The sequence below is a fragment of the Monodelphis domestica genome, chromosome 2 (genome assembly GCF_027887165.1).
Source record: "Monodelphis domestica isolate mMonDom1 chromosome 2, mMonDom1.pri, whole genome shotgun sequence".
NCBI classification, from domain to species: Eukaryota; Metazoa; Chordata; class Mammalia; order Didelphimorphia; family Didelphidae; genus Monodelphis; species Monodelphis domestica.
In genome coordinates this window covers 111,637,576-111,709,664 of record NC_077228.1, presented here as the reverse complement: position 1 = coordinate 111,709,664, position 72,089 = coordinate 111,637,576, and the positions used below count along the sequence as shown (strand labels likewise).

General features: G+C 40.4%; 1 protein-coding gene and 1 long non-coding RNA gene across 4 annotated transcripts; one reads left to right on the top strand and one right to left on the bottom strand.

Moving 5' to 3' along the window:
* Positions 1 to 39,205: 39,205 nt before the first annotated feature.
* DYRK3 (dual specificity tyrosine phosphorylation regulated kinase 3) lies at positions 39,206 to 54,064 on the bottom strand. 2 transcript variants are annotated; one of them, XM_007481285.3, is made up of 4 exons: positions 53,789 to 54,062; positions 52,802 to 53,068; positions 51,062 to 51,173; positions 39,206 to 41,007 (listed from the first exon to the last, which is right to left on the bottom strand). In XM_007481285.3, the coding sequence occupies exons 3-4, from the start codon at positions 51,158 to 51,160 to the stop codon at positions 39,433 to 39,435; spliced, it is 1,674 nt and encodes a 557-aa protein (XP_007481347.1). In that variant the 5' UTR covers positions 51,161 to 51,173; positions 52,802 to 53,068; positions 53,789 to 54,062; the 3' UTR covers positions 39,206 to 39,432. The 2 variants fall into 2 exon arrangements, with proteins under 2 accessions (XP_007481347.1, XP_001366016.1); XM_001365979.4 differs by lacking the exon at positions 52,802 to 53,068 and having other exon boundaries at positions 53,789 to 54,064.
* Positions 54,065 to 54,085: 21 nt separating this feature from the next.
* LOC103104131 (uncharacterized) lies at positions 54,086 to 66,028 on the top strand. 2 transcript variants are annotated; one of them, XR_461608.2, is made up of 4 exons: positions 54,086 to 54,398; positions 54,620 to 54,708; positions 56,598 to 56,689; positions 65,653 to 66,028. It is a non-coding gene; the product is annotated as an uncharacterized LOC103104131 (long non-coding RNA). The 2 variants fall into 2 exon arrangements; XR_001627866.2 differs by lacking the exon at positions 56,598 to 56,689 and having other exon boundaries at positions 54,124 to 54,398.
* Positions 66,029 to 72,089: the final 6,061 nt, after the last annotated feature.

Below are 72,089 nucleotides of genomic sequence, written 5' to 3'. Positions count from 1 at the left end.
AGGACCTCCAGGAAGTGATGCAGAGCAAAAGGAGCAGAACCAGGAGAACATTGTACACAGAGAGGGATATATTGTGGAACGATCAAATGTAATGGACTTCTCTACTAGCAGCAATGCAAAGACTCAGTACAATCCAGAGGAACTTTTAAGAAAGAACGCTATCCAGATCCAGAGAAAGAACTATGGAAACAGAAACACAGAAGGAAAACATAGGATCAATCACATAGGATCGATCCCATAGTTCAATAGGGATATGATTAGGGTTTTGATGTTAAAGGATCACTCTACTGCAAATATGAATAACAAGGAAATAGGTTTTGAACAACGATACATGTATAACCCAGTGGAACTGCTTGTCAGCTTCAGGAGTGGGAAGGAAAGAACAGTGGTGGAGGGGTGTGGGTTGGGGAAGATCATGAATCATGGAAACATGGAAAAATATTCTAAATTTTTTTAATCCCCCTAACTCACCTACAGGTTGAATGTCTCTTGGTTACCTTTGGCCCAGTTTAGCCTACCTGCAGACATGATTTTACAGGGGTTTGTAGCTATTGTCTATAGCTATAGCATGCTATAGCTTCTTGGAGCCGCAGGTGAGAGTTGGGTGAAAGGTGGACACCAAAGGTTCAGAAAGCCCTCACAGCAGAAAAGCTAGTCCTCCTGAGTACCCCATATACCCTTACTGAGGCATAGAAGGCTAACAACAACAGTAATTATATGGTGCTTTACAGTTTGCAAAGTGCTTTATAGCCATTAACTCATTTGAATCTTACAGTATCCCTACTCTTCTCCTTTGAAGAACAGTTAACTCAGTTCTATAAAAGAACCATGACATCCAATGAGGGAAAACAGACAGGTCCATCTCATAATCAGTGAAAAGCTGTTAGGATGATTTGATTCCCTATGAATCTCTGGCATTAGAGAGATCTATGGGTAACCAAAGGAAAGGAAATGATCTCAGTCTTTCTTATTTTGAATTGTGGGTGGGTAATTTGGCTTTGCCTAACCCAGTTAAAACCAGAAAGGTAACCTTTACTTTGAAACCCTTACCTTGAAACATTCCTTCACTCACCTAATCACTCACTCATCAAACCCTAAAATATGGTATGACTGAAAAGAAATATGAAGTGAGTTCCTAGAGGCCTGGGTTGAAATCCTAATTCTGCCACTTACTCTACAGGCCCTGGAGCAAGTAATTTACTTTGTCTCTGTCGATCTCAATTTCTTCATCTGCAAAATAAAAATATTGGGCCCATCAAACTTTGAAATCCTATCAAGCAGCTAGGAAATAGTAGAGAGGTGACCTCAAAATCAGGAAGACCTAGGTTCAAGTCTTGATTCTGACAATACCAGTTTTGTGACCTTAGGCAAGTCATTTTCTGCATGCACACATACCTTCCACCCCACACAACCCCATTCCAGGCAACTCTCTAAGGCTACAATTTGCACACACACAAAAAAAGAAATTCTATATTGGCAGAGGGATTTTGTTCATCAGGCATTCCTCATACCAAAGAAACCCCATTCTGAGTCCAATAAGAAGTCTTCCTAGTGCCTCTTACATCTGAGATAGATAAAATAGATAAGATAGGCAGCTTATATAAATGAAAAGCCCTGGGGAGGGGGGGAAGAGGGGGAAGTTAAAGAACTTTTTTTTAAACCCTTACCTTCTTTCTCAGTGTCATTTCTAAGAGAGAAAGGCTAGGTAAAAGAGGTTAAACGACTTGCCTAGGATCACACAACTAGGAAGTATCTAGGGTCAAATTTGAATGCAGGACCTTTCATCTTCAGGACTGGCTCTCAATCCTCCAAGCCACCTCGATGCAATTATTAATCTGTTGGAGAATGGTTCTTAGTTGCATAAATTCAAATTTCTCTCATATACTTTTGAAACATGACTTTATCAGAGAACCTTATTACAAAAATTTTTTCATAGTAAACAGTTTCTCTTTTCATTTTAACCACATTGTATATGTTTGTACAAAACTTTCAAATTGTATACCATCAAAATTGTCCATTTTATCTTGTATGAACCTCTCTTTCAATTGTTTAGTCATATACTCTTCCCTCGTATTATCTTCTAGACTGGGAAGATGGTGATATTCTCAAGAGAAAAAGGGAAGTTGGGAATTGGGAAGGGTTGAGAGGGTAAATGACAAGTTTAATTTGGGCATGTCGAGTTGAAGAAGTCTACAGGATATCTCTAACTCTGAATTCATATCTTCTCCATACTCAGTAAATGGGAAAGGGTATGGCAATCTCTCAACTGCCCAAATTTCCATCACCCTGGTCTCTGGCATAAAGAAGGAAGTTGAAATATGTCACTCACCTTCTGATAAAAAGGTGATCAACATTAAAAAAAAAACAGAAAGATATACATTTTTAGACACAGCTGATATATGGATTTGTTTTGCTAGACAATGTAGATATGTGTTAATGGATTTGTTTTTAAGGTTTGTTATTTATTTTTATTTTTCAAAAAGCAAGTTTTAAAATAAATAATCTGTCCCTCACACTATCTCCAATGGGAAATTTTTTAAAAAAATAATGTTTAAAAGAACAAGTGCCTGCTAAAATAATAACATCCCTCTACCTTTTATATAGATATAATTTGAAATTAACTGATAGATCAGAGAAATGTTGTAGACATAATATTTTTTGTTTTGTTTTTTTAAATCCTTACCTTCTATCTTGGAGTCAATACTGTGTGTTGGCTCCAAGGCAGAAGAGTGGTAAGGGCTAAGCAATGGGGGTTAAGTGACTTGCCCAGAGTCACACAGCTGGGAAATGGCTGAGACCAGATTTGAACCTAGGACCTCCCGTCTCTAGGCCTGACTCTCAATCCACTGAGCCACCCAGCTGCACCCTAGATATAATGTTTTTAAACCCTGAGCTTCTAAAAAAACATACAAACCTTCTGTCTTAATATCAATTGTAAGACAGAAGAGTGGCAAGGGCTAGGCAATTGGGGTTAAGTGACTTGCCCAGGGTCACACATCTGCCATCAGATGTGAGTCCAGGTCCTCCCTACTCCAAGTCTAGTACTCAATCGACTGTGCTACCCAATTGTTTCTACAGATGCAATTTTATCACTTCTCAGCCTTTTGGCTAACATCAAGTGTAGAAAAGATGCAATTTTGCTCTCTTGTTCCTATGGAAAGCATGAAGATATGAGGGTTAGATGATAATGCAATTTGATAGATGAAGAATTCATTGAATGACCAGACTCAAAAAGTCACCAATGTGTCCTTGTCAGCTTGACAATAGAGTTTCAGGGTAATCTCCAGGGAATCTGTGCTCAGTTCTACGACACTTAACATGTTTATCAAAGTAATCTGTGTTCATGCTATGTTTGCCTAACTTCACATTATTATTACCCCACGCATCAGGCTGATGGAAATTTGGGATGCTGAGAGAGCATCATGCCCTTTCTCATTTACTGAATAAGAAGACGTGAATTCAGAGTCAAAGAGAAGTCACAGAACAGGACATGGAGACAGTGCTGCCTCAAAGAGCACGCCCCTGGAAAAGCAAGCTATGAACAGGAAATGGAGGAAGGTAGCAACCTCTCTGCCTCCCCACTTGGCTCTTGGGGGATGCCTCCTTCTAGGCATATTTAGGGTGCAAGCAGTAGGGAGGCATGCAGGTGCCCAATGCATACTGGCAGCAGGGAACAGGGACCACAGTGTTCTGATTGATATGGTGGGCACTCCCAGTACAATTACCCACCCAGGCCTCTACTTCTGGTGCCTAAGAACATTGTGAAGGACAGACAGCTGAGATAGAGACTGTGAACAGAGATGTAAGCAGCCTACTGGGATTGTGGGAACTGGTGTCATAAAGTTCAATCCTAAAAAAGTGACTTATCCGAGAACTCACAGTTTTAAAAAACCTATAGAGTTGAAGAACCAAAGGAAGGGCACTCAGCACTCTTTCTCGGCTTCCCATTTGGCATAAGTAAATTCCTGACTCTGCAAGTAGTTAGGCATGCAATTTTTTCCCCTAATCCTTCCACAACTCTGGAAAACTGGAAGGGCCCATCAGGAAGAGGTTTTCACTTGGGAAATGATTTGAGACAATTTCTCTTTAATTTTCATTTGTATAACAATAAGTACTGTGACCGTAGGAAGACTCTTTTTTTCTAATAAATGTGGGTAGTTGAGGACTACAAGGGAAAATCCCAGATGTGGTGGGGTAGGAGCAGAACAAGCCAGAGATTTTCCTGTTTGTAGTCATTCTGGAGCTGTGTGTCTCACCGGCATTTGAATCTAGCCAGTGAGGGATTCCCCCCTCTCCAAACCTAAAGCCCAGCAAAACAGTAGAGGGGCATGTGTCAGAAAGAACTTGGCAAGACCACTGGGTAATGACTTGAGCATAGAGCCACCTGGTAGGTAAATTATATAAATAATGTAAAAATATAATATATTAATAACATAATGTAAAAATATGATAAAATATAATCATTACACATATATGAATCATAATTAATACTTTAAAGTTTTATTGATGCCCTTAACTTTTAAATCACATTTACTTCCAAAATGAATTCCCACACCCTACTCACCTGCTACTCAGGGAACCTTCTTTTGTTGTTTTGTTTTGTTTTTAACCCTTATCTTCTATTTTAGTAACAACTCTAAGACAGGTTAGGCAAATGGAGTTAAATGGCTTGCCCAGCATCACACATGTAGGAAGAATCTGAGGCTAGATCTGAACCCAAGTCCTCTGGATTCCAGACCTAGCATCCTATCTAAAAGCCCCTGGGAGTCTTCCCTTATAACAACTTTTTTTAAGTTCTCATTGGATAATGAACAAAATGACACTCCCTTTCCCATAGGCTAATTGAGGTGGCATGGGAACCCAGTACAGCTTGCTTGCACTATTGCAGTGACCCAGGAGTCCACCAAGTACCCTCACTCCACATCAGTGAGTTAGATTAAGGTATATACTGCATACCTTTCGAAGCTGCAAGTGGCATAGACTAGAAAAGGGTAGTTAACAAACACACTGAATGGCAGTCAGGATCCAAAAAGATCTTGCTAATCTAGAGCGTTGTACCAAATGTAATAAGATGAAATTCCATAGGAATAAATTTAATATCTAACAGCCCCTTTTTCCCAGTCAGTCAATACTGTATAGGAGTATTGAATCAAAGATGATCACAGGTCCCAGTTCTCACTCTCCTTTCTTTAGCCCTCATCTTCCATCTTAGAATCAATACAGAATTGAGGGGATGTCCATCAGTTGGGGAATGGCTGACCAAATTGTGGTACATGATGGTGATGGAACACTATTTTGCTATAAGGAATGATGAACAGGATGATTTCAGAAAAAGATGGAAAGACCTTCATGGACTGATACAGAGAGAAATAAGCAGAACCAGGAGAACCTTATGCACGATAACAGCAGTATTGGACGATGATTGGGAAAATTTGGCTACTCTCAGCAATGTAATGATCCAGGACAATCCTGAAAGACTCACGATGGGGAATGCTATCCACTTCCAGAGAAAGAATTGCAGAATAAGATGATTGAGGATCAAGGCAGACTCTTCTTTCACATCAGTGTATTTATGGTTTTATTTTAGAGTTTTGGTTAATGTATGAGTTTGTTCTTACAACAATGAACAATATGGAAGTGTGTTTTGCATGATGATAAAAATAAAATTTAAAAAATACTAAGTATTGCTTCTAAAGCAAAAGAATGGTGAGGTATAGGCAAAGGGGGTTAAGTGACTTGCCAAGGTTCCCACAATAGTATCTGAGACCAAATTTGAACCCAGCACCTTCAGTCTCTAGGCCTGACTCTTGATCCACTGAATCACTTATGTGCCCTGCAATGCTCTTTTATGATGCAGTACAATGATAGAATTGACAGGACTTATTGACAAATTAGATGTTGGGAACAAGAAAGATTTAAAGTCTGGGTAACTAATAAGACAACAAGGCCCACTCCCTTATATGACCATTTCATATAGTATCTGTCATATACATCTATTTGGCAGCACAGGTTCATTTTGTAAAATGTTTGTAGTTTCCATATCCTCTGCTTAGGGGAGATTCCCCAAAGGTGATTGTTTTAACCCAGTTTAAAATGCTGATTCACCAGCAGCCTAATTTCATTTAAGATTCAACCTAATTTCTTTTGAATCCAGGACATTCAGGGTGGTGATGGAGGTTCACTATTTTATATCTGGAGTGGGGAAGAGGAAAACAAGATAATCTTTCCACTAGATCTGGTCCTGCCCTTCACTAGGGAGCTGAGCCACATTTCTTCTTTGCAGGTGAGATAAGAAGAGGCTGATCATTCTGTTCTTTTCCTAGAAGAATCCCTTAAGAAAGAGTATGAGAACATCCTAATGCAAACACCAATAACATGGAAATGGGGTCTGATCAAAGACACATATAATATCCAGTGGAATTTCGATTTGGCTACAGGAAAAGCAGGGGGAGGGGAGGGAGGAATAGAATATGATTTTTGTAACCAAGGAATAATGTTTGAAATTGACCAAATAAATTTTTAAAAAAGAAAAGAAAGAGTCTGAGAGGCAGCTAGGTGGCTCAGTGGACAGAGTCAGGTCTCAAATCTGGCTTCAAATGTGGCCTCAGACACTTCCTGTGTGACTTTGGGCAAGTCACTCACCCTCCATTTCCTAGTCCTTACCACTCTTTTGCCTTGGAACCAATATGCAGTATTGATTCAAAAATGGAAAATAAGGAGGAAGAAAGGAAGAAAGGAAGAAAGAAAGAAAGAAAGAAAGAAAGAAAGAAAGAAAGAAAGAAAGAAAGAAAGAAAGAAAGAAAGAAAGAAAGAAAGAAAGAAAGAAAGAAAGAAAGAAAGAAAGAAAGAAAGAAAGAAAGAAAGAAAGAAAGAAAGAAAGAAAGAAAGAAAGAAAGAAAGGAAGGAAGGAAGGAAGGAAGGAAGGAAGGAAGGAAGGAAGGAAGGAAGGAAGGAAGGAAGGAAGGAAGGAAGGAAGGAAGGAAGAAAGAAAGAAAGAAAGAAAGAAAGAAAGAAAGAAAGAAAGAAAGAAAGAAAGAAAGAAAGAAAGAAAGAAAGAAAGAAAGAAAGAAAGAAAGAAAGAAAGAAAGAAAGAAAGAAAGAAAGAAAAAGTTTCTGAAGACTCTGGAATGTCCCATTTCTCAAAGGAGAAAAGAGAAACTTGGGCATCTAGGGCTCTGGTTTAAAGGGAAGATAACAAATAATGAGAAGGGAGAGGGAGAGATAACTTTCCCAAAATATATTGGGTCAATCTTCTTAATGCCAAACCACTCAATAAAATTTCCAAAGGCTCATGATACATTGCCTTTCCCTTTCCTCACTCCATTCTGAAAGTACAAAGTCCTACAACCTCTCCAAAAGCCACCAATCCAATATTAGTTTGTCTAGTAGGGTTCCCTATTAGTGGGACTGTCCAAGATGTCAGTTCAGCTGGACAGCACCCAAGCCCTTAGCAGAAAGTTTAAGTGACTCAGAGACCTAGAGGAAACTTGTAGCCATATCCAATTCTGACTATATGAGTGTTTTGCCTGCTATGGAGATGTGCCCTTTCCTCCCACAACTTTTGCCTCTTTTACCCTTTCCTTTTTAATACTTACCTTCTGTCGTAGTATCCATACTAAGCATCAGTGCCAAGGCAGAAGAACAGTAAGGGCTAGGCAGTGGGGATTAAGTGACTTGCCTAGGGTCACACAGATAGGAAGTATCTCAGGCAAGAGTTGAATCCATGACCTCCCATCTCCAGGCCTGGCTTTCTATCCATTGAGTCACCTAGTTGCCTATGCCTCTTTTACTCTTACTCTTTTTTCTTTCCTCCAAAGCTAGACCTCTCTCTTTTCAAATGTTTTAATTTATTTTTTTCAACTAACAAGTATCTATGTTTTCTTCTTTCTACCTTACCCAAATGAGAAAGGAGAAAGGAAAGAGAGAAAGGTGGAGGGAAGGATAAAGGGAAAAAAAGATAAAGAAAAAGAAGGTAGGGAGAGAGGAAAGGAAGGAAGGAAGAAATGAAAGAAGGGAAGGAAGGAAAGGAAGGGAGGAAAAGAGGAAAGGAAGGAAGGAAGGAAGGAAGGAAGGAAGGAAGGAAGGAAGGAAGGAAGGAAGGAAGGAAGGAAGGAAGGAAGGAAGGAAGGAAGAAGGGAGGAAGGAAGAAAGGAAGAAAGGGTGAAAGCTAATTTTTATTCACTTTGTCTATTTTAAGTTAATTAAGAACTTAAAGTATCCCTACTTAACACTTAGCAAGTCACTAACAAAGAAAGTTCATGCCCTAAAAAGGCCACAGGCACTGCCATGCCCCCCCCAAATGCTAGACAAATTGAGAGGAGAGATGATGAATGGAGAAAACTGTATATAAGTGGGAGCCTAAGAGAGATTGGGATCTTCATTCTTGTCTCATTAATTCCTTAGTGCATTCTTGGGCTCTTCATTCTTGGTGGCCTTTAACCTAGCGTGAGCTTAGCCTAGCATGAGTCTCTGCTTGGTGGTCTTGGCCCCACGTGTACTGAAGGTTCTCAGTGATTTTTCAGCATCTTTGACTCTTCAGATTTCACCTTTTTGATCCGAACTTTGGATTCTGGTGAAATTCACTTTCAGATTCACATTTGTAGTCTGGAGGCACTAGAATTAAGACTTATGGCATTTTTAGCTAGGTGATATTTTCTACCTCCTTCCTATATTTCCCACTTTAATATCTCTACCTTGCTGTAAATAAAGCTGGTAACAGTCTACTGACTCATAGTTTAATTTTTATAAATGGCAACCACAACAATTATTGTTTAACCATTATTATTTTTGTCAAAATCAAATTTTTAACTATTACATTTGGCCACCCATTTTAATTATTACAGAAGGAAGGAAGGAAGGGTGAGAGAATGAGAGAAAATATGTGTGTGTGTGTGTGTGTGAGAGAGAGAGAGAGAGAGAGAGAGAGAGAGAGAGAGAGAGACTGGAATAAATTTGCATAATGTAAGCAAAATTCCCTGATTGGGTATGTTAAAAAATGTATTGTCTCTTTCTATGTCTTGATTCTATCATCTCTCTGTTAGGAGGCAGGTACGGTGCTTAGTCATTAGTCTTATTATGCTTTGTCATTATCTTGACCAGAAATCTCAGGTCTTTCAAACTGGGTTTTCTTTATAATATTGCTATTATACAAAATGTTCTCTTTATTCTGCTCATCTTCCCAGTCTTCTCTGAAATCATCTACTTCATCATTTCTCAAGGCATAATAACATTCTATTATATTCATACTCTAACATATACATATATATATAATATGTATGTATATATATTATTTGGGAGGGGCATACCATTAGTTTTCCAGTTTTTTCCTCTACAAAAAAAAAGTTGATATGAAAAATTTTTTTGTATGCATAGGTCCTTTTCTTCTTTCTTTGGTCTCTGTGGGATATAGGCCTAGTAGTTTTATCACTGGGCCAAAAAGCATGCAAAGTTTAATGACTTAGGAGTAATAATTCCAAATTGAGCTAGAGATTTTCTTGATTTCCAGTGATCACAGCTTATAATCATCTAAGGCTCACTGACACATCTGGGCTTTAATATAGGCGCCTGCACACTGTCAGAGCAAAGAAAAGAAGCTAAAAATCAGTTGAATCCCTAATATGAGACTGAAAATTGTACCAAAAGTAATCATCACCCAGTCAGCTCTGGGTCCAACAGACCATAGCCCAAAGCATTTCACAGGCTACCAACATGCAGCTTCTTTTGAGGGGTAAAAATCATGCAACTGGGGTAACTAGGTGGCTCAGTGGAGAGAGAGCCAGTCCTGGGAACAAGAGATCCTGGGTTCAAATCTGATCTCAGACATCTCCTACCTATGTGACCCTGAGCAAGATACTTTAACCCCAGATGCCTAGCCTTTATCACTCTTCTACCTTGGAACCAATACCCAGTTTTGATTCTAAGACAGAGGGTAAGGGATTTTTAAAAACAAAAAACAAAAGACTATGCAACTGATAAACTCATGGAAAGTCCCCAAAGCAGTCTGGTTTCCAGAAGAACAAGAAGGAAAAATACACACACCAAAAAAATGACTCATTGACTCATCATTTAAATATTTAACATCTTTCTCTGATGCCTCAACATGGCATGTAGGTATTCCTCAGTTCTTGAAGGCTGGGCCAGTAAAGTACAATCTCTGGCAAGCATTTCCAAACTGAAAAGGTCTCAAGTCCAAGTCTTGGCTATCATCTGAGGACCAATCTAGTGTTTAGTTAGGATCATAGATTTAGAATTAGGAGGTCCTTAAAAGTCAAATAGGGGGACAGCTGGGTGATGGGAAGCCATGGGTTCAAATCTGGCCTCAGACACTTCCTAGCTATATGACCCTGGGCAAGTCACTTCACCCTCATTGCCTAGCCCTTACCACTCTTTTGCTTAGAACCAATATACAATATTGATTCTAAGACAGAAGGTAAGGACTTAAAAAGTTAATTAATTAATTTCAAAGTCAACTCATTTTTATAAATGAGGGATCTAAGGCCACAAGAGGCTGTCCATTGCTAGAGGTTAATGAACACTAAAGCCAGAACTGAACTCCGACTCTTTAAGTCTAGCCCTAGCATTCCTTCCATTGTCTGGTATACCACATCCCTAAAGGTAAGCTGTCCAAAAGACCAAGTCACTTGATTTGATTTGACTTGGGGCTATAGTAACTTACCCAAAGCTCATAAAGTCTACTAAAATAGGGAGAGCTTAAGCTCAGCTTTCATAGGAGAGGGAAGATGAGGGAGAAAGGACTCTCCCAAATAAAATCATTGCTCTTTTGAAGTTAAATACTAAGGCCATCCCAAACTGGGAGTTCAGTAATGTGGGAGTCTCAAAAGACCTTTACATAGTTGTTGAGGAAGAGAATCATTCCTAGATGAAAAGTGAAATATGGTAATAGATGGCTAAATGCCAGATCTGTGGTGGGGACCACTAGTTTTATGGATTTAGTGGAGGACAATAGCAGTGGGGTTAGGTCCTGAGACATGGAGGAGAAGGAAGTTGAGTAGATTCTTGAAGGATGGACAAGTCTGAGCAAAGGAAAGGCATCCTAGATTAGGGAGGAGGGAAGAGTGATGTTAATCATGACATAGAAGACAAAAACAAGCAAGATGTGTTTGGTACAGAGTGAGTGGAACAGCCTGGCTGGAACAGAGATGGGAACGAGAGAAGACGTTCAAAACTCAACTGGGCAGCAAGCATTTAGTAAGTGCCCACGGTACAGGCATCTCATGAGGTGCCAAGAATACAACAAAAAACACAAAACACTCTCTACCCTCAAGTGGTTACATTTTATGAAGAAGGACATCATGAACACAAATGAATAGATGCAAAATAACTATATAACAATTTCTAAGGGAGAGAAAGGGAGAGTACCAACAAAATGGAGAATCGGGGAAATGTCTTGTCAGCAGTGGTCCAAATTCCCAGAGGTAGCGGCAAATGGAATGGCCATCCCAGATATTGGTTCCTCAGCAGGGGACAGCTCAAGCAAAGGTAGGAAAGTGGGAGGTGGATTATCCTGGGGAACACCAAGTAAATTAATATGTCTGTAGCATCAAATATATAGGGGAAAGTAACATGAAAAAAGAATAACATGAAATAAATTTGGAAAGATAGGACAGAAAGCTTTAAATGATAAACAGGGGGATTTGGATTTTATCCTACAGGTGAAAGGGAACCACTGGAGCTTCATCAGAATGGGAATGGCATGATCAGACCTGTTCTTTAGAAATATCCATTTGGCAACTTTGTGGAGGTTGGATGGGAGAAGAGAGAGAGACTGTGGTTAGGGAGCCCAATTAGGAGGCTACTTCAGGAGGAGAAGTTGGGGTTTAAATATGAAGTTAAGGTGGGCAGCTAGGTAACACAGTGGATAGAGAAGCAGATCTAGTCAAGAGGACCTGGATTCAAATGTGGCCTCAGACACTCTCTGGAGGTATAACCCTGGGCAAGACACTTAACTCCAATTGCTTAGTCCTTGCTGCTCTTCTGTCTTAGAGCTGTTATTAGGAGAGAAAGCAAGGATTGAAAAAAAAAAAGGTATGGAGAAGCTTAAATATCAGGATGAGGAATTTGAATGATCCATTAGTTAATCAATAAGGTAGCCTTGAAGGTTCTTGAGAAAAACTGTGCCATGATGAAAGCAGTGCTTTAGGAATATTGATCTGAGAGTAGCACTACATAAGATGAATTAGAGAGCAGAAAACCAGGAGGCAGGGAGATTGGCCCATACTAGGTAATGAGAGTCTGTATTACAAGGAGATGATAGGCATGGAAAAGAAAGGCTACATCAAGGGGTATTACAAAAGAATAAATGAGCTTAAGTGGCTGGGTTACATACTGTGGCCTCTGACCCAGTGTTAGAAATAATCCACATGAGTGTGCTGGAAAGAACTGGAACTGTTCTAGGAGCTGATTATTAAATTTAGAACATGAGCATAGTCTTCAGATGTCAACAAATGAAGCCTTGATTCATTGTCAAGTAAAAGTAGATTCAAGGGGCAGCTAGTGAACAGGGAGTTCAGGGGATAGAGAAGCCGACCTGAAGACAAGAGGTCCTGGATTCAAATATGGCCTCAGACACTTCCTAGCTTTGTGACCTTGGGTAAGTCACTTAACCCTCATTGCCTAGTCCTTACTGATCTTCTGACTTAGAACTGATACGTAGTATCAATTCTAAAACAGAAAGTAAGAGTTTAGAGGGGTTTTTATAAGTGTATCCATAGGTTTGTTTTTTGTTTTTTTTTTTCTGGAGAGTTAGATGTTAAATATTTACCATCCCGGCCCTAAAAAGGCCAAGATTTAGTTACGGTTTATTCATTGAACAAACATTATGAAGCACCTACTATGCCCAAGGTGCTAGAGATACAAAGTTAAAGTGGAAAATGGTCTCTGCAGATTCCCATCAACTGGGGAATGGCTAAATAAATTATTGTACATGAATGTGAAAGAATGTAACTGTGCTGTAAGAAATTATGTGTGATGAATAAATACAGAGAAACATGGAAAGGTCTATATGAACTGATACAAAGTGAAGTAAGCAGAAGCAGGGCAACAATATACATAGGGACTACACTAATATAAACAGAAGGAACTACACATCACCCAAACCAAGGTAAATGTAGCAAACTACAAAGATCAAAGGAAATGTAAGTAGAGAAATATCAGACAATATACGGAGACAGGAAGTCCAAAAATATTACACGTTGCACATTTTCAGACTTTTTTCAGTGCCACTGAATTCAGTAGTACTGATTCTTTTTTCTTCACTCAAAAATACTATTTGTTATATGGGATGGCTCTTTGGGAGGGGGAAAAGGAGATATATATGGAAAACTCTGGTGATGTAAGAAACAGAAAATATTGATCACAACTTATAGGGAAAAAAAGGAAAATTTCGAAAAGTTGTCCCTGACCCCAAGAAGCTTACTTTCTACTGGAAAAGTTTATATTCTCTGAGAGGAGCTTCACAGAAACAGAGAGGTTTCTCTCAATCTTAAGGGAGAGGGTATGAGAAAGGGGGAAGCATATAAAAGAAGGTTAGAGGGCCATGTCTCCAGCCAGTAGGTTAGTAGATACCATCAGAACAAACTATTCAAACCATAACTAAATGAATCAAGAGAGAATCCGTTTGGAGGCACAGCAGAGTAATACTCCACTTCACATTGTATTGGCTCCTAAATTCCAACATAAACACACCAGGGTTGGGACTCACAGCCCCTATAGGGCAGGGGAGAGCTACACTTAAGAGTTAATTCTTTGTCTTTGCTACCCAATGACTCTGGGCCTTCAAGCAAGTGACTCTACTAGATAATCTTTAAGGTCTCTTGCAACTGCAAATCTAGGGTTCCACAATACTTTCCAGAAAAAGGTTCAGATGAGAACTGCAGTAAGGAGAGGCTAGACATCGACTTAAGGAAACACTTGTGATCTTCTTTTCTAGAAAGAGCGACATGGGGGAGCCATAGAATCCCCTTCCTTCCTCAGAGACCCTAATCTGTGACTTATTTGTCTAAGGCTGCCCTGTGGTTGTAGGCAAATCTAGAGGTTGTAGCTTCATCAACTATAAAATGAAGTGGTTGAGACTTACAAATTCAATAGCCAATCCTGGGCCCTGTCCAATGCTGATTGCTCAGTAACTTTAACCTGGTCTGTTTTTCCATACCAGGCCAGTTTCCCCCTCTTGTGGCAGTCTGGTGGCCCCTCTCTCCCAGGGGCTCACCATATTGGTGTCAGACTTATTTCAGACATGAGACAAGTAAAATTTCCAAACTCAAGTAGTTCACCAGTCTTAGTTTCCCCAATAGAGATTACAAACTTTGTTCAACTCATTCAGCTGGAACCCTATTTCTCAGGGCAGTATATTCTACATTGGGGCAGCTTAACTTGGGGTACGTCTTTTTATTTTATCCAATTGAAATCTGTTCACCTTCATCCATTTCTCCTAGTCACGTTGTGTTTCTTTTCTCTCCTTGGCCTTCCATGAACTTTAGCTGGGAGGAGGGACACAGGTGGTGGTGGTGATGGTGGCAGATATCCTCCCCTCTCCTCACCCCCCCCCCCATGTAATGAGAGAGTGAGAAGAGGGAATGCATTGGCAGCCTGAGGGTCATTGCTGGTTTCCAGCTGTCTCTTATACAGGGCACCCGGTGTTAAAAATAGCCCAAGCTCTCCTCTCCTTGGTAAGACTTTCCAGCAGGAGCTCCATCAATCATCAGCTTACTCATCCCTCCCCCTGGCAGTCAATTCTGGGCCAATGGCAATGGTGACTTCCTGACCACAGCCCCAGGAGCATGGCAGCCATGAGGCTGAGCCTCATGGGGTGTCTCAGCTCTGGCTAAGAGTAACAGGGATGTCAGCCCAGAGTAGAGAAGGCAGTCATCCTGATGGGTCAGCCCTCAACCAAGAGATTGCGTTTCCATGCCAGTAGGCTTGGATGTTGCCTGAGGCAGGAAGCTCTTTATCCACATGACCAACCTCGCCATGAAGAGCAGAACGACAGATGGAAAGGTTTAGATTCATAAGGCTGAACCAAAGACTACTTAAGGCAGCTTCTGCTTCTGAGAGTCTATGATTTTATGCTTCCTCTCTTTTTTATTGTTTTTTTTCAAGATGTTTACATGTCAATATAATTTTAAAAAACCCTAATCTTCCAGTTTAGACTCAATATGGTGTATTGGTTCCAAGGCAGAAGAAGAGCCGTAAGGGCTAGGCAATGGGGGTTATGTGACTTGCCCAGGGTCACACAGCTAGACAGTTTCTGAGGCCAAAGTTGAACCCAGAACCTTCCATCTCTAGGTCTCACTCTCAATCCACTGAGTTACCCAGATGCCCCAGCTTCCTCTCCTTTTGCAGAAATCAGTGGCTCCATGGAAGGTGTCCAGATGTATGTTTTATCCTAAAATGTACCACCAGAGGGAGCAGTTGCTCCAACTCAATGTTTTTTTCACGGAGTCAAGTTGGCTTCTTGGACTGGAGGACCCTTGGCTTTGGTCACTTCATTCCTCTTACTTATCCTCATTCCAGGTTGCACAGTGAGATACATAAACTGTTGCTCCTCGTTCCTGATCAACCTTGGCTCTTTCCCTATACTCATCACCAGAAAGAGGAGCAGAGGACTCAATCTGGAGTCCGGAGAGTTGGCTTCAAATGCCAGCTCTGCCACCTATTACCTGTGTGACCTTAGAGAAGTTGAACAATGTCTCTGGGCTTCAGTTTCTTCTTCTGAAAAAAGACTGGTTAGACTAAAGCCAGAGTTTTTAGCCTTATCTTTTTTTGTTTGTTTGGGGACTTCTTTAGCACTCTAGGGAAGAATGTGGCCCTTCTTTCCATATAATGTTTTTAAATAATGAAAAGAAATGTGATATTTCAGTTGGAGATTAATGGAAATAAAGATGTTAATTTTTTTTTCCACTTAAGTTCACATGCCCTTTGAAATTTAGGCAACTCTGGACCCCAGATTAGGAATCTCTGGACTAAATCATCTCCAAGGCCCTTCTAGATCTAAATCCTATGATCCCCAATATTCATGAAGCTAATTGACCTTATAAGCCCGGAAAGAGGGCTGTAAGAGAAGTCATTCCTTCTAAATAGAAAGAACCAATCAAGGATGGTCTGGATTTCTAATCAGATTTGTTTATGAAGTTGCTGTTGCTGTTCAGTCATATCTAACTCTTTGTCACTTTTGTGACCCTGTTTGGGGTTTTCTGAGCAGAGCTACTGGAGTGGTTTGCCATTTCCTTCTCCAGGTCATTTTACAGATGAGGAAATGGAAGCAAACAGGGTGAAGTGACTTGCTCTTATCACACAGTTAATAAAGATCTGAGGCCAGATTTGAACTCAGGAAGACAGATCTTCCTGACTCCAGACCTGGCACTCTATTCACTGTACCACCTAGTTGCCCATGTGCCTTTGAGGACATCGGTTTATACTAGAAGATGTATTTCATCCTCTTCTGGAGATGCCTGTAAGATGGAGTAAGCCTCGGATTCTGGCTCCTATTCTTAAGGTCTACTTCCTTGACTGACTTCCTTCAAGTTTCAGCAAAAATCCCATCTTCAGCAAGAAGTCTTTCCTGGTCCCCCATAACATCAGTGCCTTCCCTCTGAAACCATCTCCAACTTTCCCTCTATGAAGCTTGCTTTACACAATTGTCTACATGTCCTCTTCCCCATTAGAATATGAGTTCTCCTTGAGAGCAAGAACCATTTTTACCATTTTTTTTATTCCTAGAACTTTGGACAGTGCCTAGCACATATTAGGTGCTTTAAAAATGCTTGTTGACTTGACTTGGGCAATTTCAGAATTACTGCCCCTGTCAGTGCCATGCTGGGATTTTGTACTGGTGGTACCCTAGAAATAGTAATGGGGCACACAGACACATTAAGAGGAGCCCCCTTCTTTTTTCACCAATATCACTGGTTATATTCAGCATCTGGGGCCTCCTCATAACAATTTTAATTAGTTGTTATGTTATGCTGCCTAGTGCTGACTGACAGTTGAGCCAGTCATTGGCAGAAGGCACAGGAACTTCCAAACTCATTTTCATTTGTTCATCATCCATAATATGTCTCCTAACCATAGGTATTCACCAAGGCTCTGTCCTAGCTCCCTACTGACTCTTCTCACTTGTTGACTTCATCAGCAACTATGGATTTAATTACCATTTCCATTCAAATGACTATCACATCCATATGTCTAGTTCTTATCTCATTTCTGGTCTTCAATGTGCCTCTACAGCTGCCTGTTTAAATATTTCAAACTGTATGGCCCACTGACATCTCAAATTCAATGTGTCCAAAATAGAGCTAAATCATTATGGTTCCTCAAAAACCTACCCCTCTGGTGTAGCTGGGTTGCTCAATGGGTAGAGCACCAGGCCTGGTTCAAATTTGGCCTCAGACACATCCTAGCTATGTGACACTGGGTAAGTCACTTACCCCCAATTACCTAGCCCTTACCTCTCTTCTGCCTTAGAACGGATACTTAACATAAATTATAAGACAGAAGATAAGGGTTCAGAAAAATGAAAACAACCTAAAAACTTATCCTTCTTTTGAACCTTCTTATTTCTAGAGTCAAGTCAATAAACATTTATTAAGGGCTTAGTATGTGTCAGGCATTGAACTTGAAGCTGTCAAAGTTCTCCCATCCTTCCAGTTCATCTCCCAGAGTTGGAACCTTGGTATTATCCTTGACATCCCACATACATAATCAGTTACCAAATCTTGTCATTTCCATCTCTACATCTTTCATGTCTATCACCTTCTCTCTGTTCATATGGCTGCCACTCTAGCTCAGCCAACTGATCAGCTGACAAGCACATATTACCAGATCCTGAGGATAGAAATACAAAAAATGAAATACTCTCTACTCACAAGGAGTGGTTCAGGTCCCCTTTACTGTCCACCTAGACCAGTGATGGAAAACCTATGGCACAGGTGCCAAAGATGGCACAAAAGGTGCTCTCTGTGGGCACTTGGCTGCCCTCCCCACCCAAGTTTATTAATAGAAAGGCAGAGGGACTAGGACAAGGCTGTTCTCTTCTCCCTTTCTACACTTGCTGGGGACATTCCTCACTTCACCTGCTCCTCCACCCAGTAGCCCAATAGGATTGCTTTCTCCCTCCCCTGTGTGTGGGAGGGGGCACAGCATGTGGTTTGGGGGGCTGGCACAGCATTCTGTCTGGGGAGGGCCTGTACTCAATCTCTAAAAGGTTCACCATCACTGATCTAGACTATTTCAATAGCCCACCTTTTTTTTTTAAACCCTTACCTTCCATCTTAGAATCAATACTAAATATCAAGGCAGAAGAGTGGCAAGGGCTAGGCAATTGGGGTTAAATGACTTGCCCAGGATCACATAGCTAGGAAGTGTCTGAAGTCTGATTTGAACCCAGTACCTCTTGTCTCCAACCCTATTGGTCTATTCATTGGGTCACCTAGCTGCCCCCCAGAACTGCTCTTGTAGGATCTCTCTTTCTTAGCATCTCTACAAGTTTTAAAGAACTCTGAGGCTCAAAGATTAAATAGCTTGCCCATCATCACAGAAGTGGGCCTTGAACCCAGGTCTTCCTGACTCTGAGCCAGCACTCTAATGCTTGCTGCCATGTTCCCTTTATCTCTTAACCTCATTCATGTTAATAAGGGTGCTTTATCTAGAGCTGAAGCTCAGACACTGTAAGTCTCTCTCAGTACCTCCAGGGACCAAGGGATCCTCAAGCGAGCCAGCCATTTATAGCTACTGCCAAACCCCAGCAGCTGGGGAGTCTCTGGCTGCATCCCAATGTTCAGATCAAACTGAAAATGCTCCTGACTTAAGCTGACAGCTGGGGAAGTTGTGCCCCCATGTGCCACTTACAGCCCAATCTGGCAAAGAGCTTTTCATTCCTGATACAGTGCTAGGATTGGGAGTGACTACTTATTTCAAGGCAATTCCTTCTGCCTCTGTTGACTATAGCCATCACTAGAGAGAAGCAGGATAAACTTGATGATGTGAGCACTGGGCTTAGAGTCAAGAAGATCCGGGTTTGAATTTTCTCTTAGATGTGACTAGCTATGTGACACTGGGCAAGTCAGTTAATGCCTTAGTTTCCTCATTTGTTTTGTTTTGTTTTTTAAATCCTTACCTTCCACCTCAGAATCAATACTATGTATTGGTTCCAAGGCAGAAGAGTGGTGAGGGCTAAGCAAAGAGGGTGCCCAGGGTCACACAGCTAGGAAGTATCTGAGGTCAGATTTGAACCCAAGACCTCCCATCTCTGGACCTGGCTCTCAATCCACTGAGTCACCTAGCTGCCCCCTTAGTTTCCTATTAGTAAAATACAGAGGTTGGTTTGGATAAGTTCTAAGGTCCCTTCCATCTCTGAATCTATGATGCTATAATTTATCATGGTCCCTTCCAGAGGAATTATTTGATTGGGCAGCAAAGTCACCATAGCATCATAGATCAAGGACACTTTGGGGAGTCTGGCCAGTTATCAGCTTCATAATTTCTTGACTCCTCGATGGGCTTGAGTGCCATACAAAATACAGCAGACACCACACCTGCTCACCATTGGTTGGTTCTACTTCAAAATAAATCTCATGGACAACCCCTGGGAAAAGCCTGAAGTTGAGAAAAACAAATGAAACACAGAACTTTAAACTTTATACCTACTTTGGTGAATTTATGTGAATTTCTAAGCACTGTTTCTTCATCTTCACCTCTCAAGATCCTTCTGTTCCTTTGAAGCTCTCATAAGGAATTACCTCTTCTTTGATCCAATTAAAAGTAGTCTCTCCTTCCTCTATTTTTTCTTAGGTATTTTCATCCTTTTCATCCATTCTCCAAAGGATTTCTCCTTTACTGTCATCATCATTGTATTATACTTACCTATATATATACATCTCCAACATAACATCCTTGAGGGCCAACACAGTGCCATCTACATAGTAGAACTTAAGTGGCCACAAGGTAACTCAGTGGATAGAGATCCAGGCCTAGAAATGAATGGTTTTGACTTAAAACTATTCTCAGACACTTCCTAGTTACATTACCCTCAGCAAATCACATTTATCCTCTAGCTTGAACCTCACAAAACAATCCTATAGTGATTTAGGCACTTAAGGCATTTTTATCCCCATGTTACAGCTAAAAAAACTGAGGCCCAAAGAAATCAAATTACTTTCCCATAGTAACACAACTAGTAGGTATCAAAAGTGGTGTTTAAAGCCACATTGCCCTGAATCCACGTCTGATAACTCAAACTTTTGTCTACAAAGCAGGTTTATCCCACAGAACTCGTTGGGCACCTATTCCCTAAGGTTAGAGTAAGCTAGAAATTAAGCCTCTGCTTAGATAGCACTCCTACTGCCTACCTGACACTGTCTCTGTGGTCCTGAGTTAGTGTTATCACAGGAGGTTGGTGTTTTGTTTTGTTTTGTTTTATTCCCACATCCCAAGAGAAGGATATCATTCTTAGACTATTACTTAAGGATAAAAAAACTCAATAATTCAATAGTCTGCTGCTTAAGGTTTTCTGCAATTTGGCCCTGATCTGTCTTTCCAACCTTATTTCATGTTGTTCCATTTCATTACAATCTCTGGCCAAATGGCTCTACTTACTTTCCCAGAATTCAACATTTCATTTCCCACTTTAGTGAATTAACATAGGCTATGTTCCAATCACTCCTTCATCTCCTCCTCTTAAGACCTTCTGTTCCTTTGAAGTTCCCATAAGGAATCACCTCTTCCTTGATCCAGTTGAAAGTGATCCTCAAATTTTCTTTTGAGTGTTTTAATCTGGATTTTTCTTTTATTATCATCACTATCATCATCATTGTATTATATTTACCCGTGTACTCCCATCTCCAGCATAACATCCTTTTTCAAAAATTGTATTTTTATTGTCCTGCAAAACACACTTCCATATTGGTCATTGTTGTGAGAGCACACTCATACATTACCAAAACTCCAAAATAAAATTAAAGGTGTACTGATGTAAAAGATGACTCCAACAGCTCTTTCTCAGGAGGTGGAAAGAATTCCCCATCAAATGTCTTTCAGGATTATTCCAAATTATTGCATTGCTGGGAGTAGCTGAGCTTTCACAGATAATCACCACACAATATTGCAGTTACTGTGTACAATGTCCTTGTGGTTCTGCTTATTTCCCTCTGCATCAGTTTCTGCAGATTTTCCCAGATTTTTCTTCGCTCATCCTGTTTGTCATTTCTTATAGCACAATAGTATTCTATCACCAACATGCACCACAATTTGTTCAGCCATTCCCCAAAGGATGGACATCCCCTCAATGTCTAATTCTTTTCCATCATTAAAAAGAGCAACTATAAATATTTTTGTACAACTAGATCCTTTCCCCTTTTTTATTTATCTCTTTGGAATACAGACTCAGCAGTCGTATTACTGGATCGAAGTTGTAACCACAGTTTTATAGCCTTGTGGGCATAATTCCAAATCAGTTTAGCAACCTTGAGGGTCAACACAGCACCTTATACATAGTAGAATGTAAGGGGCAGCTAAGTAGCTCAGTGAAAAGAGAGCCAGGACTAGAGACAGGAGGTCTTGGCTTCCAATCTGGCCCCAGACCCTTCCTACCTGTGTGACCCTGGGCAAGTCACTTAACTCCAATTGCCTAGCCCTTGCAACTCTTCTGCCTTGGAACCAGTACCTAGTATTGGTCATAAGACAGAAGGCAAGGCAAGTGTTTAAAAAAAGCAAAAAACTTAATTTAAGAATTTGTTGAATTGAAAGGCACTATATTCACTAACCCCTGACTGCTTGGAGAAGGAAATGGCAAATCACTCCTTGCCAAGAAAGCCCCATAGATAACTATGATAGACCTTGGGGTCATGAATAGTGGGACATGACCCACCAACAAACATTTAAATTTATAATATGGTAAATATCGATAGATATAATCCACATGAACAACTGAACAACATATTCACAAAGATCTGGGTTCTAGAAGGTTGTTCAAAACCATTCAAGCAAACCTTAGTTAAATTCTTCAGAAGGCAACAGAAGAAGCCAGAGGTAAAAGGGAATTCAAATTTGTATCCTTATAGTTTTTCTGTCTTTTTTTTTTAACCTTTACTTTCTGTCCTTAAGACAGAATTAGACAATTAGGGGTAAGAGGCTTGTCCAGGGTCACCCAGCTAAGCAGTGTCTGAGGTCACATTTGAATAAAGCTCCTCTTAACTCTAGGCCTTCTACTCTATCCACTGTGCTACCTAGCTGCCCCCAAGGGTTGTTTTCTTTTTTCTTTTTTTTTGGGGGGGGGTTGTTTTCTTAAAAGATTATTTTTGTAATTTCACAATAATAAAGGGAAAAAAAAGATTAACAACAAATGTCACTGTAACCAGATAAGCTTGCTTAGTAGCTATTTGCATTTTAATTCATTCATTCCAATACCTGCATTGAAAGTATCTGAACAATTTTTGGTTACTCCCTCTAAACCCTCCTCAGGATTTTTTGCTTGTCTGTTCATTCTAATTTTTTTTTGCCTAGGTTGAAGTTAGGAAACAGCACGGTTTAGTAGACGGAGAAAGGCCTGGAAGCCAGAAAGGTCAAAATTCAAGCCCTGCTTCTAATTCATGACTAACTATCTGCTAGGCAAGTCGCTTAACCATTCAGTGTTCTAGGTCAGAGCTGTCAAACACATGGGTGGCCCATGGACTGTGTGCAGAGGGCCCACCAATATTCCTGAGTGGGCCCCAAACAGATGAAAATGTAATTGGGAAATATTTAACAAAATAAGTTAGTTTTTAAAGTTAAATCTATTTTTAAAAGTATAAAGGAGTCCTGAGATGAAAAAGTTTGAGAACCAGATGCTCTGGGTAATTCTCTGAGACCATGGGCTGCAGAGAAGGCCCAGAGCTGCACTGGTGGGGAGTCTGGGAGAGAGAAAGGAGAGGTTCTCTATGTCAGAAGTGTCAAACTCCGGGCTGGAAGGCATTATGATCAGCAACACTGCCAAGGGAGCCCCAAACCAGATTAAAATGTAATTGGGAAATATTTTATTTAGCAAACTAAATAAAAATTCCATACAATATAGATATGATTTTAAACTAACATTTTAAAGTAACAACTTTTTTCTTAAAACCCTTACCTTCTACCATTACTGGGTATTGGTTCCAAAGCAGAAGAGCAGTAAGGGCTAGGCAGTTGGAGTTAAGTGACTTGCCCAGGGTCATACAGCTAGGAAGTGTCTGAGATCATATTTGAATCCAGGACCTCCCAGCCTCCAGGCCTGACTCTATCCACTGAACCCCCCAGCTGCCCCTAAAATAGCATTCTAACATTTTAAAACTAAATAAATATGCAGAGGTATAAACTCTTATATGTGAATTAGGGGTCCCCATTTCTATTTGATTTTGACATCACTGATTTATACCAATGAAATCACAGGCTCAGTCCCTATCCATATCCCTAAAGTTAATTTAGTTTGTTCTCTGTTCTTCTGATTGTTTTGGTTTGGGGTTTTGAACTTTGCATTATTTTGCATAGATGTTTCCTGGTTTCTTTACAGATCTCATATCCATCTGTCTTAATAACATTATGCTTTTCTTGCTACATCAGTAATGTATTCCATTACATTAGTGTACCATAATTTATTTAACCATTCCCATACTACTGAACATTTAGATTCTTTCCAGTTTTTTGCAATTACAGAGAGTGCTACTATGAAAATCTTTCTACAATTGCCTCTTTAAAATGTTTTGATAGTGTTTTCAGGATTGTTGTTAAGCCCTTTCAGTCCTATCCAACTCTCCATGACCCCATTTGGGGTTTTCTTGGCAAAGATACTGAAGTGGTTTGCCATTTCTTTCTCTAGTGCATTTTACAGATGAGAAACCGAGGCAAACAGGATGAAGTGACTCACCCAGAGTCACAAAGCTAGTAAGTGTCTGTCATCAGATTTGAACTCATGAAGATGAGTCTTTCTGACTCTAGGTCCAGTGTTCCATCCATTGCAGCACCTGATTTCAAGATATGTTTATTGGGTCCAAGGATATGATTATTTTTGTAACTTTTATTTTGCAGTCATTTTTCATTTGTTTCTCTCCTTCACCTCACCTTTACCTTCTCTTACCCCTGATTTCTGTCAACTCTCTCTGTCTCTCTCTGTCTATCTCTCTCTCTCTTTTCTCTCTTTCTCTGTCTCTCTGTCCCTGTCTCTGTCTCTGTCTCTGTCTTGCCCCCCCCCCAGGACCTCCCATCTCCATTCTGGCTCTCAATCCACTGAGCCATCTAGATGCCCCTACATTTTCTCTTAGTTTGAATTTACTCTAGCCTCTGTTTCTCCATTTCCATTACCACCATCTGCTTAGTCCAAACTCTGCTGGACTGCTGGGATCTAGCTTCTCCCTGTTTAGCTACCTCTGGCCATTAAACAGACTCAAGATGTTTCACCCCAGCCACCTGCAGAGTCTAATTCTGCTCTGAAAGAGGGCAAAGTTACTTTGATACAGTAATGTGTTGGTAAAAGTTTAACAACTAACTCTTTGGGTAGTGGTGGGGGGCGTAGTCATGACACACTTCTTAAAAAAAAAAATTAACCTTTAGTTTCTGCCTTAGTAACAACTCCAAGACAGAAGGGCAAGGCCTAGGCAGATCAGGTTAAGTGACTTGTCCAAGGTCACACAGAGAGGGGTTGTCTGAGGTTATGATACTTTTAAATTTAATTTGCATTATTAACATTTTCTCCATCACTTTTTAAACCCTAAGGGGCAGTTGGGTGGCTCAGTGAATTGAGAGCCAGGCCTAGAGATGGGAAGTCCTGGGTTAAAATCTGGCCTCAGGCACTTCCTAGCTGTGTGACCCTGGGCAAGTCACTGCACAATATTGATTTGAAGATGGAAGGTAAGGTTTAAAAAAAAAGTCTAGACCAGCAATGAAGTATTGGCACACATACTGAGCTGGCACTGGGGAAGCTGCTCTGTTCCCCCTCTTAGAAGTGCCCAAGTACATTTTTTGCATGTCCCATCCCTCTGTCCAGCCACTCAATGCAAGCACCTTCTCCCTCCACTCTGGGATAATGGACAGTGGGAGCTCACAAGCAGCTTGGCATTGCAGTTTAGGCAGGAGAACTTGAAAAAGTTCGCTAACACTGGTCTAGTCAACCAAACAATAAGTTAAGCTCTGATTTGCTGTGCTCACTGAATTCTGAGGGGTCAATGTTCACACTGAAAATTTAACTATAGGAATAGTGGGAACAAGAACCTTGCTCTCCAGCCACCAGGTCATGCAATAGAAGCTCTTGAAACTTGGACATTCCCCTTCTCCTCTTCCTCTCAGGTAAGAAGTCAAGAATAAACATTTCTAGGCTCTAGCTTCTCCCAGGAGCCCACAGAAATGCATCTCTGAGCAGGAAGAAGATATGGAGGATCTTGTGTTAGAAGGAGCTGCAAATTTTGATGCTAACTACTTGGGTGATTTACTCTCCCTCAATTTCCTCATCTATAAAGAAGGAAGTTAGACTAGGAGACCTTGAAGGTTCCATCCAATTCTAAGTGTATGATTCTTTGAGTTCAGTTTCTTGGGTTCTGAGCAAATCTGCAGAGGGAAGGAGGGGAGGGGGAGGTGCTGGCATGGGAAAGTACACTCTAAGTCAGGACACTAGAAAGGTTAAATAATATCAGGCAAGCGATCCTCAGTTACTTCATCTGAGAAATGGGGAGAATGAATGACTGAAAAAAAAAGCATTTAGGGACCACTAGGTGACTCAATGGATAGAAAGAATGGCCTGGAGATGGGAGGTCCTGGGTTCAAATTTGACCTCAGACATTTTCTAACTATGTGGCCCTGGGCAAGTCACTTAACACCTATTGCCTTACTCTTATAACTTTTTCCTTAGAACCAATACATAGGTTCTAATATGGAAGATAAGGATTTTAGAAGGAAACAACAAAAGGACTTATTGTCTTTATAAAGGTAACTGGGGAGTGAGGTGGATACAGTCCTAGCATTGACCTCAAGATAGATCTGAGTTCCAGTTTTGCCTCTGACACTTATTTAGCTGTGTGATCTTGAGGAAGCCATTTAACCTCTCACAGGCTCAGTTTCCCTAATTGAGGACCTGAAGGCATTAACCAGAATTTTAAAAGAGCTACTTGTTAAAACATTTCCATAGCATCACTTACCTAGAACATAATGCCTTTGCTTAATTAGCACATTTAGCTCTCCCTTAATCCTCACAACAACCTGGGAAGAAGGTGTTGTTATTATCTCCATTTTACAGCTGGGGAAACTGAGGCTGAAATGACTTTAAGTGAATTTCCCTGGGAAGGATTGGAACTGTTATTTTTCTAAATCCAAGTCCTTAATGCTAATGATAATAACTGGTATTTATATAGTGATTTAAAGCTTTTAAAATGCTTTATAAATATCTCAGTTCAACTTCATAACCTGGCAAATATTCTTCAAACGGGAAGTTTGGCACCTCGGTTTTCCTTGGACCATAAGGAAAACTCTTATCATTTCTCACCCTATCCAAGACCTGGGATTTTGCATCCTGGGCAGAGGCTGGGGGCCAGAGTTAGGCAGGAAGTCTCTCTTTCCTGTGGCTCTCCCCCTGCCCAAGCTGCCATAGCAACATAAAGCCAGCAGAGGGTGCTGTGGACAAAGCCTGAGTTCCGGCCCCATAATAATTCCGGAGAGGAAGCGGCCACATGGCCCCCTGGGCACCACGTGCTCCTCTGAGCTGGAGACCCGGAGAACTAGAGATCTGGAGGGCCGCTCTTGGGAGTGTAAAGGAGTGAGAGGAGGAAAACCAAGGCCCTGAGAGCTGGAAGGGGCTCCCTGCCTTCACCAAGCAGGGAATGGGAACCTGCCTAGTGCTACCTAGCCCGGAGGGCACGGGGAAAAGGGAGTAAAGTTCTCCAAGGGGTGGAAGTGAGGCTTGGGAAATCGGGCTGGGAGTAGGAAGAGATCTTCAAGACAATCGGGCCAGCCCAGGCTTGTCTGAACAGAAATCACCCCCTCGGTCTTGCCCAACTAAAGAGAAGCTGTGGGGTGGAGGGGTTTGGAGAAAAAGTTTGCCAGGCTAAACGCCTCGCCCCACCCTCCTACCCCCACCCCCGCTCCTTTCTCCAGCCTGTGCACTGGCCTTCTCCCATCCTTATCACCCTTCCCACTGCCAGCTCCTGCTAACTGCTAACGTCTGATGCATGTGCTGCTCTTTGCCTAGGGCAAAGTCCTCCTGGCAGGAGCGTGGGTTTGGCCTCAATTGCCCCCTCACCCCACAACCAGTGCATCTCCCAAAGCTCTCCGGTCCCAGAATGAAAAGCTGGTGATCCCCACCCCCACTCCTTCTAACACTCCCCGGCGGAGCCAGGTCTCTGGGCCAGCAGAGACACTTGAGCTGGGAGATTACCCGGGATCACTCAATTACCAGCAGTGGCTCATGTGATTGGCATGGGTCCAGGGAGACATATGCAGTTCAGGCCTTCGAGCTGGGCACACGAGCCTATTTATTTCCTGCTAGGTCCAAAGCTGGAGAGAGTAGTCTGGCTATGGTTGTCCTATTGTGTTCAAGACCTGTCTGGCGCCTGACCTAATCTCTCTCCAGACTAGACAGGTAAAAAGAAAGTCCCACTCAGCTCTTTTTGGGAGAGGAAGGAGGAGTGGAAAGAAAGAGAAAGGGATCAATGAAATAAAGTATAAAAGATGGGACAAAATTCTGATTTTCTGCATTTCATGATAAACAGCAATATTTGCTGAAAGGGAAAATTGGGATACCTGAATATTTCGACAATGCCATGGGTAGAACTGATCAAAATGCTTTGTTTTGAGGCCTCAGTTTCCCAAAATGGAAGTTGGGTCTAGGAATGGGCACAAAAGGAGAAGGAGGGAGCTGGGGCATTGTAAGTAGGGCTAATAAATGGGCAGCAACTGTTGTTAGGAAAAGGGGGCAAGAATGGCAATATCTGGTATCACCAATGTGGTATGGCAGATAGAACATTGTACTCCAACAAACTCAGAAAGACTTGATTATAAATTGCTACAGATACTTACTAGCTGTATGATCATAGGCAAGACTCTGAGCCTCAGCTTCTTCCTCTGTAAAATGGGGATGGAAATAGTACCAACCTCACAAAGTTGTTGTGAAGCTTAAATGGAATAGTACATATAAAGTGCTTTGTAAGTTCTGTAAAGTGCTATATAAATATAAATTATTGTTATTATTATTATACATAAATGGGGATAATATCAATAGTATCTGCTTCACAGATCTTCTATGAGTCAAATGATAATATTTTGAAAATATAAAGATGGTATAAAAACATCAGCTCTGATTATTAAATTCTTAAGGTGGCCTCCTATAAGAGCAAAGTACAATACAAATATTGGTTGAATGAGCCATAGAGTTGGGTGGACCTTATAAATATTCTGATCTTTATTTTATAGATGAGAAAACTTAGACCTAGAGAGGTTAGATAGTTTTCCCCAGGGTCACTGACCTGATTAGTCTAGAATTCAGATCTCTTGTTTCATGGTTCAATCCCTTTAATGTCATGAAGCTGCTTCTGAAATTAATAATGCTTACTATTGTCCAGGTACTATGCTAACCACTTTACAATTGTTATTTCATTTGATCCTCACAACAACCTTATTGTGCTATTATTCCCATTTTTCAGATGAGGAGGAGTGAAGCAAATGGTGGATGCTAAATTTGAACCTAGGTCTTTCTGACTCCAGGTCCAGAGCTCTATCCTCTTGAACACCTAGCTACCCCTTAGAATCTAAGGTCCCCAAACTTTTTACACAGGGGGCCAGTTCACTATCCCTCAGATCATTGAAGGACCAGACTATTAAAAAAAAAACCTGTATACTGCTGTCTGGGATAGCGGCGGCTGCAGTGCTGGCTCTGATGGGCCTGTCACACCTTGCACCTGCCCAGATCATAGAAACCACTATACCAGGCAGCAGTATACACAGTGTGGAATCCCCTCCCCCAGATCACCTCTCACCATGCTGATGTTTTCCATTGTGCAGCCACATAATCTTTTGCGCGGCACCTCGTTTTGTTCAGTTACTCTCAAAACAAGGTGCCATGCAAAGGATTATGTCACCAGAAGTAGTACTGTATGTAAGTGATGCCATGATTTGTGGCACCACCACATACTGTGCTCCTCTCACTGACCATCAATGAAAGAGGTGTCCCTTCAGGAAGTGTAGTGGGGCCAGATAAGTGACCTCAGGGGGCCACATGTGGCATTTGGGCCATAGTTTATGAATTCTTGCCTTAGATCAATGAAGAACAGAGCTTAGGATGTGTTAGAAGTGTGATTTGTATGCTTAAAGGATTTTCTCCCAGCCTTCTCACTGGGAAAGTCTGAATACCCCAAGGAAGGCCTAAAATACTCCTATATTTGATGACTCTTGTGTTTCTAATTTTACAACTCTGTGTTGTGGGGAAACCTAAGACCTTCCCTTCTGCAGCTGTGATTATTTCCCATCTTTTTTCTAGGCTTATACTGGAAACCCTTCTGAAACACAGTTAACTCTTAAGGGAGAAAGAGGAAGGAGTAGGGAGTGAAGGAAGAAGGAGGAGAGGGAGGGACATGGAAGCTGCTGCCCAGAAACTATTTCAGGAAGTCTTGTAGAATATATTGGCAATGAGATACAGGACAAGTGTTGACAGCGTAGCTTCTAATCCATACCCACCACTGTGGCTTTAAACCTGTTTCAGTGGAAGTAGGAAGAGTCTATATCAAGTTCCTATTCTCTCAACTTCTCAGAGAACTCTAAAGTCCTTTCCATTTTCTTTGGAATCCAGTCCTTTCTGTGAGCACATCAGAGACATTATTTTGCAGGTTGTTCCTTGGAGAAGCGAAAGGGGTCTTGAGGATTGAGCAGGGAAAGGAGTCAAAGTTTGAGTCATTTGGAGCAGCTGCTTCAATCAATGAGAAGGCCCCCTGCGGGTGAGGTTGCCTGGGCCATTCCACATACTCATCTCTGTCTCTTGGACTCTGTTTTGGTATGTTGGTGGGACAGAAATAAAACATGTTGATTTAGCAACCAGTGAAAACAGCAACCATAGCTAGTCAGTTGCTGGGGGAAGTAGAGGAGAGAAAGAAAAGAAAAATCATGAGGGCATCTGGTTCCTCATCTAGGCTTCTCCACCTGTTAGAATTGTTTGGGATACACATTTAGGGTAGGATTTGCTGCTGGGAAGAGTCAAGATCCCATCTTCATAGTGATGAAATACCCAGTGACTACAGTGTCATTCATTCTCTCACCCAATGGCCTACCAGGTGCAACTAGGCAAAGGAAAATGTGACCTTCTCATCCTTTTCACCTCTATTTAGTCTTTTATGCCCCTTTTCTCACTAAATGTAGGCCACAAGCCACTATCTATCTAATGGACATGCTCAGAGAACCCTCTCTGACAACATCCCCTCACTATGCCTACTTCTCCTGCAAGCAAAAAGGGAATAGGGGAACCTGAATTTTCTTTTGACCCACTGTGTGCCTTCTGTGAGGCCTGGACATATTTCTTCTAGGCCCTGAGCACATTAAATTTGCAGGGTATTGTTTTGTGTCTTCACAAACACTCCTTTAAGCTTATCTCCCTGCCTATCTTCAGGAAACAAATTATATTGGTTTATTGTATCCTTTTCTGCACCTAACATAATGCTTCCCACATAGTAGATATTCAATATTTGTTGAACGAATGGCCTACCTATATATAACCTTACTCACTTCAAATCAACTGAGAAAGAATCAGACTCAGAGTTCTTTAGTGACTTGTCCAAGGTCACATTAACCTCACCAGGGACAGAATAAATTCTAATACTGGCACTTGAGGCTACATCAACCATTCTAGGGGTGATGAGAACCTCAGTTCAGATGCAGAATATTTGTTCTGGGCCTTTTCTTCATCAAAGAGCTCTTCAGCAGATGGGGAAGCAAGGCCAAAAAGCAGAACTGAAGAGAACTCAGGGAACAGGAAAGTCAGATTGTCGTGATGTTCTTTGGTTCCTGATACTTTCTTCCTCATTTGGATAGGATCAGAATGAGCAAGTTTCAATAAAAAGAGTTTTCCAGCATTGCTCCAGCATATTGTTCCAGCCTCTTTGGTCTGCCTGTCACACATTTCCCAAGTATCCAGGAAGTAGCTGGCTTCATTCCCTGAATCTGAATCTCTCTCTCTCTCTCTCTCTCTCTCTCTCTCTCTCTCTCTCTCTCTCTCTCTCTCTCTCTCCTTCGATCCCTTTCCCTCTCCTTCCTCCTCCTCCTCCTTCTCTCTTTCTCTCCCTCTCCCTCCCTCTCTCTACCTCCACCTTCTCTTTTCTTCTCTCTCCCTCTCCCTCTTTCCTTCCCTCCCTCTCCCTCTCCCTCCTCCTCCTCCTTCTTCTCTCTCTTTCTCTCCCTCTCCTCCCTCACTCTCCTTCCCTCCCTCCTCTGCCTCATCCTTCTGTCTTTTTCTCTCTTGTCTTCTCCTCCTTCCCCCTCTCTCTCCCTCTTTCCCTTGCTCCCTCCCTCTCCCCTCTTCTCTTCTGTTTCTAACTCTCAGTAGTCATTTTCCTTAAATGGCAGAAAAAGCTGTTGGAGCCCATGGGGGTATGCTAACTCCCCCAGGAAGAATGAACTGAACAGCTGTGTATCCCTTTAATTGCTATGCAGAAAGCAGCCCATACCCCTCATGCTTAAGTATTCACAAATTTAAGAGACTAGTGGCATTTTGAAAGAGAATAACTTAAACTCTCAGAGGATGGTTCAGGTGCTAGACACAGCTCCACATTAAGTTGAAAAGTCTGTAGAGGGGCAGTTAGGTAGTTTATTAGATAGAGATCCAGGCCTGGGGTTAAGAGGACCTAGGTTCTATCCTGATGCAAACACCAACAACATGGAAATAGGTTCTGATCAAGGACACATGTAATACCCAGTGGAATTGCGCTTGGGCTACGGGAAGGGGAAGGGAGGGAGGGATAGAATATGATTCTTGTAACCAAGGAATAATGTTCTAAATTGACTAAATAAAAATTAAAAAAAAAAAGAGGACCTGCATTCAAATTTGGCCTCAACCACTTCCTAGCTGTGTGACCCTGGGCAAGCCACTTAACCCCCAATGCCTAGCCCTTGCCCTTCTGACTTAGACACTTACTAAGGTCTTTCTGGTTCTTTCTTTTTCTTTCTTTCTTTCTTTCTTTCTTTCTTTCTTTCTTTCTTTCTTTCTTTCTTTCTTTCTTTCTTTCTTTCTTCTTTCCTTCCTTCCTTCCTTCCTTCCTTCCTTCCTTCCTTCCTTCCTTCCTTCCTTCCTTCCTTCCTTCCTTCCTTCCTTCCTTCCTTCCTTCCTTCCTAACACTTACTTTCTATCTCAGTTATCAAGTCTAAAGAAAGGAAGACCTCAGCTCTGCTTCAAATCAGCCTGCATTGTCAGGGCAAAGGGGGCTGAGGATCCAGGATCCACTCAGAATTGAGGTTGTAACTTGTTCTTTCCCTTCCTTTTCCTTGCTCTGTCTTTCAGTTTCTTTAGATGCTAAAGGGCCTCTTATTGTGGGCTTAGAGAAGCACTCACACATGTAAGCTCCTCCATCAAATTTATTCTTTAAAGCCAAACTTGAGCCCCAGAGAAGGGCAGAGGGCCAGTGCTGGACAGGAGGGCCAATAGCCAGGGTCCCAGTTGGATGGCAGAGCCCTAGCCACATGCATGATATTTAGACACTTCTTTCCAGCGTAAGACTCTTATGGCCAACTGAGGAGGTGGTAGACAGCTTTGTAGGAGGGGTTTGGGATGAACCTGTAATGGTGGAGCTCCTCATCCCAAATCTTTCCCTTTACCCCTTCCTGCATGGACTGTTTCTTCTACTCTACCTAACTGAAAACTACAGGTTAGAGCAGAGTAGGTATATAGCAAAAGCAATAGCAACAATAATTCATGAGTTCCCAATGGAACTCACATTATGGCATCTGCTGAAAAGCATATTTAACACAGAATCTGTTTGTTCTCTAAAAGAGATTCCTCCTGAATTTTGCAAATGCTCAGGGTTCTGCAAAAATCTCAAGACAACTCATTTCAGTTCACCTAATTTTTTTTTTAGAAAATTTTTTGCCTTAGAATGGATACTAAGTATTGGTTCCAGGACAGAAGAATGTTACAGGCTAGGCAACTGGGATTAGGTGACTTGCCCAGGGTCACAAAGCTAGGAAGTGTCTGAGGCCAGATTTCATCTAAATTTTTTTTCCCAAAGAACCAATCTCTTTGTGAAAGTCAACAACTCCAGAATGGTTAGGAATTGAGGTTGACAATGCTGAGTCTTATGTAATGGCCAACCTAAAGCTATTCCTTGGCCAGGTTTTAGGGTCTGGGTTTCTCCTTTTCCCTCACCCAAACCCAATCTTTTGGGCATGAAGGAAGAACGGATAGCACAGTTAAGGAGAAAGAAATGTTCTTATTCACTATAAGCAAAACAAGTTTCCTAGAAGTAGCCACAGAGCAAAAAGCTGAGATATTACAGACACTAGACTTACATTGTCCATAGGATCATAGGTTTAAAGCTGGGAAGGACCTTGGAAGCCATTGAATCCAACCCTTTCCTTTGACAGATAATGAAACTGAGGCAGAGAGACTTGCTCAGGGTCACAAAACTAGTAAATGGGCAGGATTTGAACCCAGGATTGGATGACTTCATGTCCAGCTGCACCCTGTCTTGAACTATATAGAATCCAATCCCACCCTTCTAGGAGTCTAGATGATGTATTTGTAGCTCTGCCTTATCTTGGGGCCTCTGCTTTTGCTGGACAGAACTGTCTTCATTCCTTAAATGGTTATAGCAAGTGTAGGCTCTGAAATTAGCAAGATTAATTTTGACACACAATTGGAAAGAGCGATTATCCCCAAGTGCACCATTGCTGGAGGCTGAGCCTCTAAGTCAGTTCATTCAGATCCTCAGGATTGCACTTGTATTGAGGTCAACACAGAGCAGGAGAGGGAGAGATGTTTTTAAAAGGACTAAAAAAAGTACAGCTGATCAACTCTGTAGCTTGGGGCTGGCAGAGGACAACTCTGAAATTTCCAGTCCTGTCCCACTCCTTATTTGTGCAGACTTCAGATTCCTCTTTCATTGATGTCTCCCTGGCTGTGACTATGTATAGCAAGTTATAGTGTTTTGGGAATCTGTAATCTCTGGCTAGACATTGAAGAGACACTGAGGACATGGTAGAAAAATGCTGCTGTGTTTACATGTCAAATGCACCTGATTCAAAGAATGTTATTTGTGCTACTCCACAAGAGCCCTGCAAAGGAAGAACAGTATTCAAGAGCATTCTGGTACTAGCCTCCTTTTCAGGTCTTGGGTTGTGAGAGCTGAACAACAGATGCAACAGAAAACAACTCAAAGTGAGAAAATGCTTACTATGATTAACCCAAGGGGTAGGAGTATTATTCTGCTAAGGGAGGTTTAGTGGTTTATCAGCTGCTATCCAAAAATTAATTTTAATTATGTCTCATTGGAAATCAGGCAGAACAACAAAAAAGTTTTCTCAATAAAAATAGCTATCACAGCTTGAAACTCAGATGTCCAATGGCAGGTTTTATTTAAGCTTTTCTTTTTGTTGTTCAGTTTGCACCCCATTCTCAACAGATTCAATGTCTCAGAACCCAAAAACTTAATGACATTGACTAGCTGACTTGGTTACCACCAAACCCTATTTCCTAATACTTTGGAAAACAACACATTGATACAGCCAGCCATATCCAAAGGAAGAAGCTCATTCACCTGAGTGGACAAAGATCTGAAGGGGAGATCTTGACTCATTTCTGTTTCATGGTGCCACACTGTTGGAAAGCAGAGACTTTGTTGCACAAGTGTTTTTCAGTGACCATATTAAATATATCTAATGAAGAAGCAGTCCCACAAACCCCCTTCTAATTCCAGAAAATTAAAGGTGGCTCAGTCGATATAGCCAGACCGGGAGACAGGAGGTCTGACCTTAGATACTTCCTAGCTATGTGGCCCTGGACAAGTCACTTAACCCTCATTGCCTAGCCCTTCTTGCAAGAAAATCAGAGTATTCTGTGAATCACTATGTCAAGGGACCAAAAGGATAGTTTAATTTATAATTCTTACAGGGTTCAAAGAGACCTTCTACACATATGGAGCTCTTTTTGGTGAATCCAAACATTCCTAGTGAGCTGGGCACTGGACTAAACATACTAAGGACATGAAGCCAATCATGAGGGGTTTTAATTCTAATACAAGGAATGGAATTAAATGATAAGTATCAAAGGCAATATTAAGTCTGAAGGGAGAAGAAAAAGGATTAGCCAATCTCCTATAGTTGGAAATCAGAGCATGGCAAAAGTTCCCAAAACTTTTTAAAAAACCCTTACCTTTTGACTTAGCATCCGTACAAAGTCCTAGTTCCAAGACAGATCAGTAAGGGTAGGCAATAGGGATTAAGTGATTTGCTCTGGGTCACACACCCAGGAAGTGACTGGGGACAAATTTGAACCTGGGACCTCCTATCTCTTGGCCTAGCTCCCTAGGTACTAAGCCATGTACCGGTCCCTCCAAAACTTTCTTGATAGCTTGTGAGATGACAAAGAATGAATATGTTGGCGCTAAAAGGGATAAATGTAGGTCCATAATGGCCACCTGATTCATTAAGTACAAAGCCTGCAGTGAGAAATATTGGAGTTATTGTTACGATGCCAAAAAGCTCCTGACTTGGTCAATTTGTGACCTTTCTTATGGGTCCTCCAGGCACTCTTTCCTTAAGAAAAGATCTTAGCCTATGTATCTAGACTTTCTCATTCCATGTGATTCCATGCCTCTCCACTTACCAAGGTTCTATCCAATAGGCTAGAGGCTCTCCTTCTATTAATAGTTTTGCCCGATGGCAGTACATACTAACCCTTGGCTTGTTCAAATGTTATTGTTCACTAATTCAATGTGGGATGGGAATCTGTCAAATAGTTGTTTGACTTAATTAACCAATTGTTTGCCTGAAAGTCCTATTGATACCACCTTAAAAAGTAGTCTTTACCAACCCTGTTCCTTTTAGAGCTAGCTAGATAATAAAACGCTCTAGAAATTCAAAAGGGCCCCCTGAGAGCAGGGACTATGTTCTGCCTTTCTTTGTATTACTAAGCAGTTCCTGGAACATGTTCAGTCATTTCAGTCATGTCTGATTCTTTGTGATCCTCTCTGAGCTTTTCTTGATAAGATACTAGAGTTGTGATATTCTTCTCCACCTCATTTTACAAATGAAGAAACTGAGGCAAACAGAGGCAAGTGACTTGCCCAGTCAAACAGCTAAGAAGTAGCTAAGGCCAAATTTGCACTCAGGTCTTACTGACTCCCCAGCACTCTTACCACTGTACCATAGCTTCCTTTTGGAACCCAGTAAACACTTAATAAGTTTTTGTTCCTTATGATGACAATGGAAGCAGATACTAAAAACCTACCATACTGCATACAACTAGAAACTTGTCTCTTCCCATCATACCCATCCAAAAACCTCCCCAAAACCATCTGTACAATAACCAGCATGCTTTAAAACTGCCCACTCTCCTGAAATTTCCCAAATACAATCAGCTCTTGGAAGGCAGAAAGGCCAAGTGAAAATGACTGTACTCTGCGTCATTGTCTGGGCTCCAAAATTTGAAAAAGACACGGCATTTCACCTTTCAAAAGCCTTCCAACATTTGTCTTCCTTGTCTTGTCAGCTCTTTTCCTACTAGTTTTTTCTCCCACTCATCTGAGTTTCAATAATCCCAAAGTCACATCAAAACATTCGGACACAGAAACCTCTCAAAAGGATTTGTCCCTCCAGCAATTGTAGAATTGTCAGCTAGGCTAATTTCACTTTTAAATTAAAGCACAAGGGGCAGCCAGGTGTCTAGCAATGGATGGAGTGCCAGGCTGGGAGTTGGGAGGATCTGGGTTCAAATCTAGTTTATGATGCTTCCTTAGCTATATGACCCTAGGCAAATCACTTAACCCCAATCGCCTAGCCTTTACTACTCTTCTGTCTTGGTACTGATAGTTGTATCAACTCTAAGACAGTAGGTATGGGTTTAAAAAAAAATTAAAGCACAAAATTTCTCAGAGCTATGTCTTTTTTTTTCATAAAAAGATGTCAACACTTAGAGCTTGCTTAAAGCATGCCTTCACACTGATAACTATTAAACATGCTGCCCTCAACTTATGCTAAGTCTAGATAGTGAAGAAGTTTTCCAAACAACTAGCCCAAGAAACTAGGGAGCTTGACAGAAGGTACAATGATCTAGAGGAGTTCGATGAGAAGTCTTCCTTCTGCAAACTAGTAATGGAGATAAGCCATGTTTTTAATAATTTGCAGCTTGTTTTTTTAAAGGCCCCTCCTGACCACGCTAGTTAGAAGCAAAACATTCTTCTCAGTTTCCAAAAGAGAAAACCTGGCAGCTTATAAGAAGGTACCAGCCTCCTTTTTATTATCTCTATTTCCCCCAAATAACTATTTTGCTTTGGAGACTAAGGCCATGTCAAAGTCTACAAAACTACCAACAAAGTAGTCTGACCCATAACAGCTATTTAAATAAATGTTTGTCGATTGAATACTGTGACTTTTCAAAGAAATCAAGGATGTTTTCAGCCTTGGATAGTATAATCATAAACACACTAAAGATCTTTTTCTTCCTTTGATCCATCAGAAACCCAGGATCATAGGATTAATAGCTAGGAGGAAATTTAGAGATCATTCATTGTGGGGTTTCCCCTTGAGTAAAGAAAATAATTCCCTTCCAGGTAATTTATACAGTTACAATTTTATATACAGCAATAGTGAAAAGATGGAATGAATCATTTTGAGAATCAGAAAGGAAACAGATGTTCCGTCTCAAAGAATTCAGCAGGCCACCAAATCTTTGTTCTAGGGATGAATGGTAGTGGGACTAGGGACAGAAGGAAAGAAAGAAACAGAAATCAGTGGATTACTTGAAAAATGTCCCTGCTTTTCTTTCAGGTTGGCTAAGCAAGTCATTTGGCTAGCAATGATTGTTATTAGCCATTGTTCACATTTTCAATCATATATGATAAAGAAGACTGAAGGGAGAGGAAAGAGTTTGGGGTCAGGATATTCACACTAATCTCATGCAAATTAAAGCTCTCTGCTTCTCACCAAAATCTACCCCGAATCAAGGCTCTATATAACCTTAAATAGTAAAGGAAGGAAAGGAGAGGAGACAGATGGAAAATGGTGGATGGTAGAAGGCAGGGGATAATGACAAAGCATTTACTCTGCATTTTTTATTCATTTGACACTAGTTTTTATATTATTTCTATTGTTTGTGTATTTTTGGTTTGGGTTTATAGGGAGGAGTGGTGTAGAGAGTTGGGGAGGGGAAGGGGAGCCAGGTGAAGAGTATTAGAAGGCAACTTAGTGTATTGAGAAGGAAAATCAAAGTTAATGAGGCTGAGTTTTAGTGCTGACTCTGCCTCTTCACATTGTGGATGATCATGGAATTATTGAGATGTCTTAGGATGAACTTAAGTTCTCAAAAAAGCCTTCCAAGCTTCTTGAAAATAAGTGAGGGGGCATTGAAGTGGCTCAGTAGAGAGAGAGACAAGCCTGGAGGCAGGAGGTCTTGGGTTAAAATCTGGTCTCAAGAACTTCCTAGCTGTGTGATATTTAATTCCAATTCTCTAGCACTTATCACTCTTCTAACTTAGAATTGATATCCAACATCCATCTAAGACAGAAGGTAAGGGTTTTTTTTTTAAGTTAGAAGAAAAGAAAATAGAATCCTAGGATTTGGGGGGGAAAGAACAGGCATCCATAGGACCTGTCTGTGACTAACATTTTCTGTTTAGTCTGTGACTAAATTTTTCCTCATTATTCCTACATGGGATCTTTTACCTAGAATGAAGACCTGAAAATAGCATCTCAGGGCAAGGGATCTGGGGTTCTCCACATCATCCAACTGAAACTACATTCCTAAAGTCATCTCTGTTTCTATTCTCACTCTTCACCATTAATTCCCAGGTCAAAAAATTTAATTCTGGAAATTGGAACTTTCTGGCACATGAATAATATTTATACTACCTGTTTTATCTTCTTTCTTAAGATGCTCTAAAATTTCCACTTTTTTCAGCTGCCCACCAAAGGAAATAGATACATTTTCTATACACTTCATTTCAGGAGAGGGGGATTTAACCCAATAAAACACACCAAAGTGCATTTAAAATTGTTGACCAAGAAAGTACACTGACCTATAAAAAGTAATTTAATAGGTACTCCAATGTGGCTTAAACAAGGTGGTTAGGTAATTAGCCCTTGAAAAGTTCATTCCCAAACATATAAAAAGTTTTGCCTCTAAAAAAGTCTTGTCTGTCAAAAACAGGGCCTCTGATGAAGGTGTATTTTCCAATTTGCAGGCTTTCAAGATGATTAAAAATATCATTTATGCATTATTTCCACACAGATCACTCTCTACTAGCTGATGAGTTTGGGCAGAACACTGCACAGAGGTATACCACCATTAGTTTCTGACATTAAGTTAGCTTTAAGTTTGCTTGCTATTCCAGTGACTGGAGGCAATTTGGAACCCAATCCCTGCAAAGCATTGACAGGATTTACTATTCGTTTCCCTGACATTTTGTCTGTATGGAGAGGTTTGGGCACAGGTTTACTAATCCAAGGGTGTCTTAAGGCCTGAGCTGGAGTCAGGCGGGCAGAGGGGTCCCAATGGAGGCATCTTTTCAAGAACTCTATGAACAAATAATCATCACACCCTTTTAGGGCTGTCATCCAGTCTCTGCTGCCTGGGGGCCCTCGCTTCTTACCCCGGCGTGAACGACCCCCCACTAGGACAGCCCTCCCATCTGCCTGCGTGGTCATCGTACAATATCGGGGCAGGCCCTTGGAGTTGATAAAGTACTTGGCACGCTTTGCTTGCTCCAGAAGTTTTGGAGGGGGCATCCCTAGAAGCTCCATTATACAAGCTAACTGGTCTCCCTCATCCTCTCCAGGGAAAAGAGGCTGTCCAGTCAAAAGTTCTGCAAGAATGCAGCCAAAACTCCACACATCAATAGGTGTACTGTATCGACTTCCCAGGATGATCTCTGGCGCTCTGTAGAAACGAGACTGGATGTATGTGTAGAGTTTCTGGTACTCAAAACAACTGGACCCAAAGTCAATGACCTTAGTTGCACTGCGGCCATGCTGTTTGAGAAGAATGTTTTCTGGCTTCAGGTCGCAGTGAATGATCTTGTTTCTGTGGAGAGCATCCAGGGATTGCAAGATAGATTGAGCAAATTTACGCACCAGCTGTACACTAAAACCCTGAAATTTGTTCTTTTTGATTAGTTCATAGAGGTCCATGCTTAGCAGTTCAAAGGCCATACAGACATGATTCCGGAATGTAAAGCTTTCTAGCATGTGAATAACATTCATGCTGCCTGTTTTATCCTGTTTCTTAAGATGCTCTAAAATCTTGATTTCCTCGGCTGCTTGTCGATGAAAGCGCTTTTCATTGCGAACCATTTTCAGGGCAACATACTGGTGAAGCTTGTGGTCATAGACTCGAGCAACCTGGCCAAAGCTGCCTTTGCCAATGATTTTCAGCACCTCGTATCTATAAGCCAAGTGATCTCGGGGTACATGAATGTAGCCTCCCTCAGCATCATCATAGCCCCCATTGTTGGGGCCACCAACAACGCCATGCCTTTTCTTAGCATTTGGACCCACAAAATAAACTTCAGGATAATTGATGATTTCGAGCTTTTCATAAGGAGTCAGGTGATGTTTATACTGCTTTAGTGCTTGTTCAGGAGTCAGAGGTACCACTTTTAGTGCTTTGGAGGAACTACTAGATTTGACAGTATTTAAACTGTCTGAACTTTTACCCTGAGAAATGACAGTAGGACACTTTTCAGAGGTATTTGATACTGTGGACTGAAGAGCACTGGCTCTTCTGTTGTCAAAGTCCTGAAACAGCTGTTCCACCTTCACATTCCCACCGCAAAGGATTGGTTGACTGTGACTTGTTGTTAGCTTTTCAGTAGTAATCTAAAAAAAAAAAAGAAGAAGAAGAAGAAGAAGATATATGAGATTTAAAAGGCTACAGGGGAAAATAGGAAACAATTCAGGAAGAAAATGAACCATGAAAACTCCATTGACTTTCAAATTTAGTAATGCCCTTTATTAAAGTTAAAGAGACCCGGAGGGGAAAAAGGAAATTGAACTAGAGACCTCTGGACTAAGTGTCAGGAAAGTGGTATGATTAGTTCTGATTTGGCCAATGGCTTCTTATTAGACCTTAGGCCACTTAATCTCTCAGTGCCCAAGATTGTCAAGTTTTTAAAACAGGAATATTGCATTGTTTAAATTTTTCTCTCTGGTTCTTAAGGATTTCTGTATTCTGTCTTTACCACATGTATCCAAGCTTATATCCCTCTACTTCTCAATGCAAAACTTTTTGGGAAACCTTTACTGTCTCTCTGGGAATCAAGTATTGATTCCAACCAGAAGATCGATAAGGGCTATGCAAAGGGGTTAAGCAACTTGCTCAGGGTGACACATGTAGGAAGTGTCTGAAACCAAATTTGAACCCAGATCCTTCTGATTTGGTCTATCCACTGCTACCTGACTATCACTTCATTGCAAAACTTTTGCTTTCAACACTGGTTTCCTAAGAGTCCCCCATATATGCCATATTGGTTCATGCCCATGTGCTTTTGATCGTGCTGGCAATGCTCTCTCCCCTCCCTATCCAAATCTCACTATCTTTCAAAGGCTGGCTTAAGCCTCACCTTTACCACTGAGCTATCCAAGGTTACCCCAGATTCAGACTGACCTCCCTTTTCTTTGATCTATAGAACTTATAATCCATACTACAAATTTAGTAATCATTTTCTGTTTTTTAATCATGTTTACATCCATATGCATATATCATGTAATTTTTGTCTAAAGACATTCATTACATAATGGCTGACTATCTAGAAATGATCCTTTATGCTAACTGGGTTGCTTCTCAGAGACTGAACATACAGTATAGTTTAAAACAGCAATGACTGTCTCTCCCAAAGATGGAGAATGCTTTAAATAGATTAGTAAGAAAGTAAATGGAGCCTTAGAAGCCTAATCAAAAAGGCTAAAAGCTAAAAGAGAAGGAAAGGGAAAGAGAAAGAGCAGCCTAGGAAAATAGGTAAGATGTAGGAAAGAAAATACAAAGATTAACACCCAGAGAGGTGGCCAAATCCAAGAAGCAGCAAAATTCGTAACCTAAGATATCTGTAGACAAAAACAAAAAAAGATGAGTAAAATGGAAGATTTGTCCATAATTCAGGCAAATATGACCTCAGAAGCCTCACTTATACTTAATGGAGTGGGAAATCCATGACTGAAACAGGGCTCTGGAAGGGTATATTCAATTCATAAGGAACAACATAGGCTTGGAGGCTGGGAAGAGTAGTTCTGTATGCATTAAGAATACTTGTGAGAAAATTCAGGAATCAGAGAGGAAGGCAGAAGAGTAGGAAAAATGTAGGCAAACATTCATAGGGGCAGAAATTTAAAAAAAAATATTGTCACTGAAGGACATGACTGAGCACCTGGTCAAAAAGGAGAGAGAGAGTCTGAGGAAAAGATCACAAGCAAAGGATGGAAGCAGCATCAAAGTCATGATGAAGGACTTCAATTATTCAAACTTCTCATGCTCTCTTTCTCTGCCCAAATAAGAAAAGCTGACATGCTTTTAGGATAACTTGATTCCTCAGAGAAGGGAGAAGAATTCATTCCTGGATTGGGAATGATGAGAACTTTATGAGGAAAGCGATCATTTCATCTTGAAATTAGTAACAATGAAAAGAAAAGCTATACCCTCTAAATTTTAGGAAAGCAACTTCAAGACCTTAGAGGGTTGGATTCATAATGTTAAATTCCCTAAGAGAGCTAAACCCAAGTTAGTCTTCAGAATAAAATTTTGAAGACGAATAGAGAAAAAGCAAAATTTCGTTAAGAGATGGAGAAGAAACTCACTGACCAATATGGGTTTTTAAAGGCTATGTATAAAAGGTAGAGGCAAAGGCAAATAAGGGTTGATTTTTTTATAAACCCTTACCTTCCGTCTTAAGAGTCAATCTGTGTATTGGCTCCAAGGCAGAAGAGTGGTAAGGGTTAGGCAATGGGGGTCAAGTGACTTGCCCAAGGTCACACAGCTAGGAAGTAGCTGAGGCCAGATTTGAACCTAGGACTTCCCATCTCTAGGCCTGGTTCTCAATCCACTGAGCTCCCCAGCTGCCCCCTAGAGTTGATTTTTTGACCAAGACTTGAAATTTCATCAGTTTAGGGAATTCCTGGTGGGTGAACTGCCTCCACCCCAATGGATGAACAACTCTAATTTAGAGCCTTAGGAAAATGCCCAAGGTATAGACAGGAGTTAAGGGATTTGTCCTGAAAAATGTGTGGCATGTTCTTTTAGGAATGCTGTTATATAACTGATAAAGCTTGGAACAAGCTAAACCCAGGCAAGAAAGCTCAGGACAACAATAAAGGAGGTTTTACAAAAAAAAAAAATTTAATTATATCTTGAAGAAAAATGGATCAAAGAAGGGAAAAATTTGCTCCTAAAGGTAAATGATTTGATAGTAACTGATGAAGGAGAATGCAGTTATTCAACCCTTTTTGCTTCTGTTTAATCTGCCAAAGAGAAACATCTCTAAAATGGAAATTCATAAAAGTGGATAATAGAGAATTGCTAAAATAAAATAAGCAATAGCAAGAAATCACCTAGCTTCTCTTCAGGCAGCCAAGAGACATAGTGAAGAGAGTGCTGGACTTGGATTCAGGAAGACCCAAGTTCTAAACCTAATTTAGACACTCACTAGCTATGAGAATCTTTGAAAGGTCATGTGGTTGTCTCATTCTCAGTTTCCTCATCCATAAATGGAGAAGATAAAGCAATTGCTTCATGGGATTATTGTGGGGATCAAAAGAGATAATAATTGGGAAGTGTTTTCCAGCCTTAAAGCACTGTATGAATGCTTTGTTGATGTTCAGGTGTTTCAGTCATGGCCAGCTCTTCATGACCCCATTTGGAATTTTCTTGGCAAAGACACTGGAGTGGTTTTTCCATTTCCTTCTCTAGTTCATTTTATAGATGAGGAAACTGAGGCCAACAGGATTACATGATTTTCCCGGGGTCACACAGCTAGTAAGTGGCTGAAGTCAAATTTGAATTCAGTTTCTCTCATGTTTTCTTCAAATCTGGTGTTCTATCCAATGTGCTACCTAGCTTCTAGTTTTTGTTATCATTATTATCATTCATGAGTTCAAGTCACTAATAAACTACACTTGACTATTATGACTGCTTAGCCACTCTCAGTGACCTTTAGAAGATCCAGGAGAATGGAGGAGGTCCTGCTAGGTTGGAGATGGGCAAAGTTGACTCCAATTTTTAATGAAGATCAGAAAGGGAATCTATAAATTATAGAATTCAGAGCTTGATTTTGATGCCTAGCAAGATTCTAAAATTTATTATTAAGAACCGGTTAGTGAATATCTTGGCCAGGGAAGCAATTATCATAAGTGTCTGGAATGAATAATTTTATCAAGAATAGGTCATGCCTGACCAGTTTCCTTTTTTGACAGTGTCACAAAATTGAGAGATCAAAAGGATACTGTAGATACATTTTACTTAGACTAAACAAAGTTTGTGACAAAGTATCTTATGCTACTCTTATGAAAAAGATAGAGTTGTGGGCCAGATAACAGTAGTTAGTAACTCTAGTAATAACTCTAGTAGATCTGGAAATTATAGAATGGCCAGACTCAAAGAGTAGTCATTAATCATTTAATGTAAAGTTGCAAAGTGGTCTCTAGTGCAGTGCCCTTGAAATCTGTGGACTGCCCTGTGCTATAGAACACAGCTTTATCAGGAACCTGTATAAAGTCTTCATATAGTGCTATAAAAGCAATAAAAGTATAGCTGTCTATCCTTTCTGAGTAAAGCTGAAAGGCAGCTAATACACTGGATAACAGAGTCTGAAAATAAATATCTCAACAGGCTAGTATATTAAAATGAATCTAGTCAAATAAAATTTAACATAGACAATGCAAATTCTGCTTAGATTCAGAAGAATCAACTTCACAATTACAAAATGAGGAAAGCATGGCTACAAAGCAATTTGAGAGAGATTTGAAGGTTTAATGAAATGTGAATCAAAACACACATGGCTAGCAGCGTGACCCTGGGCAAGTCACTTAACACATTTGCCTACCTCTTGCTCTTCTGTCTTGCAGATGTTACTAGGAAAGGTTTAAAAAAAAAAAAGGTAGAACTGTCATCCCCTCAGCAAAAATGGATGAGCTCCAAGCTGCTAAGGTGGACTTTTGTACATTCAATAACAAAAAGTGGTCAATTATGGCAATGGTAAAAAAAAAGACAGAAAGGGTTTAAAAAAAAAACAAAAACAAAAATCCTCCTAGGCATAAGGGGAAAACATCTTGATTTAAAGCTGGGAAAAGGGCTTCCAGATCTCCCACTTATTTCCTGTGTGTTGAGTAAGTCCCTTAGCACAGTTTACTCAGTTTGTCAGTCAATCAGGCACTGGCAGTTATTCAGTGCCTATGTGCCAGGCATTATGCTAAGTACTGGGGGTACAAAGAAAGGCAAAAAAGCAAAACAGAACAAAAAATGAAGCAGGTGGATCAGATAAGGACCCTCTAGCTTCAAATCTAAGAGATCCTACAAACAATGCATATGACAGCCACAAGAGTTAATTCAGTCTCGGGCTGCACTGGGAGACCCAGCATATAGGACTATAGAGATATATAGAGTACTGTAGGGCAGCTAGGTGGCACCATGGTGCATAGAGCACTGGGTCTGGAGTCAGGAAGACTTTTCTTCCTGAGTTCAAATCTGATCTCAGACACCTACTACCTACCTGTGGGACCCCACGCAAGTCATTTGATAATAAAAAGAATAAGAGGAAAGCATCCAGTGAGCCAGATGGATCCTCTACAGAGGATTTGTGGAAAGGCATGGATGAGGAGGCAGCTGAGTGACCTGGGTCAAGTCACAAGCCTAGCCCTTACGTGTGCCTTGGAACCAATACTCAGTATTGATCCTAAGACAGAAGAAAAAGGTTTAAAAAGAAAAAGAAAGGGATGAGAATTGTACATAATAAATTGGAGAGGAGCTACAATCCACATCAGTGGAAGCAGTATCTACATCAATTAAATCAAATGGATAAATATAAAATAGCAAACTAAAGTAAATTAATATTTTGTCTCCCCTGCTATATTGCAAGCTTCTTGAGGGTAAAGACAATGTCTAGGACTTCTTGGGTTTTCTCTAGGACACCTCACTCAATAAATATGTGTTGTCTCCTTGCTCCCCACAGGGTTCCAGTTATTCATTGCTATTGCTAAGCAATTCATTAGTAAGTTTGTGGTAGAAACAATGTTTTAACAGAAAACTCCCTGAGGCATCAATACTAACAAAACTGATAATAGATCAGTAAAATTGGTCTTTCCCCTCTAAAAAGCCCAACATTACCTAACCTCCATTTTATATTTAATTTTTTTTGTAATAAAGAAGAAAACTCCTGACTTTTTCACAGGCGGAAAGATTCCTCAAAGGGAATATTAAAGTTAGAAGATGAAAAAGGGAAATTAAAAGCAATAGTCAGAAATCATTTGTATGAATGATGTGGAAAGGTTAAGAACAGAAGAAAAAATGGGAAAAAAAGGATTTAAAAACCTGGAATATCTCAAGAGTTATTTTTAGTACATTTTATGGAACTGGAGCCCTAGTCATAGCATGACTAATTTTATGCCCTCTAGAAGCAGAAGTAGATCATATAGTGTTTATTTGTTTATTTGACAGATCACTTTAGATTGGGGGTGGGATTCAAACCTGGAATTCACAAACTCTCATTCAGTCTATGAGCTTTTCTTTTTAATTAAAAAAAAAAGAAAGTTTTTGATAACTATATTTCCAATGTATTCATTTCCTTTGTTATCCTATGTATTTTTGTTTTATGCATTTAAAAACTCCTAAGAAAAGGTGTATAAGCATTACCAAAATGTTGAAGGGTCTATGATCCAAAAAATGTTAGGAATCACTGCTTTAGATGAAGGGAGTGGCCCTGAGCAAGAGTTCTGGTCTGCAGATTCCATAAGTAATGTGATAATCATCATAAGACGATAATCCAGAGGGGCTTTAGCTTTAGAAAATGGAATTTAATCATAACTTAAATGAAAAAGCCACTTGTATTCAAAATGGCTAGCCTGTTGCAAATAAAACCAAATCCAAATTAAGAAAACATGTGAAAAAAAAAGATGAAATTTGGCTCTACATAAGTGGTTGCAGACAGCTTGAAACTTAAATACACCATGCTTCCCCAAATAATATTCCTTGTATGGGCTATTAATTAATCCTTGGCTACTTCTAGGTCACCAATGCCTCAAGTTGCCAAAAAAGAAAAGAGTATTACAGTCTCTTAAGCAACATCAGGCAGTCGTTACAAATGTGGCCACAGTGATTTCCCATTTTGGCCTTTAGTTTTAAAATAAAGAGGTGAGATATGAGCCAGTCTCAGACCCTGGTTCCAAAATAATAGTTTAGAAAGGATATTAATAGAATTACAGACACTAAACAGCTGAACGCAAATACGTAATAGCTAGACTATATTAGTAAACAGTGCATCTGCTCAGTAAGTTAAGAAAGCCACATGAGGACCCCTGTTTTTAGGAGTGGTAAGGGCTTCATTTTGCTCATCTATAAAACAAAAGAGTTTAAACAAAATGATCTATTGCAGGTCTAAATTTTTAGTGTTCTATTCTAGGCAGAGATTATGCTTTACTAGAGAAAGAACTTGCCTGTTTTCAGTTTTATCTCTTTAGAACTGAGATCTATCTATTAATGATAAAAATGTGCATTTCAATCACCACTTCTTACATTGTTCATCTTACTTAATATTTCTCCTTACTTACCACTGGAACTCTTCTGGGTACTCTCTTTGCAAAATGGAGAAGTTGGCAAAGTTTGTCTTTGTCTAGTCTCTATTTCAGTATCCCTTGCTTCCCTCTTCTCCATCCCCAACTAACACCCTATATTCTATCCCCACTCCCCAGCTAACTAGGGTGATCTAACCTAGGTATTTCCTTTCGAGGTACTTTAAATCACTCTCCCTGTAACCCATTAAAATCTGCTTTCAATTAGCTAGTCAAGTTAATGTGCCACCTCTCCATCTTAATAAAGAACCAATGCCCTACCCCAAAAGAATAAATCTCAAATCATAGAATTTGAGTTATCAGCAAAAGGCTAGTGGGGAAGATAATAGGGGAGAGGCACAATCTGTGCCCTTTACCTCATACCTACATGTAAAAAACTGATTTTGGATGGCTTTATTTATTATGTTCATGACAGCAAAGCATCTCAGGTACAGGGCACTGGGAAGAACAGATGAATCTCCAAGTAACAGATTTTGTTTCCATAGAAATATAAAATCAATATAGAGGAAATTATTTTTTAAAAAGATCAGAAAATCCCAACAAATATCTGTGAACATTTTCATCTGAGATATGATGTGAGGGAATTTTTTCCAATTAGAGAGAGATCCTTCCAATGAATGTTTTCCTTTTGTGGAACCAACAGAGATTTTGGCTCATATAAATTACAAATTAAGTGTCCTAGGCTATAAATAAAATCTTTCCATTGTTCTAGACAAAATCTTCCACTGCTCACTCAGCATATTAGTCTATAAACTATCTACAGAATACTATACAAATATTCTATTCTAGGGTTGGTCACAGTGACATGGCAATTTGCATATGATTCTGAATGTACCCAACTACTACAGATGTTAAATCAAACCTGAGATGTCCACCTCAAGTGTGAGCAGCTAAAACATCATGTTTATCATTATTATGAGAGAATACATATGAAATATTCTTAAAAGGCAAAATTTTGTTGGGGAAGAAGGATAGGGATAGCCACTAGGTGAGGCAGAGGAGAGAGCATAGGAATCAACAAGACTAGAGTTCAAATCCTGCCTCCAATACTTTTTAGTTGTGTGGCCCTGGGCAAGTCAGCTAACTTTTCTCTGACTCATGTTCCTCATCTGTCAGATCAGGATAGCAAAAGCACCTAACTCATGAGATTGTTGTGAGAACCAAATAGGACCAAATAGGAGTTTTGCAAACCCTAAAACACAATTTATAAATGCTAGCTGTTGTTATTATGCTCAAAAGGATTTTATTTTTACATCATTCTTTGTAGCCAGCTATGAAGTTAATCAATCTTTCTCATCCCTTTAAAAGTATATATAGATATATAAATATATATGTACGTATATATATACATACACACATATACATGGATATATAGCTGTTGCTCAGTCATTTTTCAGTCATGTCCAACTCTCCATGACCCCATTTGGGTTTTGGGGGAGCAAAATACTGGAGTGGTTTGCCATTTCCCTCTCTAGCTTATTTAACAGAGGAAAAGGAGGCAAACAGATTTTGTGACTTGCCCAGGGTCACACAGCAGGGACATATCTGAGGCCAGATTTGAACTCAGAAGGGTGGGTATCCCTGACTCTTGGCCTAGCACACTCCATTCACTGCACCACCTAGCTGCCCCTTTATAGCTATGTTTAAAAATATAGATATAAATATATATTTATATCTATATTTTTATATTGCTATAAAGTCAGAATTTTAAATCTACAACTAACTAAAAAAATTTGAAACTATTGTGCAGCTTGGAATTCGTAGACAAAAATCTAACTAAGTACAAAATGGCAGGAATTAAGTGCTTTTGCATCATTAGCAGTATGACTCTATTAGGCCAATGCAAAGTGACTTCTATAGGTTGACTGCTTGAACTAGAATTCAAATGAACTTCCTTTTGAGTTAGATGACTGACACAGCAACCCATTTATAAAAGTAGTTCACTTTTTTTCATTCAGTTTCCCTGAGAAACTATATGGTAACTATGAGCAATTAAGAAATCTGATGGCTATTTGAAGGGATTGTGGACTTGAAGAGGTTTTTACGTGCCCAGGACAAAAACCACTGTATGCTGTGAATCGGAAGGAAATGATACTGTACTTCAGAAAAGAGATAAAAATAGAATGACTGGCCTTCCAAATCTTTGGTTGTATGTACTTGGCACATACTTCACATATTATCTAGAAAGTAACAAGTAAAAAGGATAATTCCACACTGGCTTCTCATTAAATAGAGCAAAAACTGAATAATGTTTAAGGAGGAAAATGAAGAATGACTGATTTCCTTTCTTATTTAGGCATTAAAAAAGAAAAACACAATGAAGAACTATCATATATTATCAACTCAATTATTCATCAGGGTATACCTACAATAAATTTATTAATGTAAGGGAAACTCCTTCCTATCACCCAGCTTACATGCCTCTAGTCTTACCTAAATATGATTAGCAGATAAATATTCTTCCCCCCAAAAAGCAATTGATGTCAAATGGACTTTGGAGTAGCTAGTGAAATGAAGCCAGCCTCAAATCCAAGAAGTCCTGAGTTCAAGTCCCACTTCTGACACATACTGGCTGTGTCACTCTGGGCAAGTCACTGAACCTTTTAGTGCTCTAGGAAACTCCAACACTGCATTAGTAGAGTGAATTTCCTAACCTGAGTATCCCCTATAGAGATGAAACCATAGGTAAAGTCTCTATCTTGATGTTATCAAGTATCTCTAAATACTACCTTCTAAACTTGTAGAAGAAACTAGTAGAGTCAAGCATATAGAACCTATAAGTGGTTTTCACAAAAGGGTCCTTTGTACTTATGCAATTAGAAAATAAACATTGACTACTTAAATTTAGCAGTTCCCCCTCTAGTGATTTATATTTATTGCAGTAATCAAGGTGGAAATTGGGCATTGCTCCAAAATCATTCTGTACATTTATGAGGAGCCACAATATGGCTGACTATTGGAAGGACATAAGTGTTTTGAGAAACAGAATCAAAGGATATCAAGGTCCATGACCAAGCACATGACAAAGTCCTTAGAAGGTCTAGTAATGTTTACTCCTTAACAAAACAATTAGCAGGAAACAAAGAATAACTAAATTACTTACAAATAATCTTCTGGGTAAAGCTGGTTCAGACGGATTGCAGGCTATATTTGGGCCAGGTGGACATTTAGTTTCATCTAACATCATGAAGGTATCATACATGCCATCCCCCAACCTAGATGAAAACAGTAAGCAGACATTAGTCTAGAAGAGAATAATCCAGAATGATGTTTACCCTCCAAAAAAAGAAAGAAAAGGTTTTAGCATTGACTTCCATGATTCCAAGAAACTATTCAGATATCACTGATATCAAATACAGTTTAAAATGATTAACCAAAATAACCTAGTAGAGCAATTTTCTCTTATTTTCTTTCTTTTTTTTTCACTTAAGTGATTTCACTTCTGTGCCCGTATTTTAAAATAAGAATTCATGCAGGTCTCGTTTTTCAAATAATATAAAACATTTTTCTTTTATAAGTTATACAGATCATTCACTGAAAAGGTTTTCTTTCACACTGCTTGAGAACTGACATTAATTTAGACCTGAAGTTAAAAACCTCATCCTGGAAACTGATATGGAAAAAAAAATACTAGCAGCAGAATCATGGAATTCTAATGTTCCTCTGGTGGTGCTACTCTGAAGCAGTCACCACCCTGGGCCTGATTCTCTATCTAGAAAATGAGAAGTGCAATTTCTCCTCATTCCAGGCCTTAAGGGGATGAAAAATAAAGATTACAAAGCTAATTTGAATCATAGAAAGTTACAAAATGTATCATTTTCACATTTTTCCCACTTTGCTTTCTGGCAAGGTACAACATTAAGGCACCATGAAATTATTTCCAGAAAAGACTAAAAAGAGCCTAGAGAAGCAAAGGGCTTGCTTAATTCACAAATAGACTATCTGGTACCAAGAATTTAGATTTTTAGATTTTTCAAGCATATATGGTATTTGATTTTGGTTCATTTTGCCACATTACTTTTCATATTAATGGATCATAGTACCAAAGATTCCTGAACTATTTTAATTTCTTTTTCAAAGATCCAAGTAATGAAGGAAAAAACGAACAATTTTTAAAGGCAAAACATTGAATGAGTCACAGAACTGAGATACTCACAGGCACCAAAATAAGATAACTGTATATCACAGTACCAGTAAGTATGTTACTGAGAAAGGAGGGGGAAAAATATATTTTTTAAACCAATAGACTTGATTTACAGTTTTGCATAATCAATTCTAGTCTAGGAGTTTAGAAGTTATTGCAAATTACCTTTTAGGGAAGTAGTTTAAAATATCAGCCCCTCCCCTACCCCCAATACATTCAAGATTTATTTTTATATTATGGCCTTCTGAAGCAAATGTGTCATATTTGAACTAATTTATATTTTTAATTGAATTTTGTTTCATTGGCAAGGACTAAGAATTCTGAGACTGCCTGACACTTTGCCATGGGCTGCAGAAAACATACTAGAGCCAGACAGGCAGCCATAGTATAGAGAAAAAGACAGACAGTAAAAACCTGAATCATTGGGTACTATCCGTATGACCTTGGGCCACTTAACTTCTCTGCTGCCTCAGTTTCCTTATCATAAAATGAGAACTGCTGGACTAGATGGTTCAGAATGCCTCCTCCTGCTTTAAACCCAATGGTTTCCTACTAGCACCAAAATTATCTCATTGTATAAACAGGGAGGAAATAAAAGACAGGGCTATTCCCCACATACACACAGCCCCAAAACACTAAATGAGAAGGGAAAAGAATAAAGAGTACCTATATAAAAAGTCTTACTAGGTGGCATCTTACCTGTTCCAAAGCCAGACCACACCCCACTGTGCAAATCCCCAAGTGTTCAGTCCTGTTTTTTATCACCCATGACCAACAGGGATTCTCTGAAGGAATTTTGCTCTCCAGCTTCCCCAGTTAGCAAATGGCTTGGCCTTTCCGTTTTCCTTGGCTTATGCCTCCCAATCTGGCTCCTCTTTCAGGATAAGCCCTCCTTCTTTTTCCCCTCCTGGGCTCTACTCCAACTCTCTCCCCCTTCTTGTGTGGCATAAGGGTGGAGGACGGAACCTACAACCGAGGGTAGGGGGTGGAGGTTGCAAACACCTCCCCAGAAAGCTCACAAAGGTTTAACAGCTTCCCTCCCTCCTCTTCTGGGGTGCCTGTGTGATGTCTAACAAACCCAGCTCCCGTTTCCCCCTCTGTTTGGGTCTTCTTCCCCAAACCCAGCCCTTCCTTTCTGCTTGGCCGCCCCTTCCCCAACCCCAGACCCTTCCCCATCTCCTGGCATGCCCTTCCCCACTGCTGGACCTCGCTCCTCTGCAGGAGTGCCTTTCCCCAAGCCCAAGCCCAAGCCCCCTCTTCTTTCTGACGACCCCCCCTTCCTCAAGCCTAGTTCCACCACCACCCCACCCCACCCCACCCCCCTGATCTCCTGGGGTCCTTTTCCCCCACTGCTAGTTTCCACTTTTCTGCAGGATCTCTTTTCCCAAACCCAATCCCCTCCCTCATGCTGCCTCCCTATTCCAACCCACCCCCCACCTCATCTCCTGAAGGAGGGGCCTTCTCTTCCGCTAGGGTCCCCTTTTGCAAACCCAGTGCCTTCTTCCTGCAGCCCTCTTTTCCCAAGTCCAGCCCCAGTCCTCACTCCTGGGGCTCGTTTCCTTTCTTTTGGGATCTTCTTCTCCAAACCCTCCCTTCTTCTCCTGCCGAGGCCCTTCTCCTCACCAAGGAAGCCCACTACCCTCGGCTCCGCCGGGCCCCGGCCCCCCCCCACACGCGCGCCCCTACCTCCGCGGTTCCTGGACTGGGGGCCCAGCTCGCGGTGGCTCCGCATCCTTTCTGCCGGGCCCGCGGGCAGCACCGCCCATCGCTTGGCCCAGGACCCCTCCACAGCGTGGGGACGAGGGGGCCTGGGATGGGCTGGCCGAGGCAGCCAGCGGTGGTGGGGCTGGAGTTGGGGCTCAGCCTAGCCCTGCCCAGTGCCGTTTCCCCGGGAGCCCCGGCCACACACGGCCGCTCCCGCCAGCGCCCGCACACGTCTGCTCCCTCCCCCAGCCCGCCCTTTGGGGGCCGGGCGGGAGCCTTGGTGGGGAGGAGGGGGCGGGGGCAGCGGCCTGGTTGCCATGGCAACAAGGCACGCCCCGAGGAACGACTCCCAGGGCTGGCGTGATGACGTATAGCAGGAGAGGCGGGGTTTGAAAACACCCTCTTTTCCTTGAGACCCTCCGGCAACTGTCTGCGAGTTACCTTGAACCCTCTCTCTCCCTGGTTGGTGCTTTTGGATTTGGAAATGGAAAATTGGATATAGGGAAGAGGAATATTGGAAGGAATAAAAGAATCCGGGGCTGCAAAAAGGAACTCTTTTGTTTTTGTTTGTATGTTGTCTCTCCCATAGATGGTAAGCTTCTTGAGGGAAGGGACGCTTTTTGCCTCACTTTGTATCTCTAGCGCTTAGCACAGTGCCTGGTACAAAGTCGGTGCATAATAAATATTTATTGAATCAAACTCCCTTTCATTTCGTAAATAAGTACATTAACACAGAAGGGGGAATCAATTTACCCAGTCACCCAGCTGGTAGGCATCAGAGCATGGATTTCAACTCAAGTCTTTTGTCTTCAGATTCAGGGATTCCTCCAGTGAATCTGAATCTTCTCCAGTGCTGTGAGGAAAGGTCTAGGAACAGACCATACACACAGAAAGAATGGAAGGTAACAAGCAAGCATTTATAGTAAATACTAATCAATTGAATATATTAAGATATGTACCATGTGCCAGGCTCTGTGCTAAGCTCTTTACAAACATTTCGTTTGATCCTCACAACAACCTTAGGCTATAGGTACTATTATTATACTCCATTTAAAGTTGAGGAAACTGAGGCATACAAAGGTTGTCATGTTCCCAGGGTCGCAACTAAGTGCCTGAGGTTATGTTTAAACGCAGTTATTCTCTCCTCCAGGATGAATGCTCTATCTCTTCAACGTGTTCCATAGAGGTTTCTAGGACATAGGACAAGAGAAATGCCCCAATGAGGCATCCAAGGAATGTGAAAGGTCATGACTGTTCTCAGTATCAGCCTTTTTCAACTCTATTTCAAAGACAGGCACTCCAGTTTCCCTTAGTAACCAGTTTTCCAAATCTATTTGTTGTTATCCAGCCCTTTAGGGGAATCTATTTATATTTTCAGCTGTGTCTCTTTTTTCCCTCCACCAAAGGTAGTGGTGGGAGTGGTAATGAGTTTCAAAAATTTATTTCCTGCTAAAATAAAAGAAAACTGGACTAACATCCCAAATCACAAAGTTTAGGCATTTACTAGACCTCAGTTCTACTTCCCTTTCCCACACCCATTATTTCTGTTCTGCTGCCCTTGTCAACGGAGTTATTCCTGAGCCACCTTGATTATAAACATCTTCCTAGATTTATATCCCCTTCTACTCCCTGCCATTGGAAATCATAGAATTAGAATGTTAGAACTAGAGCTTAGAGCTCTTAAAGTCCAAGACTCTCCTTTTACATGGCATGGAAGAAAGCTGATTTGACCAAGACCAAGGTAGAAAAGAGATAAGATTCTAGGTCTTGTCTCTAAGAGTTATTTATGTGTGTTTCAAATCTGTCCTGTTAAACTATAAGGTCCATGAAGTAAGTTAGTGCTTTATTTCTCTTCCTATCTCCCCTAGAAGTTGGCCTGGTAAAGGGCACTCCTTAAGCATTAATTAAGCAAAATGAAGTTTTGAGAAAAACTTGAGTTAAATTACATCAATCCAGATAGTGAGAAAAGGGCTGATGTTTAAACTGAATTCCAAACACTTTAAAAGAATATAATTGTAGACATCAAGTGTATTTACAGATCATTACTTTTTAAAATAAACTAGTTGAATCAAGCAAAGGATGAGCAATCTAGAGCCTGACCAGTGAAAATTAAGTTCATTGCAGAAGTCACACTGGTGCTCAATAGATCTGAAAATTCTAGACACTAGTGCCACATGGTGGAATATAGAGGATTCAACAACCTTGTTAATTCAGGCCCACACCTAACCAGAAATAATCCATTCTTCTCCTTCTAAAGCAGAGCATATCTGAAGTACAGAGACTGCACAGATTCCTCAAACTAAGAATGTGCTTTCTCCCATTCTATTCTTCATAATATTATGAAGTATTTCGAGGAAAAAATATAAACAAGTGGAGGAGGATGTTTACTAATTACTCACTCAGCATTAAAAAATTGTAACTGGGGTGAATAGGAGACTAAATATCCATTGGGATCTGAGAAGAAATAGTGATCAACATGATGGTGGCATTTTGACTGGCAGGTACTATCCTCTGCTTCTCAGAATGGTTGGCAGATATCAAGAATGGCTATACTTCCCCAAATGAAAACAATTTTGCCCCCAACACTTAAAAATTCTGGCCCTTTTCCAACCAAAGTTATCTTAAGTACTTACATATCAAACACCAAAAGCAAACATAATAACTCACATTTATATAGTACTTTAAAGTTTACAAAATGCCTTACAACCCTGTTAGATAGTGTAAAAGGGAATTCGCTGCTCTCTTTAAGTTTATACTTGTGAAAGGGAATCCTTTTATTTTCTTTGCCTAGTTGGAGGTAACACTTAATGTAAATAACTCACTGGATTGTGAAGACAGGATTAACTCTCCTTTGCCTTTTGATTGAATCAACATAAGCTTGAAGTAAGTAGAAGAGCTCACAAACCACTTAGTGAATTCACACCCTACTTAGTGCTAGGTGAGAAGCCAGCAAGATACTTGGAAGAGCTCCACCCCTTTCTTAAACTCAGTCAGAAACTTGTTCAAGAATTCACAAGAGAGTTCACACCCTCAAAAACTCAATCACTCAGTAACTTGTAAGAGTTCACACCCTCAGAAACTGTGAACCCCCTGGACAGTGCTAGACAATTTTGGAAATTGTGATTGGTCCCTGTGAAGAGGGTCAGAGATAAGGAGTCAACATAAAAGCAAGCCCTGAACTCTGTCTGGGGAGATGGTTTTGGAGAAGATTGTCTGAAGAGATTGTCTTCTGGAGATAGTCTTCTAACTGGGAGAATCTTTGAGGGAGTTTGCTGGAGACTCTGGCTTGGATTGTGGGCTTAGAGCTCGGGTTCAACTTAGACTCTGATTCCTGGACTACTTCACTGGGTGAGTGAAAGGCTGACTGCTTTCCTAGTGTCCTAAGAGACTAGCTACCATCTTGGAGGAGGCTGTGTGGTTACTCACTACCAGTCTTCCTGGTTGAGAGGTTTTAGGTTGCTATCCCCCTCACATTTCTCTTCTTTATTATTCCCTCTATTTATAAATAAATTTTCTGACTCAAGATATAAGAAATATTGATGACCACATAATTTCATAAAATTATTGTCCAACCGTTAAATTTAACCCTTACAATAGTTGATATAACAGTTGTTAATAACAATGATCTATTATTAATAAATAATTTATATTAATATATTAAATAGTAATTGTTATTAATAATAACAATAAAAACAGATACTATTCTCATTTTACAAATGTGGAAACTGAGTTCAGAGATGAAATGACTTGCCTACAGTCAAGTGGTGGCAAGAAGGTTCATATCATTTGACTTGAAAAAAATCATGTTTTTGACTGAACTTGCTATATATAACAGGAGAGATCAAGGAAAGTCCTGATTAATATAGTGTTGCCTCAAGTCACATGATAAACTTGAAGGGCTTGGACTTCCATTTGAATGGTCCAGGCCATATGCTGTTATCATGAACATATGGTTCCTTGCTGAGGGATGTCACCTTGCACATGACAGGGAATTCTTTATTAGACTCCAGGGACTAGGGCTTTCCTGATTTTGGTTGTTGACAGTCAAAAGGATGAACTTTTGTCAAGCTTTAAAAGTTATGGAAACACCTCAGCTCTTCTTTATTTGGAACACCTTTCCAGTGTTTTCTCCCCTTTTGACTTTTTGTACCTAGCCTTCAGTGATGATTGTGGCGTGCAATACAAGCAAATGACAGTGGGGAATGTGCTTGCCTACAAGATTGTGAGTCCTTGCCTCCCTTCTTCTTTTCTATGCCTTTCAAAAGCATTGGTCAGTGTCTAGCAAGGGTTGCTGAGAAATGGACATTTTGCAGCCTCATTGGCTACTTTGAGGGTTGAGAGTTCCTAATTTCAAGACTGAGACATCAACTGAACAAAGGAGGATAATTTCTATTAACTGATCATTTGTTGAAGAGCACCCAAGCTAGGATCATTATATACCTGAAGGTCAAAAGAAATCCATGCCTTGAATGAGCTAGAAGTGTAGACTCTGTGAGTTTTTCAGACAGTACAGATCAAAGGTGAATAAGGACTTAGTGCTTTCCACAGCATTAACTTTGTCTTCCTGGAAGAGTATAATTTATATAGCGGGCTATCTGAAATATTTTATGTTTTAAGATAGCCCTTACCTCCACCCATCCCAGCCAAACTCACTCCTGAAGTCACAACCTGACTAGCAAGATGGGTCCTCACAGGGTGGCCACTATGACAAGCTCAAGGAGTATCCCTTGAGTGGCTATCTTACTAACATGGTAGCTCTTCAACCCATACCATATATTCTTTTTGTTAACAATAAGTCAACAGTCTTAAATTACATTTACAAGTGAGCAGAACCAGGAGAACACTGTATACAATAACAGCAATTTTGTAACAATGATCAACCACGAAAGACTTGGCTACTCTGATCAAGACAATGATCTAAGACAATTCCAACAGACCTGTGTTGAAAAATACTATCTACCTCCAGAGTGAGAACTGGTGGATTCTCTGATGAATTGACTGAAGCCTACTTTTTTCACTTTCTTCCTTTTTCTTATTTTCATGTATGTTTTCTTTTGCAACATGGCTAATATAGAAATATGTTTTGCATAACTTCACGTGCACAATTCATATCATATTGCTTACCTTCTCAAGAGGTGAGCAAAGGGCAAGAGGGAGAGAGAGAAAATTTGGAACTCAAAATTTAAAAACTGAATACTTCAAAATATTTTAAAATGTAATCAGAAAGTATTTAAAGAAATAAAAATTTCTGTTTATATTTTAAAGGCATAGAAAGAACAGTAGTTATAAATTATGCCCCCCACCCAAATTTGGTACACACTCTTTCATAAATATGGACAGATGGGATAGGGTGGGAGAAGAGTGGGTTCAATCTTACAGTAAAATGGTAATGTGTCATACAGATGGGAAAAACATATGGCCAACACAATTCCAGACTGTTTGGACCTCAGTCTTTCTCTGGAGCATCTTCACAAAATTCACTGTTGGAAAGTGTCATCATCAGTGACAGGTGAATTGATTCACTGATAGATTTGACTAGTTCCTGTCTGGTGGACTTTTGTCCATTGGCCAGATGACTCAATCCACTGCTAAACTGGGCTGGACAGATCACTCAGTCTCAGGACTGCAGCTGGACTGGGTCATTTCTGCTACTAGGCTGCCGCTGGCTGGAGTGAGCTGGTCAATTTCTCCACCACTGAGTCATTTTACAGGCTTAGAACTTCTGCTGGATGGATTAATATGCTGGGCTCTCTGGACTCACTCTGATCACTTGCTACAGTCTTCCCCACCCCAGTCTTGGGAACTGGCTAGATAGCATAAAACTCTTTTCAGCTAGAATGTTACACTGTTATTTTTAGCAAAGGCAATGACCTTTATCGTAGGATCAGCAGAATTTTCTCCTCTTAGACTCCCTCAGAGTCTTGTCTTAGAATGTCTCCTTATTTATGTTACACTTCCCAGTTATTATTGAGATATTATGTCTATGAGCGGCTAAGGACAAAAGTACAGAGGCAGCTTGTACTCCAGGGTTAAATTAATTGTTTCTGATGACCTTTTCATATGAATGTAAGCTCTTCAGACCATTTTTAGATATGAAGTACTTGCTTTCTCATCTGAGAGACCCTTTACATTTTTGTTAAACCCTTCCATTTTAGAATCAATATTGTGTATTGGTTCTAAGACAGAAGAGTGGTTAGGACTAGGCAGTGGGGATTGCGTGACTGTCCAGGGTCACACAAATAGGAAGTGTCTGAGGTCAGATTTGAAATGAGGACCTTTAGGCCTGGCTCTCAATCCGCTGAGCCACCTAATTGCCCTTACCCTTTACATTTTTATACCTCTGCCCTTTCCCACTTCCAATCTTCAGCTTTGTTAAAATCTAAAAGAAGTAAAAGAAATACAGATACTGCTTAGTATCTGTATTTGCTCATGTTTTATGCATCTTATTCAGTGATTTCAAGAGAAATAAACCACACTTCCATACCTGATATCTATACTGAGGACTAAGTATCTTTTTAAGATAGAACTCTAAAACCCATGTTTTTAAGGAGATCCTAGACATGGACCGTACTTAAACATTGTTTTAGAGACTTCCCTAGAGTTACTCTTGACTTTTCCCTTTGTGGAATTGGTTTCCCCTCCAAATATATCCCATGGCCCACAGGGTCCCAGAAAAGATTGGACTCATATGAACCAGGTTCATCCTAATTACTGGGGACCAAGAAAGAATTCTATGGATCATCCCAACAATGCAGTGACCATCAAAAAGGAGCCAGCTAGGCATATCTAGCTCCAGGTGTTTCAGTGTAGCAAAGGTCTAAGCCCTGTAATTTCATCACATAGACTTGGCTGGAGATCCACTAAATAAAATGGGGAGCCCCATAATTATCCCTTCTTCATACCGTTTATGTTGTTCTATGAACAGTAGTGACAGAGCTTTTCCCCAAAAAATTTGGGATGCATTCTTCCAGTTCCTTTCCTGCCTCTGGAACTATGCAGAAGTTGTACCAAATCTTTTAGAATTCTCTTCATTTCCTCTTTCTTACAGAACAGATAGTTACTTCAAGGCTCATTTCAAGTACTTTATTCCCACATCATATCAATTCTAATTCTGCATTTGCCAGGGCCTTCTACCTCCTAAAGTAACTTTTTAAAAATTTTGTATATTTTTTATATACTCATTTTGTTCATGCTACTTTCCCAAAGAGAAGGTAAACTTCTTTAAGGTGGCAACTGTTTTTTTTTCTTTGTATTCCTACTTCCCAGCATATAACAATTGTCTGGCACAGAGTAGTTCCTTAATAAATGCTTATTGAATGAACAAATTATACCCTAGTCCTCAAGGATTTCCTATTTAAAAAGAGAGAAAATAAAAAAGATATTGTGAGCTCATAACACTTTATTGGGCCCTGACTATCCTAGTGGAGCCAATGATGTCATCAAAAGCCATTTCTCTGCACATCCGATACAAGATACAAGCTTCTCCTATCTATGTTTAAATAACTTCACTGCAGTCAGCTAGGTGTTTCAGTGGATAGAAATCCAGGCCTAGAAATTAGAAATCATGGGTTCAAATCTGACCTCAGACATGTCTTAGTTGTATGACCCTGGGGAAGTTATTTAACACCAGTTGCCTAGCCCTTATTGCTCCTCTTCTTTGGAATTGATTTCCAAGACACATGTAAGCTTTCCTCCCTCCCTCCCTTCCTTCCTTCCTTCCTTCCTTCCTTCCTTCCTTCCTTCCTTCCTCCCCCCTCTCTCTATTTCTTTCTTTCTTAAAAATTCCCTGATATCCAGAAGAGGCTTCAAGGCTAGAATCTTAGGATAGTGGTCTTCAAAGTGCTAGGACCTTCTGGAAAGCCATGGTGATTTAACCCAAAGGGATATGGGATCAACCAGTTGAAGAGTGAGAAAATGTCACTTCCCATCCCACCTATAATCATTTATAGTTTCCAACACAACCATATGAATCCATGTTCCCTTATACTCCCCAATTCTCCTATCCTTGGGCTGTATAAGCTCCCATCCTCCCCTACATCAACTACTCAAGACTGCTACTCATAGCAGCTGTTCAGGTGCCACTAGAAAAATTCTGCCCTCATACTCTGTCCCTCAGGTCACATCATGGCTGAGATGTCTCTTCCTTCCTTCCCACTTTTTTTAGGTGGAACAAAGTGAATCACACTAGATGAACAAACATGGAAAGATTGTGACCTGGATCATAGATTTCCTCCTGTTTTTCCCTAAATCCACCCATCTTCCAAACCTTCTTATTACTGTCAAGAGTACCATCTTTCTAATCATTTGGGTTCTTACATCCTCAGTGTTAACTGACTCATCATTTTCCCAAACTCCACATCCATAACTCCAGGTGCCAAAATTTGTCAATTCTCTATCCATATCACTTACATCTGTTCTCTTCTCTCAACTCACATGGCCACTAGGCTAGTTTAGGCCACCATCTCTTCTCACCTATATTATTTCAACAGGACACCCCACTGATGATTCTATCTCAAATCTCTTTTCCACCCTCTATACAGCTGCCAAAGTGACTTTCCTAAAATATAGGTTTGATCACTGCCATACTCATTAAATTTCAGTGATTCCCTATTGATTATGGGATCTGTGAACCTTAAAAAATTCTCAGACCCTACTTCATAAGGTTAGGATTGTGAACATTAAAAATTTCCCATTGGGACCATTCCCCATTTGGGCAGTGAAGCTACTTAGATCAGGAATGTGAGACCTCTACTCCACCCCTACTTAAGTCTGCCCTAGGGGAAGATAAAGTTGTAAACTCCTTGCTGAACAATGAAAGATACTTAAACCCATACTTATAGGACAAAAGTTCTTAAGTTATGCCTATTTTGGGTTTATTGAATAATTGGGACAAAAGGGTGCTAAATACCTATAAAGGTCAGACAACTTGTGAACTTACAAGGAGCAAAGAGGTGAAAACTTACTCAGAGATTCTAGTCTACTCAGGTGTGAATTACTCAAAAAGATTAGTCTACTCAGGTGTGAACAAAGAATGGTCTGTCCTTTGAAAAATGTCTACTGTGATTGGTAGATATAAGGACTTAGGGGAGATGACATAGGAGAAAATGCCCTTTAAATAGGAGCTCAGATTCATTCAGAAGGGATTTCAGATTGAGGATTGAGATGGTGGAGGCAGCTGAGATGATGCTGACCTGGTGTCACTAGAATCCTTGCTTGGACAGATCTTGTGGTGAGTGATTAAGGACTGACTGATCTTTTCTCTTAGGGCTTAGGCCTGGGTTGGCATTATTTCCTTTTTCTCTCTTTCTCTCTTTCTTTAATTCCTCATTGTATTTAATTAAATTCTCTATAAAACCCAGTTGACTTGGGCATATTTCATAATTAGGAATATTTCCCTGGCGACCACCTTATATTCAATTTAAAACAAAACACTGTAGTGAAAACATATTTTCTGCAGTCACAAATTTACACATCCACTCTTATATTTACAACAATTTAAGTCTTCCACTATTTTAACTGCCACAGTTTATGGCCTCAACTATTTTAATTATGACAGATCAGATATTATTTTATCGTTATCTCATCCATTTTATTTCTCCTTGAGTAACATGCATAATTATTAGAATAGTGGATAGAGTGGATAGAATAGTGGAAAGACCCAACTTCAGATCTGGCCTCAGACACTAACCTGTAACCTTGTAACCCTGAGCAAGTCACTTAACCTATGGTTCAGTTTCCTCATCTGTAAAAAGGGGATAATAATAGTACCTACTGTTGAGTTTTTTCAGTTATGTCTGACTCTTCATGACCCCATTTGGGGTTTTCTTGGCAATAACACTGCAGTAGTTTGCCATTTCTTTTTTCCAGATCATTTTATAGATGAGGAAACTGAGGCAAACAGGGTTGAGTGACTTGTCTAGTGTCCCACAGATGATGAGTGTCTGAGACCAAATTTGAACTCATAAAGATGAGTTTCCTGATTCTAAGCCCAGTGCTCTATTCACTGGGCCATCTAGCAGCCCAGTAATAATATAATGACCTCCCACATTTGTTAGGGGGATCAAATGTGACAATATTTATACAGCACTTTGCAAAATTTAAAGTGCTATATAAGTGCAAATTTAATAATAATAACAATAAATATACATTAGGGTTACCTGCTTTAAAATCTTTCACTTTATCAGAGATACATGACAAAAAAAAAAGTTTGGTGACTCCTTGCTTAGCAAATCTCCCCTATGTCTTTTTTTAGATAAATAAAGGAAAATAGGGTTGGAAACAGAACAAATTCAGGCCTCTTCAGTTTTTATTCTACGTTTAGGATACACCAGAAGAATTAATTAGGTGCAAGCCTAGGCAACTTAGAAGGTTGAAAGGGAAATCCTTCATATGGGACTTTGATTATTTCACTGATAAGTGTGAACATGTCTACCACCAGGAGCTAACTTGAGAAATCACCTTGAAGGGGTGGGGACCAATGATTCTTCATGAGAATGGATGACTGAGTCAGCAGAGATGATTAGGCCAGGCTCCAGTAGGTTTAAGCTGAACTCTTTGAATTGGGCCTACAGAAAAGAACAGATTGTAAATGAGGAGAGAGATTCTAGAGACACCTGAGAGTAGAAATGCATATGGCAGTCTACTATGCATCTGTACAATCTCTGCCCAGGGAACTATGGATGGTTGCTGAGGAGAGGTAGTAGTAGAGCCCTTTCAAGCATGTGTCTGGATTGGTGACTGTATTCATAGTAACTCCAGCTTCCTGGAGTCATGTGAAGAGGAAATAAAGATTTGGGGCAGCTGGGTGGCTCAGGGATAGAGCACCAACCTGGAGACTGGGATGTTCTGGGTTCAAATCTCACCTTAAACATTTACTTCCTAGTTGTAAAAAGACACCTGGACAACTGCTCTTCTGACTTGGAAACAATACTTGGTATCAATTCTAAAACAGAAGGTAAAGGTTTAAAAAAAAGAACTGAGAGCATATAGTATGGAACTGGAAAAACAATAAGGAACTGAACTACAACGTAGAGGAACAAAACCTGAATTTTGCTTGGATGGTGTAAGATCTGAAGGAAAAGGAGTTACCATTCTTGCAGCACCAAATTTACGTCCTTTTCTTCCTATAGCATCTGAATCCTTAGGGCAGTACTATAAGCCTGGTGATAAGTATAGGTCATAGGATGATAAATTTAAGGCTAGAAGCAACCTTAGGAACTATCTAACGGACACTCCTCATTTCACAGCTGAGTAGACCAAGGTTCAGACAAGTCAAGTGACTTGTCCAGTTTTACGTGGTTAAATATGGTTTACACAGGTTTGGGTTTTTTTGTTTGTTTTTGGTGAAAGTGTATTTCATTTAATGAGACACCTTTAAGATATACCTTAAATTGAACAGCCCACTATAGCCCATTAAGGCTACAGGAATGGAATTCACTAACATTATTGGTAAACATATATTTTATAATAAATAATGTCAAGATTGTCCGATCCAACATATAAATACTATCGTTGGTAAGAGATTTTGGTACCCAAAAAGGACAAAAGAGAGTTGGCTACTGTCAACTCTGTTTTTGAAATCTCCAAGTTTGCCCCTGTGACTGACCTTATCTCCAAACTGAGCAATAGACCTTAAAGTACTTAACAGACCAAGAAGCCCAGTTAGGTCCCTGGGGTAGAAAATGGGACTCCCTGGGAGAAAGAAAAATATCTTAGTTGCTCTGGATTTCTATTGTGTTCTTTTCTGAAATTGCTTCTGGGATACTGTGAGTCTTTTGTGTTTTCTTTATTGTTTCTGTGACCTAAAAAACCCCTAAAATTAAAAACATTGTTTCTGTTTCTGATAGAGATTGTTCATTTAAGTGCTTACTAGAGAGGGAAGAAGCTTTCCCCTACATCTATGAAGACTCAAGACATGATCCTCCCAGCAATGAACCTTGGTGGAGGCAAAATGAACCAACCATTCTTTGAAGTTCCTCAGAGAATCCATTTCCTGGGACAAAGTTTGAGATGGGGCACCTGAAAAGGACCTTGTTCTGGGCTGGAACCAGTTTAGACTGGTCCCCTGGGAGGTTATGTTCAATGTTTGAATAAAAAGAAAAGCTCACAACTCATTCAAAAAATAACACGAGTAAATTTGCTAAGGCATAGCAGGAGAAGGATATGTATGCACTGAAGGCTCCCAGAGTCAATTCAACTGATTAAAACACCTTTGTGCCAGCCTCTCATTGTGGTCTCCAATCTAAGCATCAGGGTGAGCCTGGAGCTCTGTTGTTTCTCATGGTTGTTTCAGATTCATGCAACCAGGAAACGATGCCAACAGCCTGTATCTTTAGTTGCCTGAGTCAATGGTCTTTTTTAAAATCATACTTTCTCTCTTATATCAATTTTTTTAAACCCTTACCTTCTGACCTAGAATCAACACTGTGTAATGGTTCCAAGGCAGAAGGGTGGTAAGGGCTAGGCAATGGGGGTTAAGTGACTTGCCCAGGGTCACACAGCTAGGAGGTGTCTGAGGCCAAATTTGAACCCAGGACTCCCCATCTCTAGGTCTGGCTCTCAATCCACTGAGCTACCCAGCTATAACCCCCCTCCCCATATCAATTCCAAGACAGAAGAGCAGCAAGGGTTAGGTGGATGAAGTTAAGTTACTTGCCCCAAATCAGCTAGGACATATCTGAGGTCAAATTTGAATCCAAGACCTCCCATCTCCAGGCCTAACATTCTAACCACTGTGCTAGCTATCTGCCCCAATCAACAGAGTACTAAAGATGGTTTTAATACCTTTTTAAAAAATAATACATTTTTATTGATTGATAACTTTTTTATGCCATCTAAATTTCTCCTAGCAGCTTACTTTTTTCCATGCACCATGCTAAGAGCAAGGAACAGTGTATGAACAAAACATTCTACTGAGTAAAAATGCATAAAAGGGAGCTGGGAAAAGTTGATTGGAAATGGAAAAGTAGGTTGGGAAGTCAGGGGTTAGTGTAGTATTTCTTCAATTGGAAATTTTGGGGAGGAATTCATCAACTGGAAATGGAAATAGTAGGAAGAAAACGATTGCCAGCAGAGAGAGTCACCTTGGTGAAGACAGAGAAGTAGTCAGGGGAGTTGGGGATTCACTCCATCCACAAGGACAAAGCCCAGAGGTCTAAATAATCAGGTCCATGTGGTAAGTGATGCCAAACCTTTGCAATTCACAATGAGTGTCTTAATGTAAAGAGGTAATTATAGGAAGAAGCAGCTCAAGGAACGTCAGGATTACAACAAAGATAATGACATTTCCTACACAGTGATTCTTTTTTCTTTTTTTTTTAACCCTTACCTTCCATCTTAGAACCAATACTGTGTTTTGGTTCCAGGGCAGAAGAATTGTAAGGACTAGGCAATGGGGATTAAGTGACTTGTCCAGGATCACACAGCTGGGAAGATTTAAGACTGGATTTGAACCCAGAATTCCCTTCTCTAGGTCTGGTTCTCAATCCACTGAGTCACCTCACTGCTCCCATAGTCTCTGATTCTTATCATGGAACAGGGAGAATTTAATGTCTACCAGTCTACCAACCCTGAGAGCCCCATGGAGGGGCTTTGCCCTGTAAGAGGCTTCTGAGGATTGGATACTCTGCTTTCCCACCTTATTGACCTGCCACCAGTGCCACCCCTTGGACTACTAAGCCCTCTCTGGGAAGAAGTTAAACACAGTGATAACTAGGTACTGTATTGGTAGCAACACACTTCTAGATCACAGTAAGTAGTGAACTCTAGGATCCACTCTTCTGTTTCTGAGCTGCCGCTGCTGCCAGGCCAGAGGCCCTCAACTCTCCACTGCTGTCAGTTCTCTGCACACTACCTTCTGGCCATTAGCAGTGGGGTCCAAGTCTCTGCTGTTTCTGCCAGTCAACTGCTGCCCTTATTTGCCAGGACCTGTGTGTTTTAGGTGCCTCCTGTGCCAAGGTAAGTCAATTGTCCCTATTAGGGTCTGAGGTCACCTGTGCTGCTCTGGGCTAGGTCAAATGCTGGCCCATCCTGTACCAAAGTTTGACTTAACTCCTTCCCATGTTGGAACAGAGTATCGTCAATAGGCTCGAGCTCTATTGAAATTCTACTGTGTCTCCCTATATCTTGGCCCACCGCCATATACAGAGGTATATTGGGATACCACACTGCCATGGCCCTTCATGTTTAGCAGAAGCACTATGAGTGCCGTTCCTTCTAGGACTTTCCTCTTCACATCTACCCAAGGGCCAGGTTCTGTCATTGCCCCATGTCACTCCACAACTATTAACAGTGCTAGTAAATTGGGCAGTTAGGTGACTCAGTGGATAGAGAGCCAGGCCTGGAGATGGGAGGGTCTGAGTTCAAATCTGACCTCAGATACTTCCTAGCTGTGTGACCCTGGGCAAGTCACTTAATCCCAGTTGCCTAGCCCTTACCACTCTTCTGCTTTAGAACCAATACTTATTATTGATTCCAAGACAGAAGATAAGAGGTTTAAAAAAAATACGCTAGTCAATGCCCATAGAATGGGCCAGGTAACTGCAAAGGGTTTGATTTCACCTTATTACCAGTGGTCAGTCTCTCCAGGACAGGAAATTCTTCCTATCAAGTAAGGTGTCCACTAAGGGCCTGAGGTCATGACATCTCAAACTCAGAATGCTGCCATGAAAATGTAACTAAATTAATTTAAGTTTTAAATTTAATTCATTTCCTACATTCAAGAAAAGACAGATAATAAAACAAAAAGACCCAAAGCCAGAGAACCCTCTAGGCCAGCGCATGTGCTCTAGCTGCCAAGTTCAAGCAGAATCCATTTCTGCAATGGTGGGGGAGGGTGGTGCTGGCACCTGAGCACTAAAGGGGGTTGGTGGTAGGGAGTGGGGTCAGATCTCACGAGAAGTTGCCCAGAGAGAAAGATACAGCTCACAGTTTGGGGATGAGAGTGGAAAGTTTTTAAACTGATGAGCCATCCTTGTCTGTCCTTCGCAAGGTAACTGGGGTACAATTGGCAAATTTGTCCATGTCCTCAATTCCAAAAATATCTCTTGCCTCTTGGAAGGAAGAACGTATTATCTTTTCAAAATAGTGCCTCCCCTATTGCTTTGCACCAAAGAAATACAACAAAGTTCATGTGGTACCATTCTGGGTGACCTCTCAAATGCCAATTGAAAAAAAAATCTCAAACAGTTCCTTTAGCATGGTTGTTAGATAATCCTAAAATTTCATTGCTTTGTATTCACTCACTGTTGGGGTCCTTCATCTGGTTGACTCTAGATATAGATAGTTACAGGACTGAGAACCATTTATTCAGTTGCAATGTCATTTCCAAAAAGCTATTCAAAATCACACAGTTTGTGGCAGGTAGGTGGCTCAGTGGATAGAGCACCAGACCTGGAGATGAAAAGTCCTGGATTCTAATATGACTATGGACACTTCCCAGCTGTGTGACCCTGCGCAAGTCACTGAACCCCTATTGCCTAGCCCTTTCCATTCTTCTACCTTGGAACCAATATACAGTATTGATTCTAAGAGGGAAGGGAAGGTTTTAAAAAACAAACAAACAAGACAGTTCTTTCCTCTTCACAAACAAATATGAGTAGGATCCCACTAAGATAATTGTGATGATGACCGGACAGAAACCACTAGAGGGCACAATGAATAAAGTACTGGATCTGGAGTTGGGAAGATCTAAGTTTAAATCCTACTAGAGGTACTTACTAATTATGGGGCACTGGCCAACTCATTTAACCTCTATTTGCCTCAGTTTCTTCAATTATAAAATGAGGATCTTAATAACACCTTCCTCAAAGGATTGTACGAAGATTAAATGAGATAATATTTGTAAAGTACTTAGCAAAGAGCCTGGCATCTAGTACGCACTTCAAATGCTTGTTTCCTTTCCCTTCTCAACAATCCAAAGGCATCCACTTTCAGCAAGAGGAGAGCACATCCTATTCTTCTCTATTTGTCCTTTAATAAAGAGGGGGAAATTACTTTCAATTCCCAGCCCTCCCACCCCCATTCAAACCCTTCTTTGAAGGTAAATTGGGTTCTGTGGAAGTCTCCCATAGTACTCCATGGAGGCTTAAGTTGCCTTTAAGCTGGACAGCCCACAGACAACATGGGCAGAAGGTTTGAAGACATTTATCTCATCAATTTTCAAAGTGCAGTTCTTAAGGTCACAGAGCATATCCACATGTTTGTCTCTTGCTAAATGAGTTTACTTTCTTACTTGTTATAAGAAAGTTTACTCTCAAATCTCCCAGAGATAGGAGTCTCTTAGGAGGAGAGGAATATGTAATAAAAGGTATCTGATGAGGCTCAATGGATAAGAGCACTGGGCTTGAAATAAAAAAAAAGGATCCGAGTTCAAATCCAGCCTCAGACACTTCCTAGCAGTATGATGTTGGGCAAGCCAGACAAAAAGGATCCACTGGAGAAGGAAATGGAAATCATGAATAGCTATGGTCTATGGGATTATGGAGAGTCAGCAACAATAAAATATAATTATTTTTTAAAACCTAGCAAACTAGTTTGTTGTTTTTTTTTTTTTTGCTAGAACTAGCAAAGCAATGTGACATCAAACAATTCTATTTGGTTTCTCACCTGAAGGGAGAGAACCAGTCTCAAGCTGCCCTGATCTGTGTCGGGAGACTCACATGCTTGGGAAATTCTATGAGAAAGAGGCATTCCCTCCAAAAGGAAAAAGAAACCCTTCAATGGGGATATGATTGGGGATGTAGACTCTAAATGATCACTCTATTGCAAATATTAAGAATATGGAAATAGGTCTTGATCAATGACACATGTAAAACCCAGTGGAATTGTGTGCCAGCTATGGGAGGGGGCAGGGAGGGGGAGAGGAGGGAAAGAACATAAATCATGTAACCATGGAAAAATATTCAAAAATAAATAAATAAATAAATAAATGGATTTTTTAAAAAGGAAAGGAAACCTTGATTTTTCTTTCTAGATTGTTTTTGGTTGTTGCAAGCATCAGGACACAAGGAAACTTCTTAAAACTTTGTAAAATTAATGCTTGTTTATTAACTTGTGTCACCATGTATCCCAAAGGACAGAAGAATGATAATTACTGGATATAATTATGAACTGAGCCACATCAACTATTCTAGAGACTCTTTAAGCACTGGGGAAGGCACAGAAAGATAGAACTAATGGGCTTTCCAGGAGCTGATAAACCCCAATAGATTTGTGGAAGATAGTCAATCTTAAAAACTTGGGGGTTATGCAAAGATGGAGTCAAACACTCTCCATTTCAGCTCTGGTACCTTAACTAGGTGAGAATATGTCTCAGTTTTTCAAAGGACCTTAGACTAAGAGAGACATACCATTATTTTTCAGAGGGGCAAAGGACACTCCCCCAAGCATGTCTATAAATTATTATAATTATTATTTTAAAACCTTGACCTATCAATTCTAAGATAGAAGAGTAGCAAGGGCTAAGCAATTGGGGTTAAATGATTTTCCCCAGGGTCACACAACCAGGAAATGTTCTGAGGTCAGATTTAAACCCAGGACCTCTTGACTCCACACCTAGTGCTCTATCCACTGTGCCCCCTAGCTGCCTCATATCTACAAATTATTAATCCAGAAGAATGATTCAATTTGGTGACAAGATGCTTTTCTAGTACTAGGCTCCATTAATACAAGGAATAATAAATAAGGAACATTCCAGAAAATGTTCTAGGGAGATGACTAATTCTATGCCTCCTCTCATAACACCATGGATTCTGGAAGACCCCTAGTCTTGAAGGACAATGCAGCATTAGCTACGATGAAGCTTTCCAAGAGGATGATCAGATGGTAAGATAGTATAAATAAGAATCAATCACAATCTTAGATAGTTCTGTGTCACTGGACTTTATGTCCCATTAAACCTCTAAAAAAGTTGTTCTGAGTATATAAGGGATCTTTAGTTACTGAGGGACCATTGACCTCTATTATTGGTAACTGTTAGCCCTGTCAATAAATAGATTGAGCTTTAAAAATATATATTAATCCAGTTAAGAAGAGAGAGGCTTCTTGAAGTTTGAGCATGGAGTTTTTGCTGAATTGGTCATGGAGGCTATCCAATCACAGTCCAAATAGAAGAGAGATTCTCTAGTCTACTAGGTGGTGATATCCTCCAGCTTCTTCCTGTTTGTATATAATGTTGTGATGATTTCATTAACTGTGGAAGTCCTGAAGAATGAGCCTTTGAAATGAGATGCATAATAACCAAGGAAAAAATTGGCCTAATTGTCCATGCAGAAAAAAATAAGTA

Excerpts from the sequence above, each read along its gene's own strand:
- DYRK3 (XM_001365979.4), bottom strand. The coding sequence starts at position 53,868 with ATGGGCGGTGCTGCCCGCGGGCCCGGCAGAAAGGATGCGGAGCCACCG. Across the intron at positions 51,174-53,788 it reads CCAGTCCAGGAACCGCGGAG|GTTGGGGGATGGCATGTATG; the intron begins GTAGGGGCGCGC and ends GTTTTCATCTAG. Across the intron at positions 41,008-51,061 it reads CTTTACCCAGAAGATTATTT|ATTACTACTGAAAAGCTAAC; the intron begins GTAAGTAATTTA and ends TTTTTTTTTTAG.